The sequence below is a fragment of the Canis aureus genome, chromosome 5, assembly GCF_053574225.1.
Source record: "Canis aureus isolate CA01 chromosome 5, VMU_Caureus_v.1.0, whole genome shotgun sequence".
Taxonomy (NCBI): domain Eukaryota; kingdom Metazoa; phylum Chordata; class Mammalia; order Carnivora; family Canidae; genus Canis; species Canis aureus.
This window is the reverse complement of record NC_135615.1, coordinates 59,848,051-59,908,998: the sequence shown is the minus strand read 5'-3', so window position 1 is coordinate 59,908,998 and position 60,948 is coordinate 59,848,051. Positions and strand designations below refer to the sequence as shown.

Genomic DNA, 60,948 nt, shown 5'->3' with positions numbered 1-60,948 from the left:
GAATAAAATCTTTAATAAACAAAGAGAAATCAGCTCTCGGGAATCCTTTTGCAAAATTTGAGTTTGGGAGGGGAGTTTTCCTGGAACACAATTATCCCATTTCTGATTACATTGGTTCAGTGATTGTCAACTTTTATTGCGCCTAATTAGCCAAGAAACTAATAACTGCTTGCCGAATAATGTTTATGATATGAATATTATCTTTATGATGTAAATTCCACAAAAGGTTGCAACTGTCTTGTAAGAGGTCTGCATTATTAGATTCAAAAGCTAAGGGATTGGCACTCAAGAAATCTGCAGTTTACAGTGCTCTTACAACCCACTTTAATCTTTTTAAAAGATTTAGAGAGCGAGCAAGCACGGGGGGCCGGCGTTAGGGCGGCGGGAGATGGAGAGAGAATCTCCGGCGGACGCCACGCTGAGCGCGGATCGCACGCAGGCCTGGGTCTCCATCCCGGGAACACGGCCTGGGCGGAAATCCAGAGTCCCACCCTAGGCCACTGAGCCTCCCAGGCGCCCCCTATTTAATCTTCTTAAATCCTGTAATTTATCCCCAAGTTGCAAGCGAAACTGCGGTCCTCAGCTTCCATTCCTTCCTCGTTAAGAGGGGACGACGCGAGAGTTAACCGCCACCAACCCAGAGGACGCTCCGGGAACAGGCGGCCGCTGAGGCTCAAGGCCTGCCCCCCGCGCCTCTCTCCCTTTCCTCACTTCCGCTCCCCACTTTGCCCCGCCCCCGGCGTCGGGCAGCGCGCGCCTGTGATTGGCTCTCGGGAAGCGCGAGGCGGCGGAAGCGGTTGTGGTGGCCATGGTGACGGGAGGCGGGGCGCGGCGCCGGGCTGTGGGTAACTGACCCCCGGACCCCGCGGCGAGTGCGGCGGGCGCCGAGAGGCCTGGCCGGGCGCGGGGGCCCGGGCGGCGCGTGGCCGCCGCCGGGGAGCCTGAGGCCTGAGGCCCGGGCCGTGAGCGGCCGCGGCGTCGGCGGCGAGGCCTCCCGGATGCGGGCTGGGGCTCTACGGAGCAGAGCGGAGGCTGGGCCCGGGCCGCGGGCGGGGTAAGGCCGACGGGCGCGCTCGCCCCGCGGGTGGATGCGGCGGCGGCGGCGGCAGCGATGGACGCCCTAGAGGAAGAGAGCTTCGCGCTGTCGTTGTGAGTGACGCCGCCCGGCGCTGCCGTCGCTCGTCCGGGCCTCCGCCCCGTGCAGTGGGGGTGTCCGGGAGGGCCGGGAGCGGGGTGAGGGGCCGCCGCCGACCGCGCGGCTGCAGCGGCCTCCCTGCTGAGGCCTGGAGGCCGCGGGGTGGGGGGAGGGGGGGAGCGACGGTGGTGAAGCTCCGACCCTCCGTCGTCAGCAGAGCCCGGCGGCCTTGAGCTGCCGAGGCCGAGCACGGGGCGGAGGACCCGCCACCACCTCGGGGACTCCCGGGCCTGTCGCCCTCCGCCAGTGTGTCGCTGGCGCCGGGCCCGCGCTCGCAGGCCGCTCGGTGTGCGCTGATGGCGACACCCGGGGGGCGGGCGGGCCGTCGCTCCCTTTACCTGCCCCTGTCGTAGTTCCTCGTGTCAGGACAGGTTTTCCGAAAGTGGAGACATTCATTGAGCTTCGATGTCACCAACGTGTCAAACGTATCGCCCTGTTTGGAATCGCTCCCTTAGACGATCATCATTCTTAGTGGTTGAAGCTGGGTGATGGGAAGTTCGTTTTGCGGTTTCTTTTTTAGGCATGTTTAAAACGTCCTTGATATATTTTTTAAGCGGATTCTTTGAAACAGCACCTAATGGCGGTATATATTTTTCAGCTCTTCTGCCTCTGATGCAGAATTCGACGCTGTGGTTGGATATTTAGAGGACATCATCATGGGTAAGCTTCCTTGAGCCGCGGTCTAACCTGTGCCCTCTGTAGTTCTTACCCCCTTGCAGTTTGGAGTTCATTTTGAGAGAAAACAGCAAGCTGCGAATCAGTTTCAACGTAGCACAGAGTAATATGGAGCCTTGCTGTGATTTTTGAGGCAAACATCCCCCACTGCTTCAACAGTAACCATGGATTTAGGTCCTGGAAGGGATTTACGGAGGGGATGGGGCCCTAGACGTTAGGAAGCTCTTGGCACAGCCTACCTTATTTCAGAGTAAGAGGAATTCCATTTTTCAGTTTTGAGCTTTAACGTTTTCATCACATAAACCACAGCCCAATACCATAGTCATAGCACACATGTCCATGAAGAAAATAAAGCGCCATAGTTCAGCTGGTTCTGGTTCTGTATTTTCCTGGGTTCTGAGGCTTGCTTTGTGCATTAACTTGGGTGCACACAGGCCTGCTAATAAGCAGTGACAGGCACCCAAGGTTTAAGACAAATACGTGGGGGAGAAAAACTTTGAGAAAATTCAGAGTTTTCTTCAAATTAGGCAAAAAAGGACTGCGTTAGTTTAGTGGTCCTAGCAGTGTTTCTCAGTCTAGTTTAGTCTGAAAATGACTGACCCAAGCTTTTATATTTTCAGGTCCCAAAAAGGTTCACACTTTAAATATTTCACCAGTAAGCCCTTGTCCTCTGTGACTCTGACGGTTTCTGGGAGAATCCCAAGGAATACTTCTGAGTTCTTTTGCCCTTTTGGGCACCCTGTGCCATGGGAAAAGGACCCTTTTTTAAGCTCAGGGTATTTATCCTAAAGTCTGGGTCATTTGTGAAGCTTTCCTTTTACTTTCAGAAGTAATATTCTCTTCACTTGCTAACGTTCCCTGTTCTCTCACATTCAAGTGTTTGCTATAAACTAATCTCTATGCTAGTCCTTATCTGAATTCCACTTGGCAATCCTTTATGATAGGTACTTTGATCATCCTCATTTTCTAGTCGACAAAACTGGGGCTTAGAGATACTAGGAAGTGTGCCAAGGTCACACAATTCAAGTGGCTGAGCTAGGATCAGAGCCCATGTGCTTAATCACTGCACTGTTACAGCTGCTGAAATCATATTATAAGAGAACCTATTCCTTTGTGGAAAAGGCATGTGAAGGAGCTCCCAAGCCACCCTGAATTGGGTGTCTTTAAAATGGACCAAAGAATGGTGGTCATGGTTGCATAACAATGGGGATGTACTTAATGCCACCAAACCACACTCAAAAATAGTTAAAATGGTGAATTTTTTGTGAGGTATATGTTACCACATTTTTAAAAATACTAATACTTATTATTAATAAAAAGACTGGATCGGGCTTTTTGAACACTGGTATCCTATTGAACACTTCCTTAAAGCATCTTTAGCTTTCCCTCCCCTAGATCCTGGCCATTGAGAAAGCACTTGTGCTGGCAGAGAATTCCTGCCTGTTTATAAATCAGAATGGTTTTTAGTTTCCAATAAAAAGCGTAACATTTTCTTACTGTGGTTCAGATGACGAGTTCCAGTTACTACAGAGGAATTTCATGGACAAGTACTATCAGGAGTTTGAAGACACAGAAGAGAATAAACTCACCTACACGCCTATTTTTAATGAATATGTAAGTGGTTTTGTTTCCCTCCCCCTGAGATTAGTAGGAGTTCTTTAAAATGTGAGTTGAAAACCAAAAGATGTTGACATATGCTGGACTTTGAGAAGCTGCCACCTGTCAGGAATTGTTTAGAATCCGGTTTAGTTCTCATCTGTTGCTTTTCCTCCGCAGCATTTGGTGGCTTTCATCCAACTTGTTTTTTGTTTTTTTTGTTTTTTTAGATTTTATTTATTTACTTATGAGAGACACGGGGAGAGAGGCAGAGACACAGGCACAGGGAGAAGCAGGCTCCATGCAGGGAGCCCTACACAGGACTCCGGGTCTCCAGGATCACGCCCTGGGCTACAGGTGGCGCTAAACCGCTGCGCCACCAGGGCTGCCCCATCCAACTTACTTTAAAAAAGAAGTTTGAAAAAAAAAAAAAAAGAAGTTTGGCTTGATCATACTCCTGTCTTCAGTTAGAACATATGGGTTCACTGTACCTTGCATTGATATGCTTTTGACCTTTGGACTTGGGACACACACTACAGCTGACCCTTAAACACTATGGGGACTTGGGGTGCCGATGCCCCTGTGGTCAAAAATCCCCATATAACTTTCTGACTTCTCAAAAACATAACTACTTGTAGCCTGTTGACTGGAAGCCTTACCAATAACAAATTGTTGATAAACACGTATTTTGTATAGGTATTCTATACTGTATTAAAGGAAACTGGAGAAAAGAAAATGTTACTAAAATCATGAGAAAGAGAAATTACAGTTAAAGTACTGTATTATATTTATAAAACAAAGACAAAAAACCCATGTCTGTGTGGAGACACACAGTTCAGACCCTCTCTATTAAGCATCAACTGTGTTTTTTGCTACAACACATCCAGTCAGACATGGCATGACTGTTAGGTGGAAGTGAAAACCAAGACCAAGATCATTAATCAATTGGTAGGGAGACCACGACCAGAACCCAGGAGTCTCAACTCTGGACCCTTGCTGAGGCCTGGAGTTACCCTCTTGGTACGATATCCTCTGTCTGATCAAAGGTTGAGTCTCCGGGATTTTCTTAGCCTTAGAAGCATGACATCCTGGATGGTTTCCTCCAGCCAAGCCTCAACATATATAGAACCTGTGATTACCTCCAGCAGTATGCCTCTTTGCCCCCCCCCCCTTTTTTTTTAAAGATCTTTTTATTTATTCATGAGAGAGGCAGAGACACAGGCAGAGGGAGAAGCAGGCTCCCCACAGGGAGCCTGATGCGGAACTCCATCCCAGGAACCCAAAAACCGAGGATCACGACCTGAGCCAAAGGCAGACGCTCAGCCACTGAGCCACTCAGGCACCCCTGTCCGTTCTTTTTTAATAGATTCCATCTGCCCAAGGAAAAAGGCTCCATTTACTTCATTACTCACTTCCTACCACGGGGGGTTGGGAGCCCTGGTGTCCGCTGCCTCCACCTATCTCAGCACCTTCCCCTTCCCCATGTGAGCCAGGGCACGTGCTCAGTGAGGACAAGCGCCTTATTTGGGTTCTTTAGTTTCCCCAGCGCTCACCATGGAGCCTGGCACATAGAATAGGCTCTTAGGAAGTGTTTGCAAAGGCCTAGAGCCCAGACTTCTCTGAAAAGCAGCCTTGTTTTCCTAAAACCACGATCCCTTCCACTGTTGCAGATTTCTTTGGTAGAAAAGTATATTGAAGAACAGCTGCTGGAGCGGATTCCTGGGTTTAACATGGCGGCTTTCACAACAACTTTACAGTGAGTTGCGCTTAACTCTGCACTTGTATCTTTTTTCACCTTCCTCCTCCTTCACTCTGAAAAAAAGGCCCTCTTTTTAATTTTTTTTATTTTTGCTCCAGTGCATGAACATGAAGGGTGGCAGCACTCAGTGGTTGGGTCCTGGGTGGGAGGCCCTCACAACCCTCTAGTGGGATCTTGAAGAGACAGAGTCTGTTTTAGCCTGTTGTGAAAAGGCCATCCTTTTCCTCCGCAGGCACCATAAAGATGAAGTGGCAGGCGACATATTTGACATGCTGCTCACGTTTACAGATTTCCTGGCTTTTAAAGAAATGTTTCTGGACTACAGAGCAGTAAGTCACTCTTGCTCACTTTGTTAGCCACATCAAAGCACTAAGGAAATGTCAAGTAGAAACTTGGTTTCTCCCCACCACTGGCTGGCTATCAGTCTGGCAGCTAACCAGGTGTCAGAAGAGCAAGCTACTGTCCTCCAAGCAGGACCCAGCACCCTTACTGAGGGACTATATTGTCGTGTTTTGTTGTAACAAGTCCCAGGTACCTCTTACAGACCATAAATAATCAAAAGGACAAAACTGAAAAGCAGGTCTAATTACCTTGCCTCTCTTCTAATGCAGGCTCTTCATAGGAAAAAATCTATTTCTGTGAAAAGAGGTGACACTTTTTAAAGAATGACTGGGGCAGTGCTGAACCAGAATGCAAAATAACCTCCTTCCCCCTCCTGTGTGCTCCTCTGTGGCCACCCTCTCAGCCTGAGCACCTCCTCCCCCATGCCAGAGGCAGAGTTGTGACCTAGAAAAGGACTTTTATTTTTCCCCTATTCCTTGCCTCTTAGGATTATTTCTTTTCTAACCCAGGAAAAAGAAGGTCGGGGACTGGACTTAAGCAGTGGTTTAGTGGTGACTTCATTGTGCAAATCATCTTCTGTGCCAGCTTCCCAGAATGACCTGCGGCCCTAGGTCCCACCACCAGGCAATGGGATCTTTCTGGACGTTGCCAGCCCAATAGACTGGAAGAGGCTCTGGCTAATGTGACAATACCCATTGGAAAGACTGACTCTGTTTTACAACTCATTAATGTTAAGTATTGATGGGTCAGAAGACAATCCACTGACCCTACAGAGACCCTGAAGCACCTTCTCGTGTTCGGTAATCCTACCACTCCTCCCCGAGCAGACCCCCTGCCTCAGGCCTCTGCGTCAGGCCCTTCTGGAGCAAGCCCAAGGCGGGCATCACACCAGGGCCTCTTTCCCTGATATACATGCTGGTAGGTCAGAAGCATTTGGAAGAACCCATCCTCTCCGGCCCACTTTGGCTCAGCAGGCTCTGCATGTCCATCAGGCTCTTGTGTGCTCACAGCCTTCTGTATGCATCGTTTCATCAGACCTGCAGCCTCAAAAGGGGGTTCTTCCTGTTGGGGAACATTTCCCTAGGCTGTTAATCAAGCCAGCCGCCTGGCTGAGCTCCCTGCCACATCCCAGCTAGCCTCGGCTCTAGGAATCAGCTGAGGATTCAGTCCTGTACCTGAAGCTCCATGTGAAAATCAGTTTCTTGTCTTTCACTTCGCAGTCCTTGCATCACTGGCTTCTGCTAGTCCTTGATGTAGTCTGTTTCTAGAATCCTCTTAAGCATTTTTTAGAAAAATATTTTTATAGGTAAATACTCAGGCTAACCTAGTGGATATAATCTTGGAGCCTCCATGATTACCCACTTAAAGATCAAAGTATTATATGCTGTGTGCTTTTTAGCTGTTAGTGCTATGAAAGCAAAAAGGCTTTCTTTGTTGGCGTGCCTGGTTTACTGGGCGCCAACGAGTGTGTGCTTATGCTGGAAGTAGGCTAAAAGGTCTCCCTTTCTTACGGCATGTTAAGTGTTTGTACAGGTTTCTGAAATCCCTTTCCATATAAATCATTTTGTTAGGTGTTCTGTTGGGGGTAGGGTCTCTGTAGTTGCCTCCTCCTGTCAGAATCTGCCTGCCAAGATGGTGTTCCACTGAGCTAGCTCAGCAGAAGTAGGAGAGCAGACAGCTTCACTGGTCATCTGTAGGCTTTGACGTAGCACAATGTTTCAGAGAAATTACTGACCAGAAAAGACGGATCATACCTCTAGAAAGAAAAAGCATAGTGTATTTCAATTCCCAATGTGTACCTTCTATATTTTTTCCCTAAGTAAAAACAAGACTCTACTGATTTCAGTTGGCTGTTGTGGTTTTAAAGTATGAGCTATAGACTGTGTTTTTCTGTACTAATGTGTGGCGCTTATTAAATACTTTTGTACCATAAGTAAACTTGGAAGTACATTGCAAGAACCATGATTCTTCAGAGTCCTCCCCTTTCTTCACTGTCACCGTTGGGTCACTGCTACTTTGGTCTTCCAAGCCAAAGGCACTCTCAGCCAGCTTTTGCAAATGCTGCCACTCCTAGCCTTTTGCTTCTTGCCCTTTTTATAGAGGATTACACCACTATAGAGAACTATGCTGTAGTCCTCTAATGTTTGAAGTACTTGACGAAGACCTGTTGGTCTGTCTGCCTAGTTGACACAGGCCACAAATGTGTACACGTGCAAAGAATCAGTTACAAGAAAATAAATGAGAACAGAGGCAAATGATTCTTTTCCACTCGGAAAAAAAAGCAAGCAAGCCTGTCGTAGCTAAATATTAGCAGATACGCTTTCTGATTTCTCATAAGGTTTCTAATTTTAGAAACCTGTCTCTGTCCACACAGCAACTTCTGTCCTTGTGTCACTTTTGTTGGAGCTGAGGGCTGGTTTGGAGTGTGAAACCTGCCCAGGTTCAGACAGCTGCACTGTCTTACTGCTGTGGACTCCTCACTGGCTGGAAGCAATATTCCCCTAAACTGCAGGGGGCGCTGGCCTAAACAAAACAGTAGTCAGAGTGAGCACATGGACGGACACCTGCAATGCAATTGGCTGTTGTGGCAGGTCAGAAACCTTAGGATTTTGTTTCCTCTTAAGCCTCCAAAAAAAAAAATAAATAAAATGGGTTGACCCTTAAGACTGAACTCTCCTCTCTGGTTTAGTCCTGGAACAACTAGAGTTTATCAAATTCTGGGACACTTGAGAGTAAAAAGGGATCCTGCCCACGTTTCAACAAGCTAACTGGGACACAGGTGTCTGGGTTAATCCCCATCCCTCTGGGCTGGAGTGGTTCCTCCACCACAGTGCTCCAACAGTAGCCGCCACCAGCAGGAGCTCTGTCCCAAGACCCCCCCCTCCCCTCCCCCGTGGATGCCTGAGATCACAGATAACACCAAACCTGCCTTATACTACTTTCCCTGATACATCCCCACCTATGAAAAAGTTTAATTTCTAAAGGCATGGTAAGAGGGATGCCTGGGTGGCTCAGCAATTTAGTGCCTGCCTTTGGCCCAGGGCCTGATCCTGGAGTCCCGGGATCATGTCCCACATCGGGCTCCCTGCAGGGAGCCTGCTTCTCCCTCTGCCTGTGTCTCTGCCTCTCTCTTTCTGTCTCTCATGAATAAATAAAATCTTAAAAAAAAAAAAAGGCATATAAGAGATTAACAATAGAACAACAATTAGGACAACAGACTGTAATGAAAGTTATGAGAATACGGTCTCAAGGTCTCTTACTGCCCTGTACTCTTCTGATGACGTGAGCTGACAGTGCCCAGGGGAGGGAAGGTGCAGGAAGGTGAAGGGCGCAGGCACTGGGGCACAGCAGGACATTGCTATTTGCCTTCTCAGGAGGATCATCTGCTTCCAGACTACTGCTGGCGGCGAGTAACTGAAACCGCAGAAAGCGAGTACGTGGCTAAGGGGAGACCACCTTATTTATATGTCCCCAGGTTGTCAAAAAAGGACCAAGGGGTGCTCAGTGATGCCTCCAGCTGGTTATTCAAAGCGTGTTACTCTGTGGCAGCAAAAGCATGGGCTCAGTCAGGAGATTTCCCCTCTCTGCTGACTGTGCTGGCTCTCCGAATCAAGTATGGCCACGCGCTTTAATTACATATGTTCTCTGAACTAACCAAGACCTTCAAGGGAGCTGATGGGAGGACAATCTTGAGTCCAGTAAGAGGACTTAACAAGCCTAAAGCTAGAGTGACTAGTGGCTTAGTGTTCAACTGAGACCCTGGTGAGAGTAAAAGGTGCTGCTAAATCTGTCAGGACACCCGGCAGGAAGTGGGTTGGGCCGCCTCAGCTCAGAGACCCCAGAACCAGACTGGCCCCCTCCAGGCATCTGGAACTGCTGGTACCACGACACCTGACACTTCCCAGAATTTATAAGCAACAACCAGGATTACCCAACACCTTTTCCAAATGAGTTCTTCTGTCTTTATTTTTGTAAAAAAACAAACAAACAAAAAGCCCCAAAGAACAAAGTCACCACTAAGCACAGGACAACTTACCAGGCAAGGCCTTGCTTGATTCCCTCCCTCCTTCATGTCCCCGGAGCCTCATCAACAGTGTCAGGGAAGCCATCGGCATTATTAGCTTTCCCCAAAGGGAATATTATAAACAAGTGCTTGGGTGAGGGAGGGAAGCCTGGTCGGGTTTTTCACAGAAGTTGCTTGGAACCAATTGCTTTAAATAATGAGTACATTTGAAATGCAGGAAAGGAAGACCATGTTGTCAGAAATCATGACCCTCTTTCCATAAATGTCTCCCTTGAAACAGCCCACTGGCCTGGATGAGGGTCAAGTCAACTGTGTTGTAAGGGGGGTGGTGCCTGGGTGGCTCAGGTGGTTGGTGGCCAACTCGATCTCAGCTCAGGTCTCAATTTCAGGGTTGTGAGCTCAAGCCCCACAGTGGGCTCCATACTGGGCAGGGAGCCTACTTAAGAAAAAAATAGTGTTTTAAGTTATCAGACCGGTTTCAAAAACTTGCTCTGCAGTCCTGGAACAAAGACTAAGATAAATACATGTGGCTTGTTAGGCTTACTCTACAGAGGGTCAGGGGCTGCAGGCCTGGAGTCCTTGTTAGTGTATTTAGTGTTGGTGAGAAGTCTGGGCCCCAGCCTTGGACACTGAAGTCTTTTACGGACAAAGCAGAGACACAGAGAGCCCCGTATCCCCGGTCGCCTTCCACTAAATACAGGGGGTGGGCAGGCAGTCTCAGCCGCCGGCCTCTTTCCAGCCCCTGTGCCATCTGACTTGGGGCAAACCAGAGGAAGGATCCCGATTCCTTAGGAGTGCCAGGTGAGCCCGAGTCTGACGAGCAGAGCGGATGGAGCCAGGGCAGTCCCTTCCATGCTGTCTCCACAGAGGGCTCAGGCCTCAGACTTGCAGGTCGCCCCACACCATGACCCGGCTGCAGCCTTCGGCCCCACGGTGGGGTGGCATGGCACAGTGTTCTAGGCGTAGCCACCGGCCATCTGACTGGTGGCCGCGTTGCTGCCCACTCCCCGCCAGGCCTGGAAGCTGAAGAAAGCGCTCACTCCGTAGGCAATCATCACTAAACACGAAAAGAACTGAAAGGAAGAAGACACCAAAGCTGAGTCGGTGAGCAGCGTGGTGCTGGGGGGCAGGAGGAGACCGTGATAACGAGCACGGCAGCCTCAGTCTGGCACAGGCGGTAAAACGTGGCATAGCACCCCTCAGCTAACCAGAACAAGGTGCTCTGGCAGCCGACCAGCTCCAACTGAGCCACACACTCATTCGGCAAGTGTTTGGGGGGTGCTGCTGGGGTCCCGGGGGAAACCATTACTAACCACGCAGGCAAGGTACGCCAGACTGCATATGGGCAACTGGACGATGTGCTAAGAGTGGCCGAGGGGTACACATGTCAGGGATTTCGTTTTTTTCTAAATATTTTCTGTATTTATTCATGAGAGACACCGTGAGAGAGAGAAAGAGAGAGGCAGAGACACAGGCAGAGGGAGAAGCAGGCTCCCTGAAGGGAGACCGACATGGGACTCGATCCCAGGACCCCGGGGTCATGCCCTGAGCCAAAGGCAGACGCTCAACCACTGAGCCCTGAATGTTGTTTTGTTTTGTTTTGTTTTTATTTTTATTTTTTTTGAATGTTGTCTTTTTGAAGCTAAATCCCTGGGATGCCTGGGTGGCTGAGCGGTTGAGCATCTGCTTTCAGCTCAGGTCATGATCCTGGGGTCCTGGGATCGAGCTTCACATCAGGCTCCCGGCTCATCGGGGAGTCTGCTTCTTCCTCTGCCCCACCCTCCCCCCCCCCCCCCCCCCCCCGCTCATGCTCTGTCTCAAATAATAAAATCTTAAAAAGGCAATGTTCAAAAGGTACCCAAGGAATTTTCTGGAATTCATTCATAGGTGCCCTACACTAGCCCCTGCAGTCCCATTCCGAAGCTAAGAAAACAAACCCAAGTCATGGTCTCACTCCTGCCCTACCCTGGGGACTGCGCCTTGGAGTGGTCACTTCTCTGAGCCTCAGTTTCCTTGTCTGTCCAGAGGGACCGGCAGACCCTGTCCTCCTCACAGGAGTCAAGGGGTCCAAGAGGAAATGGCTGTGCAGGGCCCCGAGGACTGAGGCGTGACGGGTGTGGACGGGGTCACTGGCATGTTGCTGGCTACTAGCTGTGGAGTTCATGTTTGGGCTTCCTGAGAGAACCTGTAAATCCCCCAAATGGTTTATTTATTTATTTACTTATTTATTTTTAATGCCCCAAATGGTTTAAACCAAAAGGTTTTGCATGTGTCCTTTTCAAAAAGGGTAGGCAGTTGTTAACAGATTCTCCAACGGGGCGAGGGCTGTAAATCCATAATGGAGCACCTGGCTGCCAGCAAAGTGCAACAGTGAACCCCAAACTTCCATTTCCCATCACAAGTATTTCCCAAGTGTTCTGGTTCCTCCAGGTTCACTGTTACTCATGGAAGACAAAGCGTCCCTGAGCTCCCCTGAGGAGATGACTCAGAGGTGGCAGGTGATGGCCTCAGACCAGGGAGCGGTAGAAGTCCAGGGGCACAGACCTGGTTTGACCCGTCCCCCCCCATAACTGCCAGGGGCGCCCCGGGGAACCATACTCACAGAGGCAGCCGCACGCTGGTTATACGGCCGGGTGCCCTTCAGGGATGTCAGCTCAACGGCGGCAGAGCAGGTGATGAAGGCCGTGATGTAGAGAACAGTGGCGCCCACGTTAAATATCATTAACTGGGGGGCGGGGGGAAGGGGAGAACAGGCTCAAGACAGCAGACTCTTCCAGTAAGTGTGGAACCTCTTGGTTCCCCCCTCCAGCACACCCCCTTAGTATCCAGAACGGGCTGAGGTTCCAGGATGGGGACGGGTACATGGGTCTTACCCACTACACTACTTGGGGCCAACCCAGAGGCCATCTGAGCAGGGAGTGTAAACACACCTAAGGCTGAGAGTGGAGGGGAAATGATGGGAAGGCCTGAAGGATCTGGTCAGGGGCTGCAACCATCCCAAGAGGCAAAACCCCATTCTCAATGGCAGGAGACCAAACCAAGGCCATCTCTGAGAGCACCAGCTAAAGAGCTCCAGGGCTGGCTCAGGGCAAACTTGGCCCTCCCTCTTGGCACTGCAGGCCTTAGTCCTGAGCCTCGCCCTGGGAAGGCTTCTCATCCCCCTCTGCCCTCAGGGGGAGAAATCTGTGTCTGCCTTTTGGCCACATCCAAGGATAAAGGCCACTAGTCAAATGCCAGGGTCAGGACCCAGCGGGATTCTAGGCCACACTGGCAGAAAGGACCGTCGGCTGACACTCAGGCCCGAGTCCCATTTCCCCAAAGCTTGGCCCCTGGAGCCAGTACACAGTCTTTTTTTTTTTTTTTTTTAAAGATTTTATTTATTTATTCATGAGAAACACAGAGAGAGAGGCAGAGACACAGGCAGAGGGAGAAGCAGGTTCCATGCAGGGAGCCCAATGTGGGACTTGATCCCGGGGTTCCAGGATCACTACCTAAAGCAAAAGCAGTCGCCCAACTGCTGGACCCAGGACCCAGGCGTCCTGCCAGTAAACAGTCTTAACAGAGAAACTACAAACTGGTGGTCCTCAAGCATGTTTGATTTAACCTACAGAGTTGATTTTTTTTTTTTTTTTAATTACCAACACTCTAGGGGCGCCTGGGTGCCTCAGTCGGTTGGTGTCTGCCTTCAGCTTAAGTCATGATCCTGGGGTCCAGGGATCGAGCCCCTTTGTCAGGCTCCTTGCTCAGCAGAGAGCCTGCTTTCTCCCCGACCCCTACCACTCATGCCCTATCTCTCTCAAACAAATAAATAAAATCTTAAAAAAAAAAAAAAAAAAAAAAGAATTACCAACATTCCAAAATGAGATTTCCTATGAAAACCTGAAGATTTCATATAAAACTTTCGATCTTAATATATCAAGATTTGGCACCAAGGGGCCTGTACTCCCACAAACAACAGTAGGAGCTGGCTAGAGGTGGTTCCCTATGGACAGATGGGTACAGGTTCTCCAGAACCCCTCCTTGGCCTACTTCACTCACTCAACCTTGTTCAGGTCCTACTGCAGGGGGCTGGTAGCTCCCATTCCAGAAAGTGCCAATCTGGCCATCCCAACCCAGTCGTCTCTAGATGCAGGCAAGCCTCCCCTGCCCCTGCTAACAGGCCCAGGAGTGTAAGAGACATTGCCCTGCTATCCTGGCCCAGGAGAGGCGTCTCCTTCCAACAACACTGCGGCCAGAGCCCCAAATCTGTGTTCAGGAGACACCGAGGCCTCACCATCTCGGGCGATTTCTTCCTTCGAGGCTCCCAGGACACGGGGCAGGGGCTGGACCCCAGCCAGGGAGTCCAGCCACCCCCTCCTCATCCCAGTCTTCCCTCCAAGCCCAGCGCCCACCACAAACACTGCCTGGCTCCTGCCAGTGATGTCAAGACCTAACAAACCCGTTCTGTCTTAAGGATGACTCACGTTTCCTCAGTTTAAACAGTCATTGAATTCCAAACAATGCCTCCTAGTCCCAGCCTCTCTCGTCTTCACAATCATGTGCTTCTCTCTGGCCTGGCTGCTCACTGAAAGCCTCAGACCCCAGCTGCAGGGGTTTTCCGGGTCAGGGAAAAAGCGCAGCGGCTTTCTGCGTCTGGCCGGCCTACTTCCTATGGACGCGCTCAGCCCTGTGTCCCAGGGAGGTGGCCCTCGACCGACCGGGGAGGCCACCCTCTCCCGGGCTGTAGCGGCCTCGTCCTGGGAACTCCTGATAGCTCGGCCCAGCCTCCAGGCCCAGAGCGGCCAGAGTCCACCAGACCCCCCTGCGACACAGGTTCAAATCCCAACCGCCTCCCCGACCCCCAAAAGAAAAACACTTTCAAGATTCCAAATGCAGTGGGCTCTCCAAGAGCCCCTCACTTCTACATTCTTCCCTGGAGAAAGCCAAGCCCATGTCGTGTCTTCCCTCCCCCACGTGGCTCTGCAGGCTGGCTGAGGGCCAACCCCACCCGCCACTTCTCGTGTCTGGAAGGTCACACTGTGACAGCTGCTCCCAGAGGCAGAGGGATCAGCCTGGACACACCCGCCCCGCACCCCGCCCAGACTCACCACCAGCGGCCAGGGCACCATGTACAATTTCATGTGCAGCTGAAACAGGTAGAGGATGAAAAAGACGATTGTCACCAGCCAGAGGAAGACAGCAACGAACATGACCCAGCCGTAGGCCGGATACAGGTGGTACGGGGTGTCCGCAATCAGGGCCCACACCAGCAGCCCCAGCACCTGGTGGACGAGACAGGGCCAGAGTCCCCCAGAGCTCCCGGCACACTGGCTGGAGGCCAGGGGGCTCCCTCTGCAGGACACACTTCTCATGTAGCTCCTACTGCTTACCACTGTATACCAAGCCCTTATCTGGTAACTCTTCCTTTTAGGGCTCAGCTGAAATATTACACGCTGTGGGACACCTTCCCCTCCTCATCCTCCAGTCTGAGTTCTGGAACCTTCTTTTGTGTCCACATGGCCCCCCAGGCACCCACCACCCAGGACCTGGACTGTTTCCTTCCTCTGACTTTTGAGTTCCTTGAGCACAGGACGATGACTATCTTACCCATGACTGCATCCTGGCAGCCAGGACAGGACAGGATCAGGGCCCTGCCAGCAGCTCAGTAAAAGTTGCTGAAAGAAGATAAAGTCACCAGCACACCCTTGACAGATGGACACAGTCCGAGCTCCAGAGGTGGGGAAACAAACAGCTTGTGTCCTCCTCCTGCCCAGGGCCCTTGGGTGACTTCCATCCTACCAAGCCCTTTCCAACCTTCTCGGACTCTTCCAATTGCCCCTCTGTTCCCATCCCCACCTTACAAGTGAAACTGAGTCTCACACAGTTCCCACGTGGCATCCTTGCAGTGTGCAAAGCAGCTAATAGCACAGACTCTGGAGCCAACTACCCAGGGTCAAATCCTGCTCCCCTTCCCGGCTGTGTGACCTTGGGCAAGCTCACAACCTCTCTGTGCCTTGGTGCCCCGATCTCTAAGAGTATATAATGACCGTACCTACCTCACAGAGCCACATCAAGGACCCCTGAGTTCACTTATGTAAATGGGTACAAGAGAAGTGTTTGCCTTTACTTCTCCCAGCTGTATACACTGCCCGCCCCAGCCCTCTGGGCCACGGGGAATTCGGCACAGACAGGGTGGGACCGAGCAATGCATGGCTGAGGCAGGGCCCAGGGAACTCGGGAGAGACCCGCAAGCAACCTCCCATGGAGCCATCCTAGCCTCCACCACAGCGTTCAACCCCTTCCTGGCTGCCCAAGATCCCCCTAGGCTGGGGCCTCCTCCCTTCTCGACAAGGGCGTCTCTGGAGCTAGGCATGATTCAGGTCTGGCTGCTGAGGCATAGAGGGTCTACCATGGGGCTTTGGAGGAAGGCTCCTTTGCTGACAAAGATGCACAAAAAGAACTGTGCCTCTTCTTCCGTGGATGACATCTAGGCATGTGCCTGCAAGGCTCACAGTAACCCTGCCACGGCCAGAGAATGAGCCAGCATCGGCATCAGATAGATCACAGAGAAACGGCTCAGGAGCAAGATCCACCTCTGGCAGCTGGTTCTGGAGACAAAAAGTCCCCTGACCAAAAGCTCCTGCCCCAGACCCTGAAGGGCTGTGCTCGCCCTAGAGCAAAGCCAGCACTGGGCACCTGCTGGGCACTCCCACCCAAGCACCCCTGCCAAGGATCAAAGGGATGTTTCCATACCCATCCCCCTATATGTGCAGGCTTAGGGCAGGAATGACCTTAGTTAGCTGAGTGGGAGTCCAGAAATCCCTAGGGACAGGCTTTCTTTCTCCTCTTCCTCCCCCTCCTGCACAAAAGGCCTCAGAGGGGTGTGGTTGGCTTTCTTCCCACTGTGAAGTGAGAGGTGGAGCCCCAGGCCTGGGAGCTAATCGCTGGGCTTCAGTCCTGCCCATGCTGTGGGACCCTGGGCCAGCACCTCTCCCTCTCTGTGCAGTGCCCCCAGGGCCACTCCAGTCTCCCCACCAGAACACGGGTCCCCTGAGGAATCCAAGTTTGGGTTTGGTCACTAGCACATAGTACATATGTTCAATACATATGTGCCCAGAGCTAACGAGCCTCAGTTTCCTTATCCCTGAAGTGGAGGTCAGAAACATGCCCTGCACAGGAAACAGGTGTGAATGGGTCCATGTGCTATGGCCTTACCCCTCCATCCAGGTCTCAGCCCATGGTGGAAGAGGGCAGGGGAATAAGAAAGGCATCCACTCCTGCTTTCCAGAGATCTGCACCTGCTCCTCCCCACCCAGCAGGGTGAGCCTGCAGGGATGCCACCCACCAGAGACAGGCTGGCAGTGGCCTGTGAAGCTCATTTTACAAGTGAAGGAGGTGGGACAGGCAGCCGGGCTTTGCCTGCAGGGGCACAAGCTGGGGGGAGAGCCACTGCCAGTGAGGACCCAGACCTGGGGTGTCTCAGCACAGTGCCAAGTTTTACCATCCATCCTCAAGACACCCTGCCAGAAATGGACCTATCAGGGGGACCAAGAGCCCCCAGAGCCAGGTGAGGTCACTGCTCGGAAGGAGAATCAACCTTGCTAACGCAGCACGTTGCAGGATGCTCCCAGGTGAGAACTGGACATGTCAGGGACAATCATCTTTCTACTTAAAGCAGGGCCCTTGGACTCCTGGGTGACTCAGGGGTTTAGCATCTGCCTTTGGCTCAGGTCGTGGTCCCAGGGTCCTGGGATCGAGTCCTGCGTCAGGCTCCCTGCATGGAGCCTGCTTCTCCCTCTGCCTATGTCTCTGCCTCTCTGTGTCTTTCATGAATAAATAAATAAATATTAAAAAATAAATAAAGCAGGGCCCTTACAGGACTCCATGCAACATGCTGTTCCAACCACTGGAAAGGAAGTTAGAAAATGCTCTGACTGGTAAATCAAGGAAAGACCACTTCAGATTCACCCTAATGTACATCCATCAATTATCGGTTTGATTACTCCCAGATTTGGCTGCAGTGACAGCGGATGCCCTCCAGCTCTGTGCCAGGCCTCAGGTAAGCCACTTCCCCTTCCGGTTCACAGTTTCCCCAGGACCCTGCTCATGGGTTGGTACTATTTATTTTCCCCATTTTCCAAACAGAACCTCAGAGGGAAATGTGTCTGTGGTTGCCCACGGTCACCTGTGGGTAAAGGGCAGGGCAGGACTTGAACCCACATCTGTCCTTCTCTGGAACCCAGGCTACTGAGTGTTGCCTAGTGTCGTGTGCAAGATGAAGACAGGCCAGCTGTGTCCCGGCTCTGCCCTGCCCACCAGCCCAGCCCTGGTTTCTAGATCAGCAGGCGCAGCCAGAGAGATGAAGCCGCTGGATAAGCAGCAGGAATTTCTGGGGTTCCTCCTGGGTTGGTCAACCTGGCCCCATGCCCTGGGAGCCTCGGTTTCTGGCCTCAAACCAGGAAAGGTCCATTCTTCCATCTGAACCAGATAGACCGGTTTTCCCCGTTCACTCTCTCCCAGGCCCGAGAATCTGAACAGAATCCCAGCCCAGGGCTCCAGGGAGACCCCGTTCAGGACAGGGCAGCCCCACATGTACTGACCCCTCTTTTAGGCTGGGGAGCCTCCTCTCCCTCCTGCAGTGCAGCCATACTAGCCCGAAGATGAGCCCAGAGGACCTGTGTGTGGTCCACTGTAGAAGAGTAAACCCCACTTTTCAGAGGGACAGGGACAGCCGTGGGTAATTGAGGGCAGGGAGCAGAGGCCACCTGTCTCCAGGGTCAGACCCAGGGCCCTCTGACCAGAACAGTCACCTTGCAGCTCTGATGCACCTCTCCGGGATCATTCATTGAGTAAGAATGTACTGGGCACCTACTGCTGTGGGAGCCAAACCGACAAAAAGCCCTGCTCTCCCAGAGCTCCCACTCTACTGAAGGGACCCAGATAAAAGCCCAATACATCGGTGAATACAAGTGAGCCACGGAGAAGTGCATTGTGAAAAATCCAGCTGAGAAGGGACAGAGCAGTGAGGTCATTTGCAATTTTAGATAAGAGGCCAAGAAAGATCTCACTGGGAAGGTGACCTATGAGCAGCAGGAACAGCAAGGATTGCTGGCAACGACCAGAACTGGGAGAGAGATATGGAAAAGAGTCTCCTTCAGAGCCACCACAACTGTGAAACAATATTGTCTGAAGCCACCCAGTTTATGGTATTTTGTGATGGCTGCCCCAGGAAACTAATACGTCTTACTTAGCTATTCTTTGACAACAGATGGGAGGTCGTGATCTGACTTAACTGTGATATTGTCATCAGTTTTGGTGGAAGGTTGGCTTATTAACTCCCTGGGTTCAAGCTCTGGCCCTGCCAACTTACTAGCTGTGTGACCTAGGCAAGCTGCTGAACTTCTCTGTGCTTTAGTAACCTTGTCTTCAAAATGTGCCTATCTCATGGGGGTGTTCTGAGATTAAAGAAAGTAATATAGGGACACCTGAGCAGCTCAGTCCATTAAGCAGCTGCCTAGGGGTCATGTTCCCAGGGTCCTGGGATGGAGCCCCACATCATCAGGCTCCTTGCTCGGCAGGGAGTCTGCTTCTCCCTCTCCTTCTGCCTTCTGTTCCCCCTTGCTTGTGTGCACGCTCTCTCTGTCAAGGAAAGAGAGAAAGAGAGAGAGAGAGGGAAAGAAAGAAAGAAAGAAAGAAAGAAAGAGAGAGAGAGAGAGAGAAAGGAAGGAAGGAAGGAAGGAAGGAAGGAAGGAAGGAAGGAAGGAAGGAAGGAGAAAGAAAAGAAAAAAGAAAAGAAAAGAAAAGAAAAAAGGAAAAGAAAAGAAAAGAAAAGAAAAGGAAAGGAAAGAAAAAAGCAAAAAGAAAGAAGAGAAGACTCCTGGGTAGCTGCCTTCGGCTCAGGTCATGATCCCGGGGTCCCGGGATCAAGTTCAAGTCCTGCATCTGGATCCGCATGGAGCCTGCTTCTCCCTCTGCCTGTGTCTCTGCCTCTCTCCCGGTGTCTCTCATGAATAAATAAATAAAATCTTAAAAAAAAAAGAAAGAAATTTGAGGGAATTTGCTCAATGCCCAACATGGGCCTACCACTCAATACACGTTCTACTGTAATTAATTATCAAGCCGAGAGGCTGGAATGTGGGTTTTCCAAACCAAACCTCTGCCCAGCTTATGGAGGTAGGGGTGCCAGGCCTCGCTGAGATAAAGAATGTATCTAAACCTTAGCACCAGGCACGCTGCGCTGCCTGACACATCCGGCCCACACCACAGTGGGCCCCACCTGTCTTTGAGATAAGGCAGCCACAAGGCAGCGGGGCTTATCTGAGGGGGAGGCCCCAGCAGGGCAGCCCAGCGCTGGAGCACTGGAGGTGCCTGTCCTCTGTTCCTCAGAGGCCAAAGGGCCTTGGCCAGAACACTTCATCCTCAGGCTTCAGGTTTCCCTCGGTACAATGGGAGCAAGGAGGTTCCACTTAGTGTTCTCCTTGGGCCTGACATTTCTCAATGTACACCTCCCCCGGGGGGGCCCAAGCCCTCTCCCCCTGGTACGGCAGGGATCCCACCAGCCCCAGCACCAAGCTAAGTCTTCTGCCCAAAGATGGTCACGCTGACTCTCCGGATCTTCTCCACTTCCTGGGCTGGGTCACACCCTTGTGGATTTGCTGTGTGACCTTGGGAGAGTCAGCCAACCTTTCTGGTCTGTTTCTTTATCTGACATGTGAGACAGTTGGGCGGGCACACCCATACTGGTCACCTCACAGCTGTGTCATTGCAGGTAAAATGAAGGAAAAACTGAGCAGCTGTAGTGGTCAGGAGTGGCTAGGAAGGCTCTTGCGCTCTGCTGGGCGGTGGTGGGGGATGGAGGATGTATCTCCCAGAGGGGCCTCAAAGAGCTGGGGTCCTGACACAGGACTCAAACTCAGCCAAGGCGGGTCACAGAAATGGCCAAGGGGGCGCCTGGGTGGCTCAGTGGGCTAAGTGTCTGCCTTTGGCTCAGGTCATGATCCAGGGATCCTGGGACTGAGCCCTGCATCGGGCTCCCTGCTCAGTGGGGAACCGGCTTCTCCCTCTCCCTCTGCTCCTTCCCTCTGCTTGTGTTCTCTCTCTCTCCTTCAAGTAAATAAAATCTGGAAGGAAGGAAGGAAGGAAGGAAGGAAGGAAGGAAGGAAGGAAGGAAGGAAGGAAGGAAGGAAGGAAGGAAGGAAGGGAGGGAGGGAGGGAGGGAGGGAGGGAGGGAAAAAGGGAAAGGGAAAGGGAAAGGGAAAGGGAAAGGGAAAGGGAAAGGGAAGGAAAGGAGGGAGGGAGGGAGGGAGGGAGGGAAGGAAGGAAGGAAGGAAGGAAGGAAGGAAGGAAGGAAGGAAGGAAGGAAGGAAGGAAAAAAAGAAAAGAAAGGAAGGAAGTGACTTGGGGGTCTCAATGGTTGAGCATCTGCCTTTAAGCTCAGGTTGTGATCCTGGGGTACTGGGATCAAGTTCTGCACTGCGTTCCCTGTGGGCAGCCTGCTTCTCCCTCTGCCTATGTCTCTGCCTCTTTTTCTGTGTCTCTCATGAATAAATAAAATCTTTTTTAAAAAAGAGAGAGAGAAAGAATAAAAGAAAGGAAGAGAGAAAGGAAGAGAGAAAGAAAAAGTGAGGGATGCCTGGGTGGCTCAGCAGTTTTAGCGCCTGCCTTAGACCCAGGGTGCAATCCTGGGGTCCTGGGATCAAGTCCCACGTCGGGCTCCCTGCATGGAGCCTGCTTCTCCCTCTGCCTGTGTCTCTGCCTCTCTCTGTGTCTCTCATGAATAAATAAATAAAATAGGGAAGGGAAGGGAAGGGAGGGGAGGGGAGGGGAGGGGAGGGGAGGGGAGGGGAGGGGAGGGGAGGGGAGGGAAGAAGTGGTCAAGGTGGCCCAGACAGGGACTGCAGAGCTGAGAGTAGTCTGCTGGCATCAGGGTAATGCAGCCTGGGGCAGCCAGGACTTCTAATTTTTCAAGAGACACTAGAAATCCAAATTCGTATGTGAAATCTTCAGCTTTTTAAATGTTGGGCAATGAACCCAAGGGTTTTGGAGACAATGTGAGGATGGGATCCACCCAAGAGCCCCAAAACTCCCTTCTCCCCACTGCACCATCCAGAAAACTGGAGGCCCAGGGCAACACAAACCCTCTGGGGTTCCCCCTCACAGGGACACATCTGGGCAGCTGAGGACACTCTGAACTTGGCCTGGCCAGGCCCAGCCTCCACCCCCGCCTCAGGCCTTCTCCCTACAGTGAAAGGGACTTTATGGGGACAAAAAGACACCCATTGTGTCACAGGAGACAAAGGCGCAGGGGACCCAGAGGGTCCAGGCGCCTGGACTGGTCACAACAAATCCACACACTAACCACCCCCTCCCTGTGCAGAGGCGGCAGGCTGCAGGGGGGCGGGGGGCGGGGAGGCTCCCTGGAATTCCTGCCCTGTGGAGTCAGGACACTTGGGGAGTCCTGGGGGCTGCCTCCCGGCTCCACCAGGTCTGGCACAGGTTTAACTCCTCTCAGCTTCCCTTTCACAGAGAAGGAGGCTGGGAGAGTCATTTGGTTATTGAACAAAGTCTCCTGAGGGCCTGCTGGGTGCCAGGCACCGTTACAGACCCTGGGAGTGAAGCAGGAAGCCTGCAGCCAAGTCCTCACAGTCACACACTCATATGCACATGCACACGCACACGCAGCTCCCAGCCTGGGCTGCTGCAGGGAGGAAGGTGAAGATGGAAATGCCAGCTCAGGGCCTGGTTCACCTGCTATGCTTTCCAAATGTGACCTGTCAACATTACTTGTCATTCCTCAGTCTTGAGTCTAGGATCTGAGATTTTTAACTCCTAGAGTGGGAAGAGATTTCTGCACCCCTACCCGAGCAGCTGAGCAGCCCAGCAGCCCCCAGAGCCCCAAAGCGAGGACCTCCAGCGCCTGTGTGCGCCCTGCATGTCCAGGAGCCTACTGCTACCTGGTTACTTTGTGGTCTCCCTTAGAGTCTTAGAAAAATCTTCCCAACGTGAAGCTCAGACTGCCTTCTGCATATCCCCGGCTAGTTCCCATTCCCTGCGCTGTGTCCCAGCTGATGGAGCCGCCCAGAGGAAGAGGGGTCTCCACATTACAGGTGGGGACACTCCCCCTAGGACCTGGGCAGAGGGGCTGGCACCACAAGCAGGTCCCAGTCCAGCCACTGGTCTTCCGGAGAGAGCTGGCTGTTGGGAGCACACGGACCGTCATCAAACCCGTGAGGCCTGGCCTCCACCTGCTAGAGAATAGGGGTGGTGGGGAGAGCCTCACATGAATGTCTTCTTTGCTCAAGGAAGCATGCTTCCCTAGATGCTGGCTTGAGATCTGATTCTGGCACTACTGTTATGGGTGACCATGAGCAAGCCCTGCCCCATCTTAACTTTAAGGAAGGACAGGTGACCCCATTTGGCCAACCTCATATGGGGTGGCAAATCATCCAATGTCGGACTCCCCACCCCCAAATTAGAGCTGGAATAGCCCTAGTACAGGCCCAGGTCGGTTGCCTAGCAGCTCATATGCTGAGCCCTGCCTAACCTTTAGCACTTACCTTTCTGCCCTAAGCTCCCTGTGAGACCTTGGGGTACCACCCTGGCCTCTCCCCCTTGGGCAAACATGACAGGCCAACCAGACTAACAGTGAAGGGCCTGTTGATATCCAGGGCCGAGCTCACTGGGCTGTTAAGGAAAAGAGCTCACCCCTCCCTGCCCACCAGGCAGGATCCCATTGGCCGTGGGAACCGGGGCAGCACCCCTGGGGCTCCCCTAGACTGTCTATGAGCAGGAAATCAGGGCCCAACCCTCACTGAATTCCATCACCGACAACTCACCAGCTGCCATGCAGGGACCAACACCTGACCCTGCCGCACATACAGGAACAGCAACCATCCACCATACGTGGACAGCTCTGTAGCCTCTTTCCATTTACACCTGATTAAGAAATCCACCCAAGGTCACCCGGCCAGTGGCACTGACTTCACGGTTACCGCTTGCTGCTGTGTGTTCACGGACAAGTGTCCTCCCCAATCGGGGCCAGAGGGGCCTTTCTTCATGCTTTTTGCCATATCCACAAACTACCTGTACTATATTTTTACTCTGTATTTTCAAGTACTTGAAAGATTTTTAAATAAGTCATTTCATTTATTTTTGAAATATGTTATCTGTATGACATGGTAGGTAACAAAATGGTGCTTTCATCATGTCTCCCTCCTCCCCTGATACTCAATTTCTTCCCCCGGCGCAGCCAAGAGTGGTTTCTTAGCCTCTCTCCAGAGACTGTGTGTGCATGCACGCACACACACACTCTTTAGATAGCTCTGTCTGTACATGGTCTCTCTGTATTTCTCCCATACAAAGGATTGTATTCTACACACAGTTTTGTACCTGGCTTTTTTCACTTAACCATACAGCCTGGAGACTGTCCCTCATTACATAGGGAGCTGCCTTCCTGTCTTCTGAGGGTAAGACCATCTTTTTTATAAACTGCATGATATGCCGATATGACTCACCTGCTATGCTTTCCAAATGTGACCTGTCAACATTACTTGTTATTCCTCAGTCTTGAGTCTAGGATCTGAGATTTTTAAGTCCTAGAGAGGGAAGAGATTTCTGCACCCCTACCCGAGCAGCTGAGCAGTCCAGCAGCCCTCAGAGCCCCATAGCGAGGACCTTCAATGTACATTGTACCATTGTACAATGGTACAAATATATCATAATTTACTGTAACAGTATGTGTCAGGGACACCTGGGTGGCTCAGTGGTTGAGCGGCTGCCTTCAGCTCAGGGCATGATCCCAGGGTCCTGGGGTCAAGTCCCACATCGAGCTCCCCCTGAGAAGCCTGCTTCTCCCTCTGCCTGTGTCTCTGCCTCTCTCTGTGTCTCTCATGAATAAATAAATAAAATCTTAAAAAAAAAGGGATCCCTGGGTGGCGCAGCGGTTTAGCGCCTGCCTTTGGCCCAAGGCACGATCCTGGAGACCCGGGATCGAATCCCACGTCGGGCTCCTGGTGCATGGAGCCTGTTTCTCTCTCTGCCTCTCTCTCTCTCTGTGACTATCATAAATAAATAAAAATTTAAAAAAAAAAATCTTAAAAAAAAAAAAAAAGAAAATCCTTAAAACAAAACAAAACAACGTGTGTCAACTATACTTTAATTAAAAACTAGGACACCTGAGTGGCTCAGTAGGCTTCAGTATCTGCCTTTGGCTCAGGTCAGGATCCCAAGGTCCTGGGATCCAGCCCACATCCCTGCTGAGCAGGGAGCCTGCTTTTCCCTCTCCCTCTGCCCCTCCCTCTGCTGGTGCTCTCTCTCACTCTCTTTCAAATAAAATCTTTAATAAATAAACAAATAAAATGCTGATGGAAAACTAAAAAAAGAAAACAAAACAAGAAGTCTGCATGGCATAAAAAACTACCGTGAACAAAGTCAAAAACAACATGAGGAAAAAAATACTTGCAAATCATCTGGAGGTCCCAGCAATTGATAAGACAGACTTACAACTCCATAGAATGGAGAAAGAATACAGACAATAAGATACAAACAGCTTTTAAACATGTTTTCAAAGGCCAACCTCACTCACAAAAGAAATGCTACCACCCCGCGCTATCAGAGGGGTAGGGAGCAGGTGCTTAGTTCACCATGCCAGTGACCCGTACAGAGGGCGTCTGGCGACCTCTATCAAAATCACAAACACACATACCCTGAGCCAGCAGTCCCACCTCTGGAAATGTACAGTACAGATGCGCTCAGTGGCTTGGGTAGGATCGTTCACGGCAACAGGGTGCGCAACAGCAGGAGTGGGAACCAACCCCAGTGTCTGTCCACAGAGGGACAGGCCACGAGTCACAGGGTGGCCCCACGATGGACCCCTGCGAAGCCCGAAGACAGAAGCAATCGTGCTCTATGCCCAAGTACGGAGACAGAAAGCCTACCAAGACATATTTCTAAGTGAAAAAGGAGAAGGTGCAGAAGGATCTGGATGGAGGGACAGCATCCCTCAGATGAAGTGGAGAGAAGCCAGTATGGAATGGTACGTGGGAAACCAGAGTGGGCTGGGGTGGAGCAACTCTAACAGGAAGGGACAGAGATTTTTCACCCTGCTTCCTCCCAGCTTGTTTTATTCTGAACCGTAGTAAATATATTACCTATTAAAGAAATTAAGAACATAAAAGATTAGAAAAAGAAAGAAACACGCAGCACAGTGTGTGCTGATGTAGAACATCCCCAGGTGTACTGTTAAGGGGGGAAAGCTTGGCAGGGGGAGGGGAGGGGTGCCAGGCACAGGCTGTTCCATCTGTGGTTTCTAAGTGAGGATAGGGGTTACTCGCAGAAAAATGCTTAGACTCAGCCTGGAATGCTGCCTTCCTACAGGTGCCTGCCTCGGGACGGTCGGGGAGGGGAGAGACTATACTTGCATTGATTACCCCATATATCGTTTGAATGTTTTGCTGGGTGTCTGTTTAATTTTCTCAAAGCATACAAATTTTTTAAAAATGTGCACATCCATAGAGAAAGGACCTGGGGAGACGACAGTGATAGGAGGGCATGCCCTGAAACAGTTAACAGGGAGGGACACACCTCTGTATAACAGAAGAGGTCTCAGGTGCCTTGGGTGTTAAGAAAAAGCAATGTGCTGAACAAAGGAGAATAAAACCATCCACTTTTTTTTTTTTTTTTTTTTAAACAATGCACAGGAAAAAGAACTGGCAACTCCCAACAGTGGTCCCCTTGGAGAGAGGGGCAAGTGATCCAAGAATAACTTTGGCCTTATCTGTAAAAGATTTTCATTTTTTTAAGGAGAATGTGTTCACATGTTTATTCCAAACACTCAACTCTCTCCTGGCCACAACCAGCAGGGTGTGTAGGTGGAGCTAACAATACAAAGCATTGGTTTCCCCCCACCCCACCCCACCCCACCCCTCAGCAAAGGAGGTGGAGGGTGAGCCTGCAGGGCCTGGAATGCTGCACCCCAGACTGAACCCACACATCTTAGTGCTGAGGAAAGCCGTGGGAGGCCCCAGCACCACGCTTCCAATGGGGCTGACCTCTGCTCACACCTCTGGGACTCCAACAACCTCATCTGGGCAGCCCCTTTCTGGAGGTCAGAGGTGATTTGCAGGCCTTGTCCTGACCCCCACGAAGGACCTAAGTGTTTGCTGGGGACAAAGCCAGGATCACCACAAGGGAGAGCCTTCTAATCCTCCTAAATTCACAGGGATGGTGCAGCAGCCTTGAGAGAGACTGAGTTCCTTGTCTAGAGAAGCATGCAAGCTCGAGGGATCTCTGGGAGCAAGCATAAGAAACCCTAGGGTACTATGGCTCTGTGAATCCTAACTGCCCTGCATTCCATCACATGCTGCACTAAGCCCCTTACAGCACCACCTTCTATTCCTCACTATCCCTTTATCACTATTTAACCGACAAGGGAACGGAGACTCTAAATACTAGGGAAGGTACCCAAAGTCACTGCCAGGAAGGGGCAGCCAGGATTGGAATCCAAGGCTCTCAGCTTTCAGGCCAGTGCTCCCACCAATACTCTCTGCGTCACCCCATGGATCACTGTGATCTAGTGGCAGGTGAAGCTTCCAGTATCTGCCCATTCACCTGCAAAGTGGGAATTGTGTGGCCACCCCCAACCCCAGGAGGTGTGGCAAAAAGGATAGAAGGAGCCAAACATTGACACGTCTGTTGAAGGACCAATTATATGGGCTGCTATGCCTGAGGCCTCAGGGATGCCTTCTGACCGCAGAGCTTTTACACAATCTGTCTTGAGGTTCAGGTATTTAGAACCTTCTTCTCACTACTCCCTTCCCTTCTAAGTAAACCCTTCAGAGCCCACTTCTGTCAAGAAGCCTCCCTCAGCGGCCCCTCGAAAGCACCCTAGGAACCCCCAACTTCCACCAAAAAAACAAAAACAAAAGAGGAGGCACAGCTAGAGCCAGGCTTTGGATCTAAGTGTAAATTCTGATGGCCTCACTACCAGGTGGGACCTCATACAAGTTCCTCCCCTCCCTTCTCACCAGTAAACCCAGGTAAAATAATCTTTTTCCCCAGGGCCATAAGCACCAGTTAACCACACCTTCCACAAGATTCCTTCCACCCCCCCACCACACAAAGATTTGCAGCATTAAAGCCTCCAGATTTTTTAGGACCAAAAGAGTTGTCTCTAGATCAAATTTGCTAGCTTGCTTTTTAGATACTAGCTGCATAAATTCATCATGTTTCCCTTTTTGCCTACGCTGCTAGGAAACAGCCTTAAACTTGCTATAGATTCCCAGTACAATGATCTCTTTAAGTCAATCCTTCCCCCTCCTACACACATACCACCAACTTTTAGAAATATATTATGACGGGTGCCTAGGTGGCTCAGTCAGTTAAAAATTTGCCTTCAGCTCGGGTCATGATCTCTGGGTCTGGAGACCGAGCCTACATTGGGTCCCCTGTTCATGGGGGAATCTGCTTCTCCCTCTGCCCCTCTGTGCTCTCTCTCTCTCTCTCAAATAATGAAATCTTAAAAATATTTAACTTCTGTTGTATGTAGCTAAATATCACCTTCCATGTAATGTTCTTTCTGGAACCAGATGGAGGTGGCAGGGAGTGATAAATCACTGAACACTGAAATTGGTTCTTCAGGACACATTTAATACCAAAGAACACATCTCCTTCCCAAGAAGATGGGGCATAAAGCCCAGCCCACCTCCCTCCTCCCACCACATCTGGAACACTTCACCAAATCCTCTGGGCAACAAAAGAGAATTAGCTTTCATTTTCCTATTTACTGCCTCCTCCATGCAGGCTTCCCTGATCCCTGTGCAGAAGAAAGCTCATCCTCTGGGTACCTCGCTCAGACCAAGAGCTCCTGGAGAGTAGGTACTGGGCCTGGTGGGGACCACCACTCCACCACTCTCTTAAAAGCATCATACCCTGTGCCCTGTGGGAGCACAGTTGACTGTGGTAATTAAGAGCATGGGCCAGGGGATGCCTGGGTGGCTCAGCAGTTGAGCATCTGCCTTTGGCTCAGGGCGTGTAATCCTGGGTCCAGGGATCAAGTCCCACATCGCGCTCCCTGTGGGGAGTCTGCTTTTCCTTCTATGTCTCTCTCTGTGTCTCTCATGAATAAATAAACAAAATCTTAAAAAAAAAAAAAAGAAAGAACATGGGCCAGAAAAATCAGACCACCCAGGGCTTAGATCCCAGCTCTATCACACAGTGTGATTCTCAGCAAAGAACTGACCTGTTTCCTCACCTGTAAAATGGGGAGAATAAGAATCTAAAGCCCTTGCCAAAGAGGGCAAGGAGCCTACTTCGCACCTGACTGGTGGGTGCTTTATGGCTTCCCAGGAGATGGGGGTGCCTGTTGGGGTAAAGCCCCCTATGGAACCAGGAAGTGTCCATTGGAACTGTCCACTGCCAGAGAAACAGCTCCGGAAGCAGCTTCTCCCACAAGTAGGAAGGTTAAGGCACTAAAAGGCACAGGCTTTCAGAACTCTGATGGGAGACTCTCATCTCCTCACCCTCAACCCCATAACCACTGCGGGGGGGTGGGGGGGCAAAGGAAGGCCACCCCACTCACACCCAGGCCCTGGGAGTTTGGAGATCTAAGGGCCAAGCTTCCCCCAAGGCCTTGTGGCAAGTCCTACACCCTATGTAGACCTCAGGGTTGATATCTGTGCAATGGAATCCAGATGCTCAGGACTGGGCTGCTGGGTCCATAGGAACCCCCAAATCAGAAACAGCAGCCTCCCCTATAAGGATCTGCCTAAGTCTGGGCGGGACACAGCAGGGCCCTCTTACTCTCAACTCCAGTGCACACTGTTCAAATGCAAAAGAAGCAGGGGCTCGGGTTGACCCAGAGCTAAGCGTTGGCCTACACCCCACCGTCCTCTACAGAGCCCGGCAGAGATCTTTCTGCTGTTGCAAAAGCCCCAGGATGCCAAGAGAACAGGCCCCCCTCTCTCCCCGCGGCACTCCAGGCCCTCGGCTTCTGACCACCTCAGAAATAACGGCTTCAACTTCAGCTTTGCCAACCTGATCCCCTCAACTTCCTTTTCACTCGCCCATCGCCAAGGCCTGGCTCACGCAGCAACCCCCCACCCCGCCCCTGAACACCCTTGCCCTTTTTCTGTCACAGGGTTCCCTGAAGTCAAAAGCTTCCTCTCCTCCAGGAAACTCCCTGGACTCCCAAACCATCCGCCTCTCCCCAGGCCTTTCAGCCCAGGGCCTGAGGCTCCCTTCCCGCTCTGCAGGTGCCTTACCCACGGTCCTGGGGCCCAGCACAGCAGCCGCGCTCCCCACAGGGCCAACCTACCCGCAGATTTAAATCCGGCCCCCGCCGGACCTCTTACCCACCCCGGAGAATCTGCCAAACACCTCTGGCAGAAGATACGCTGCCCCTTCCTGAGATTCAAATTCCAAGTCCACATTTTTTCCAGGGGTGGGGATCCCGAATCTACATCTTAAACAAAGCCCTGGGAGAGAGCCTGAGGCCGGGGTGAGAAAGGGGCCCCCAGGGCGCGATCTCTGCGATCCGGAGAGGGAGCGGGCCCGGCACTGAGCCCGGGGAGACCGGCGCTCGCGGGGGTGGGGGTCTCCGACCAAGCCAGGGTCGGGCGGGCGCGGGGCGGCGGAGATGCCCCATGAGGAAACGGACCCTGGCCCACCTCCAGTTCCCACTTAGTCCCTGGACCCTCGGCTACTGGGGAAGCCTCGCGCGGGCGGCCCGGCCTCCTGACTCCACCGGAGGCCCTACGGGAAGAGAGCGAACACCGCCAGGCCCCAAGCCGCCTGTGGGGGGAGGGCTGTGGGGTCCGCACAGGGTCCGGGGGCTTCGGGGCCTTGCCTCTGACTCCCACAAGCCCCTCCCGCCTGCGCTGGGCGCCGTATCTCGGCCCGCGGGACCGGCCAAACCGGCGGGAGCCCGGCGGAGCAGCCGGTGGAAGCCGGGAAAGCCCGGTTCCTGCGCAGGAGCCCCCGGGGCCGCGCCGACGTGTGCGCGCCGCAACCGATGCGCCCTGCGGGTGGGCGAGGACGGTCCTGGGGCCTGGGCACGCGGAGCCGCCCGGGGCGGACTTTGCCCCGCTCAGGCTGGGTGCCCTGGAGGGCTGCGGGCACCGTCCTGGCGCGGGGGGGCAGCAGCCGGAGACCGCGCATTGCGCGCAGTGACCGTGCGTCCGCGGCGCCCCTCGGCCGGCCTCCCGCCTCCGCCCGGGGGAAGACGGGCGAGGAGCGTGGGCACCTGAACGCGGCATCGCGGACGTCGCCAGGTGAGAGGGCCCCGGGGTGTGTCGAGGGCGGGCGTCCGGGAGGCGCCCCGGGGACCGCGCGGCGGAGCCTACGGTGAGGGTGTGCCGGGAGCGAAGGAGGCAGCCCCGGTGCCCCCGCCGGCCCCCGGCCCTCCCGGTGCCCCCCCCGGCCCTCCCGGTGCCCCCGGCCCCCGGCCCCCCGCCGGCCCGCGCGCTCACCAGCTGCAGCAGCATGAGCGCCCCGAGGCTGGAGCGCACGAAGCCCAGGTCCGGGCGCAGCGCGGAGACCGAGGCGCCGGCACCCTGCGCGGGGCTGCTGGTCCGCGTGCTCACTTTCGACGGGAACTCGGCCATGGCGGCTCCGCGCCGGGTGCCGGCCGCCGCGCCGCTCCTCCCGGGGCTCGGCGAGCTACGCGCGGCGTCGGGGCGGGGAGCGCCTGCAGCCAGGTGCGGCCGAGCCCGCCCCGCCCCGCCCGCCCCGCCCCCGCCGCTGGCCCGGCCCCCCTCGAGCCCCGGGGCCGCGGTCGCCGAGCTGGCTCTGCCCGGCAGCCTGCGCAGCCGCCTCCTGGAGGCTCCTCACCGTGGCCCCGCGTCCTGCCAGCCGGTCACCCCCACGCCCGGGCCCTCCCCTGGGTGTCCCCGGGGCGCCTCTCTGAGAGCGAGGTCCGCGGCCCAGTGCGGCGACTGCGGAGCGGCCCGGAGACCGGCGCAGGCACCCGGGCCGGGGGCTCAGCTGACGTGCTTTCACTTCTGAACCCACTGAGCGCACCTGAGAAGATCGCTGAGCTCAGCTTCCTCGCTGTAATACAGGGATAAGGGAGGATCTCACCTCATAGAAGTTGCTGGCACACGGGGACGAGGGCACGGGGAGCACTCACAGGTGGGAAATGACGTTGGGGTTAGCGTTTCGTTGCTCCATCCACCTGCACCCTGAAACACACGCGCACAAACACACACCCTTCAGGCCCTAGAGGCTTGCACGGATTATGTTCATCCGCCAGGGTTTGCAGAACCCCTATTAAACGTCAGGCCCTATCCCAGGCCTTGAGGACACAGCAGGTACAAGCCAGGCAAGGCTCCTCAGATCCTACTTTCTACGGTGAGTGACAAATGTTAGACTGGGAAGAAAAAAAAAACAACCTCAGTGACAAATGCTATGGCTAAAATAAAAGGAGCGATGTAACAGAGATGTCCAGGAGGCAATTCTTAGATCAACTGGTCAGAAGACCTCTAGATGACATTTATGCAGGTCTGCCTTGGGAGGAACTTAGTAAGTGCAAAGGCCCTGGGGCTGGAGGAAGCTAGACAGTTTGAAGGACAGAAAGAAGACCCTTGGTGGGACTGAGGCAATATGAGATTCACAGGTAGTCAGGAACCATGTCCCATAGGGATATTTATTAATATTATTTTTAAAATTGTTTTCTAAAAAGAAAATTATTTATTTGAGAGAGAGAGAGAATGCATGATAGAGAGAGCACAAGTGAGGTGAGGGGCAGAGGGATAAACAGACTCCTTGCTGGGCAGGAAGCCCCATGTGCATTGGATCTGCTAGATCCAGGAACCCCAGGATCATGACCCCAGCCAGAGGCAGACACCCAACAGACTGAGCCACCCAGGCATTCCCCCATAGGACTATTTAGATGACCCTATTAGTTTTCTGTGGCTGCCGCTTGACCATGGTGGCTAAAAAACAAAACAAAACAAAAAATGTATTCCCATATAGTTCTAGATGTCAAAAAAATGAAATCAGTTTCCATGAACCAAAATCAAGGTGTCAGCAGTACGTGTCTTCCTGTGAAGGCTCCGGAGGAGAATCTGTTCCTTGCTCTTCCAGTCCCTGGTGGTGGCCTCATCTCCCCAATCTCTGCCCCAAGGATCACATTGCCTCTTTCTCTCTGTACAGATCAAACCTCTCTTAGCCCTCCTTGTAAAAACACCTGTGCTTGGATTACGATCCAACCCTAGTAATCCAGGATAACCTCCCACATCAAGAACCTTAATTTAGGGGGAATCCCTGGGTGGCCCAGCGGTTTAGCACCTGCCTTCGGCCCAGGGTGTGGTCCTGGAGTTCTGGATAAATAAAAACCTTAAAAAACAAAAACAAACAAACAAACAAAAAAAACAAGAACCTTATCTGCAAAGTCCCTTCTCTCTTTTCTTTTCTTTTTTTCTTTTCTTTTCTTTTCTTTTCTTTTCTTTCCTTTCTTTTCTTTTTTCTTTCTTTTCTTTTCTTTCTTTTTTCTTTCTTTTTTCTTTCTTTCTTTCTTTCTTTCTTTCTTTCTTTCTTTCTTTCTTTCTTTCTTTCTTTCTTTCTTTCTTTCAAGATTTTACTTATTTCTTCATGAGAGACACAGACAGAGGGAGAAGCAGGCTCCCGCAAAGAGACCGATGCGGGACTCCATCCAGGACCCCGGGGTCACGCCCTGGGCTGAGGGCAGGTGCTCAACCGCTGAGCCCCCCGGGCGTCCCAAGACCCTTTTTTCTTTATACAATAAAGTGTGCAGATTCCAGGGCAGAGGGTCTGATATCTCTGGGTGGCTATTATTCAGCCTACTCAATAATGGAGGGGAGAGGCCAACATTTTATTCTGAGGCCTGGTGGGTTTCTACCAGGAGAGTGACAAGACCTGATGGCCAATATCTGATGGAAAATATCAGACTGAGCCCTTTACCTGCCGCTGGATGTTCAGATCCTTCCCCCACAAGGCATCTGAGACCCTCCTCCCCACCCCGCCTGCAGTGAGCACTCAGGAAAGGAGCAATGCTTCTTGGTAGCTGCAGACCCGGAGACCAGCCTCTACACTGCACAAGCCCAAGTCAGAACAAAGCTCTTGGGTAAACCTTTAATTTTATGATGACACAGAAAACAGTAAGATGATTGTTTCCCAGACAGATTCTAAAACAGTAGAGTGTTTTGGTTTTGGTTTAGATTTTGTTTTTTTGGTTAATCCCACTTTCATTCCTTTCAAATGGCAGCAAGCAAGAATCAGTTACTGCATTGTTTTTTACTTTGACATTTTCTTCCAGACCAACTTAACTCACCCCCAGTCAGAAAAAACGAGAACCTGTCTCCAGGCTGGGACCTGCCGCCCACCCAGAGTTTCCACTGGCACCTCAGAAGCTCTGGGATGCGGTGGGGGAAATAGAGACCTGGTGGATGAGGCCTTTCTCAGGCCAAGCCTCCCCACCCCCAGGTATGAGCAAAGCCATCTCCATCTCCACCCAGATCACCTGCAGCACATGCCTTTGTCTCAGTTCTCTTCCATTTTATTTATTTATTTTTAAAGATTTTATTTATTTATTCATGACACACACACACACACACACACACACACAGAGTGAGAGAGGGGCAGAGACACAGGCAGAGGGAGAAGCAGTCTCCATGCAGGAAGCCTGATGTGGGTCTCGATCCCAGGTCTCCAGGATCACACCCTGGGCTGAAGGCGGTGCCAACCCGCTGAACCACTGGGGCTGCCCACTCTTCTCTGTTTTATAAAGACTCTGGCCAAGACCCTACTGTGTGTTGGGCCTCCCTCCCGTGGGGTAAGATGGGAGCATGCTGGAGAGGCAGTGGGGATTCAGACACTGAGCAGATGTTTAATGTGTACCTTAGATGTGCTGAGCACTGGGGACAGAGCTGCAAGCCATCCAACCAGAGACCCTGCCCTTAGGAAGTCTGATGGGAGAGACAGATTGTCTAGATATACAAACCCACATACAAATTGATTTGTTTACAATAAAAATTTATTTAAATAAATGTATTTACAATCAGTAGGTTGTAATAACATTACTCCAGGAAAAGAGCAGGACGCTATGGCAAAGAATAATTGAGGGTTGGGGTGAGGGGGTGTCAGGGAAAGTGTAAACATTTAAGCAAAGACCTGAAGGATAAACAGGAATCAGGCAGAGAAAACCACCATATGTGCAAAGGCCCTGAGGCAGGAAAGACTTTGGGGTCTTTGAGGAAGGACAGATGATTATGAGCTAAAGGAATTGGGGAGAGATGAGTTTCAAGAGGCAGCCAGGGCCCAGATCACCTGGTTCTTAAACTCTTGGTAACGGAGCATATTTTATTAGTATTTAAAACAAACAAACAAACAAACAAACAAACAAACAAAAAAAGGCCTGTGGAGGGCAGTTATATGTTTTGATTTATAATGTTTAAAAACTCATAAACATTGCTCTGGGTATCATCCAACAAGCAGCTTCCAGAAGCCAACTCTGGGAGGTTAATGATTATAATCAGCAACTATTTTTTTAAAAAGATTTTTATTTATTTATTCATGAGAGACACAGAGAGAGGCAGAGACACAGGCAGAGGGAGAAACAGGCATCATGCAGGGAGCCCGATGCAGGACTCCATCCTAGGTCTCCAAGATCACGCCCTGGGCTGAAGGTGGCGCTAAACCACTGAGCCACCTGGGCTGCCCAATAATCAGCAACTATTGATTAAACACTTTTCCAACTGGCCCTATGCTCAATGCAACGAGGTTAGTTCAATTTTTTAACTTTTTTTTTTTTTTTTAAAGATTTTGTTTATTTGAGAGAGAGTGAGAGCACAAGCAGGGAGAGCTGCAGAGGGAGAAACAGGCTTCCCACTGAGCAGAGAGCCTGATGTGGGGCTTGATCCCAGGACCCTGGGATCATGACCTGAGCCGAAGGCAGATGCTTAACCGACTGAGCCACCCAGGCACCCCAATTTTTTAACTTTTAATTGCATAAATTCATTAATTGATTTTTTTGCACATCAAACACACATCTCCAAACCTGCACCTTTGATGTAGTTTTGGAATGTTGGTGGGGTCTGGAGCTCAAGGCCAAAAAAGAATTCTTGAGACTTCTTTGGTGCAAAAAGATGATTTTATTAAAGCATGGTGGGGACGCCTATGTGGCTCAAGGGTTGAGTGTCTTTCTGCTCAGGGTGTGATCCCGGGGTCCCCGAAAGGAGTCCCACATCGGGTTCCCTGCATGGAGCCTGCTTCTCCCTCTACCTGTGTCTCTGCCTCTCTCTGTGTCTCTCATGAATAAATAAATAAAATCTTTAAAAATAAATAAATAGATAAAGCACAGGGACAGAACCTGAGGGCAGAAAGAAGAATGGCTGATTCCGTACTTGGGAGGTGGGAGAGGTAAGGAAAAAAGGGGAGTGTCCAAAAGGACTTTCACTTGTTAAAGAAGACCCTCCAGATGCCGGAAGCTTTACTATTACTAAGCAAAGGTTGTTTTTCCTTCTGGCAAAGCATTAAGAGAGTTGGAAGTTGCCTGGAGGAATGGAGTGGAGTGGGAGAGGGGTTACAGGTGTCAGCTTCTGCTTTGTCCTCATCTTGCTTCCTGCTCCCTCATCACCTTCACCTCCAGCTGATCATCGAGAAGTGTTTGACTATCCTAGAATACCTTTTTTAAAAAAATTTTATTTAAATTTTTTTTAAATTAAATTTTATTTATTTATTTATGAGACACACACACACACACACACAAACAGAGGCAGAGACACAGGCAGAGGGAGAAGCAGGCTCCGTGCAGGAAGCCCGACTTGTGACTTGAGCCTGGGAATCCAGGATCACACCCTGGGCCGAAGGCAGACGCTTAACCACTGAGCCACCCAGGTGCCCCAAGATTTTATTTTTTAAGTAATCTCTACACCCAATGGCTCGAACTCACAAACCTAAGATCAAGAGTCTGTGCTCGCTCTTCTAAGTGAGCCAGTCAGGTGTCCCTCCCAGCCTATGTATTATTTTCTTCTCTTATTACCACATGGTATGTAGAAATGTAGAGACTTGCTTTGTTTATAATTTAAAAAAAAATTTTTTTTAACCAAAAAGATAAGATTATACTATATATACTGAAACTTCCACTTAACTTCTTGGAAATTTCAATTTCACATGAAGACTGGCCTCATCCTTTTTACATGTCATGTAATATTTGATAGAGTAGCTACTACCTAATTCCGTATCTCTTCCCCTCAACTGATAGGTGATTTCCAATAGTATCTCATTACAAGTAATATTATCTAAGCCTTCCTTTTTTTAATACTTTATTTATTCATGAGAGACGGAGAGAGAGAAGCAGAGACATAGGCAGGGGGAGAAGCAGTCTCCCCACAAGGAGCCCAATGTGGGACTCAATCCCGGATCCCAGAATCAGGCCTTGAGCCAAAGGCAGACGCTCAACTGCTGAGCCACCCAGGCATCCCTCCAAGCCTTCTTATTTACACATCTTTGCTCACATGTAAGATTTTCTATGGATCCAGTGTTCAAAGCAGAACCACTGGATTGAAGAATATTTGCAGTTTTTTATAGATACTGCCAAAGACGTATCTTTTATAGATACTCCAAAAGACGCCCACTAAGAGTGAGCTTAACTATTTGCCCAAACTCTAATATATGTGATGAGCAAAAAAAAAAAAAAAAAAAAAAAAAGTCTCATTGTTTCCACTGGCATTTCCTAATACTTAGCTAGTGGGACTGAGATTCTCCTTAAGCTCATTGGCCATTCATATTTCTTTTTCAGACATTTGCCCTTGTGTAGTAGGGAATTTACATTTGCCCAAAGAGAAGTCTGATCTTTGCCCTCAGCTTCTGGGAGGTAAACCTTTGGAAAGTCCTGCCTGAGAGAGATGTCTTTGTTTAAGATGGGATCTGGCCACACCAGATATTCTAACAGCGAGGTTTAGGTTCAGAGAACTTGCTATCAGCTCATTTAGCTCCACTTGGAGAAGTTGAAAACAGATTAGCTATGTGGGGAATCAATCGCCTGTGGCCACATAAGGAAGGTCCTATAAAGATTCTAGACACCAAGGTGGCAAATTTACCTGGTCCGTGTATATACTCATGTGTATACACAACAGTGTTGAGAAAATAATGCATGGAATCCATGATTCTCTGTGGGGAGGACAACAGACACTCCACGTTTGGAACCTAAAGTCACGCTTTTAAAAATTATACAAGTTGGGTGCCTGGGTGGCTCAGCGGTTGAGCATCTGCCTTTGGCTCAGGTTGTGACCCCAGGGTCCTGGGATCGAGTCCCGCACTGGGCTCACCGCAGGGAGCCTGCTTCTCCCTCTGCCTATGTCTCTGCCTCTCTCTCTGCTGTCTCTAATGAATAAATAAAATCTTTTTAAAAAATTACACAAGTCAAAAAAAATTACACAAGTCATCAGTTTTAGTATGGTCACTGTAGTGAACCATCATCACTATTTAATTCCAGAACATTTCCATCAGCCCCCTGTGCCTTTCCGTTGGCATATTTTAATCTATCTCCTTTAGCAGTAAAAAGCAGTCCCTGTGAGTATAACAGTTGTCATGGCTTTCTGTGAGTCCTTGTAACCAACAGATTATTGCACCTGAGGGTGGTCTGGGGAATGCCCCAAACTCAGCCCTTGTGTCACAAGTGGCAGTGGTCTTGTGGATTACTTAGCTCCCTCTGACACAGCAGCCCTGTCTGTAGTTTTCAAACGGTAGAAGCTCTTTCTATATTTTGCATACTCACTGTTTGTCACTTTCATATGTTGCTCTAGTTTTCTCCTGCTTCCTCTTTCCCACTCTGCAACACTTTCTGTGAACTCCACCAAGATTAAAGTATTTAGATCACCCCAGAGAGTGCTTTTGTGACCTCCACCCTGGCCCCAGACAACCACTGATATGTTTTGTTACTGCTTTGCCTCTTCTAGAATGTCATATAAATGAAGTCTTACATTATAAACTTGTGGCAGGTTGAATAATGCCTCTCCTGCCAGGATGTGTGATCCTGATCCCCAGAAATTGTGGATGTTACATTTATTAGTTTGTTTATTTATGTCATTTTCTTTTTTAAGTAGGCCCCACGCCCAATGTAGAGCCTGAACTCAGGACCCTGAGAATAAGAGTCACTTGCTCTACTGACTGAGCTGGCCAGGAGCCCCTGAACATTACCTTTTTATAGCAAAAAGGGATTCTGCAGGTGTTATTAAAGGATCTTGGGGACATCCCTAGGTGGTTCAGCGGTTTGGCGCTTGCCTTCAGCCCAGGGCGTGATCCTGGAGTCCTGGGATTGAGTCCCACATTGGGCTCCTTGCATGGAGCCTGCTTCTCCCTCTGCCTGTGTCCCTGCCTCTCTCCCTTTCTGTGTCTTTCATGAATAAATGAATGAAATCTTAAAAAAATAAAATAAAGGATCTTGAGATGAGATTATCATAGATTATCTGGGTGGGTGCTAAATGCAATCCCTGTGTCCTTACAAGAAGGTCAGGGTGCCTCACTCTGTGCCTTCACTCTGTGAAGCATGTGAGTCTTGATATTCCAGGTCCTGAGTTCAAGTCTCACCTTGTGTGTAGAGATTATTTAAAGAAAACAAAAGGAGGAGGAGGAAGAGGAAGAGGGAGATGAGAGATTTGATGACAGTAGAAGAGAAGGCAATGTGAGTGTGGAAAGAAAGATCAATCACTATGATGCAGCCAGAAGCCCAGGACAGCTGGTAGGTAGCCTTTAAGAATACAAGGGGCAAGGGATGGATTCTCCTTGCAACCTCCAGAAGCAACTAGTCCTGCTGACACTTGATTTAGAACCTTAAGACTCCTTTTGGACTCCAGAACCGTAATAAAACACATTTTTTAAAATAAAAAAAAGAATAAATTTATGGATTTTTTTAAGCCACTAAGTTTGTGATAATTCGTTACAGCAGCAAGAGGAAAATGATACAGTAGTCCTTTGTGAAAAGCTCTTTTATGTAACATAAAGCTTTTGAAATTCATCTATGTTGTGGAGCATTGGTTAAGTAGATTGTTTCTTTTTAATGCTGAATGTATTCTGTTGTCCTGATACACCACAATATCTTTATCCATTCACTACTTGATGGACATTTGGGTTCTTTCCAGTTTGGGCAGCTATGAATTAAAAAACACCTATGAACATTTGCATGCAGCTTTTTTGGGTACAAACCTATGATTTCATTTCTCTTGGGTAAATACCTAGAAGTAGAATTGTTGGAGCATAGGGTATGTATAGCAGTGACACTGCAAAACTGTGTTCCAGAGTGGCCACGCCATGTTGCCAAAGTGGCTGCTCATCATTGGTTTTATGGATGAGTACACAAGCTGGAGAAAGGGCAGGAACTTGCCCAGGATGGACACCAGCTGAATTAGAGACATCAGCAGAACTAGAATCAATGTCTACAGCTTCTCATCCCCAGCAGGGATCCTGGGAGGCAGGCCTGCCTGAGTGTCTCCCTACGTTTCTAGCCTGGCCGGCTGCTTCTGCCACTTCCTACCTTCTCTCGCCCCATCCAGCCCCATCCAGCCCCATCCAGCCCCAGCAAGAGGTAGAGACCAGAGCAGCATTCAGTAGGGGCTTCACAGTCCCCACCCCAGAGGGTACGGGCTAGTGGTGGCAGAGGCTTGGGGAATGGGGGGCACTGTCAAGAACGCCCCCTTTAGGATCTGAGGGCAGTGCACGTCCCCCCAGAAAAGCCCTTTGGGCAGAATGTGAGGTCATTTTTGATCAAATAACTTAAGATTTCTTTTTTATTTTATTTTATTTTATTTTATTTTATTTATTTTTTCATGAGAGACACAGAGCGAGGGAGATATATAGGCAGAGGGAGAAGTAGGTTCCACACAGGGACTCAGTCCCAGGACCCCAGGATCATAACCCAAGCCAAAGGCAGGTGCTCAACTACTGAGCCACCCATGCGCCCCTTGAAATAACTTCAAATACTTCATTACAAGCACTTTGTTTTCACTTTTGTTTTTGATCTGATTATGCCAATGAGAAAGCCTCCTTTGATGCTGTTATGTCTTTAACATCTAATGCTGTTCACCTCTTCTTAGTGAGCAAAGGTTCTGGCTAGAATTTAATGGCAGTGGTTTGTTCCCATTGTGCTTATTTTTACTGTGACCTTCTTCTATTTATGGGTAATGATGCAGGTTTGCTATGATAGCCATGTTATAAGATTCTTCTCAAAAACACATTTATCACAGTATTGAAAATGAGGCCAGTCCAAGAAAATATTTAATTTTTAAAAAGTGCACACAACCTGGGGCTCCTGGGTGGCTCAGTCAATTGAGTGTCAAGTCTTCCATCTCAGGTCATGATCCCTGGGTCCTGAGATCAAGCCCCGCGTCCTACTCCCTGCTCAGTGGGGAGCCTGCTTCCCCCTCTGTCTCTGCTGCTCCCCCCGCTTGTGCTCTCTCTCTCTGTCAAATAAATAAATAAAATCTTAAAAAAGAAAAAGTGCACATAACTGTTGTATGTATGGTCAAATGGTTTCACCAAGGGTGTCAAGACCATTCACTAGGGAAAGGGCAGTCTTTCAAAACAGGGTCCTGGGAAAACAGGATGTCCACATGCAAAAAAAATGAAGTTGGACCCTGCCTTACAACACCATATATGAAAATTAACTCCAAGACTGGCCTGCTTAATCAGAGGAACATTGATGGGGTTGTGAGTTCAAGCCCCACATTAGGTGTAGGAATTACTGAGAATAAATTAACATTTTTTTAAAAAAGCAACAAAACAAGGACCTGAACATTAAGTCTAAAACTATAAAATTCTTGGAAGAAAACACGGGAAAAAAAAATCTTCATGACATTGGATTTGGCAATGATTTCTAGGGTATGACAGCAAAAGCACGGGCAACAAAAATAAAAGTAAATAAATTGGACAATATCAAAATTAAATTTTCTGTGCATGAAAGGACACAATATGTGAAATAGTGACCTATGGATTGGGGGAAATATTTGCCAATCATATATCTGATTCAAGAGATTAATTTACAGAATATGCAAAGACCCCCCCCACACACACACGCACACAATTCAATCACAAGAACAAAGTGAAAAAAAAATGGGCAAAAGACTTGGATAGACATTTCTCTAAATAAGATATACACACAGCTAACAAGCACATGAAAGGATGCTCAACACCACTAATCATTAAGGAAATGCAAATCAAAACCTCAATGAGATATCACCTCACATTCATTGGGATGGCTGCTATTAAAAAACCCCAAACAAATAGTCAAAACAGAAAATAAGGGGGACCTGGGTAGCTCAGTAGTTGAGTATCTGCCTTTGGCTCAAGTCTTGATCACAAGGTCCTGGGATCGAGTTCTGCATCGGGCTTCCTGCATGGAGTCTGCTTCTCCCTCCGCCTGTGTCTCTGCCTCTGTCTCTGTGTGTCTCTCATGAATAAATAAATAAAATCTTTAAATAAAACACACACACACAAAATAAGAAGGGTTGGGTAGATGTGAAGAAACTGGAACCATTGTGCATTGGTGGTAGGAGTGTAAACTGATGCAGCTGTTGTGGAAAAACATTATGGCAGTCTCCCAAAAAATTAAAAATAGAATTACCATATGATCCAGCAATTCCACTTGTGGGCATACATCCCAAAGAACTGAAAGCAGGATCTCAAAGAGATATTTGTACACCCCTGTTCATCACAGCAATATTCACAATGGTGGAAAGGTAGAAGGACCCAAGTGTCCACCAATGGATGGATATCCAACCATGTGGTATATCCATACAGTGGACTATCATTCTGCCTGAAAAGGGAATAACATTCTGGTCCATGTTATAGCATGAACTGTGAGGACCTCATCCTAAGTGAAACAAGCCAGTCACAAGGACACAAATACTGGGTGTGTGATTCTACTTATAGGAGATACCAAGAGAAGTCAGACTCCTAGGAACATAAAGTGGAACAGTGATTGTGAAGGGCCGCAGACAGGGAGGACAGAGGGGCACCTGGGTGGCTCAGTGGCTGAGCGTCTGCCTTCAGCTCCGGTCCTGATCCTGGGGTCCTGGGATCGAGTCCCGCATCGGGCTCCCCGCGGGGAGCCTGCTTCTCCCTCTGCCTACGTCTCTGCCTCTCTCTCTGTCTTTCATGAATAAATAAAGTCTTAAAAAAGCAAAAAAAAAAAAAAAAAAAAAAAAAAAAAAGAGAGATGACAGGGAATTAGTGTTTAATGGGGACAAAGTTTCACTTGGGGAAGATGAAAAAAGTTTTGAAGATGGAATGTGGTGATGGCTGCATAGCAAGCAGTGTTATACGTAAGTCTTATATGTGTTTTATTCTAATTAACTTCTTTGTTAACATGTACCATTGGAACTCAGATTGGGTAAAATAGGGTAATAAGTGCCTGAAGTTTGGGAAGCCCAGTAATCCCGTCTCTTTCTTGTCACCATTGGGGCATCTGTCCTTGCAGAGAGGGACAGGGATTATCTCAAGCTGCACAGTAGGCCAATGTGGCCAGGGGCTAGGTGGCTCCTGTCATCACTGCGCATTCTCCTCACCTCACCCCTCTGGGGACATCCAAGGAGCAGGCTGGGACTGGGGTATGCAGTCAAGGCATGAAGGCCAACAGCTGTGGGGGACTCCACAAATTCTTTTTTTTTTTTTTTTTTAAGATTTTATTTATTCATGAGAGACACACACAGAGAGAGAGGCAGAGAGAGAAGCAGGTTCCATGCAGGGAGCCAGATGTGGGACTCGATCCCCGGGTCTCCAGAATCAGCCCTGGGCCGAAGGTGGCACTAAACCGCTGAGCTACCCGGGCTGCCCGGACTCCACGAATTCTAGGCAAACACCCATTTCTATGAAATGCCACCATGCTTGAACTTCCTGGTATAGAGAAAAGATGTGAGGTCTTCAGGGAGGAGGTGCCATTTGAACAGAGCCCTGAGAAGAGCAGTTTGAGAAGGGAGCATTCTAGGTGGACGATATAGGAGCAAAGGGCAGACGTCAGGATGCTGAGTAGTTGGGGCTGATGGACTTTGTGTGCATGTCTCTGTGTTGAGACACAGCCAAGACCAGCACAGAGTGGGTGGGGAGCTGGCGGGGCCCTGCCAGCCTCTGGGCCGGTTACCTCCAGCTCAGAAGGAGGCAAAGATCTGATTATTTTCCCTACCTGGGCCCTCTGCCTGCTGGGACTGGGACAGAGGTTGTTTGGGGTGGGAGATCCAGAGCTCCAGAGAAAGGGCATTAGGATTAATTATTCATTGATACATCCACAGCTCATAGGCCTGAGACATGTGGCCAGGCCAGGGCTCACATGGACTGACCCCATCCTGGCCAGGTGCCAGCTGCACAAGAAGGTCTGGGGTGGTATGTCCAGGACTTCCTGCCTGGGCACACTCCTACCTTGGTGTCTCATTCATTCATTATTTAACCTGTGCTCCTTTATGTCCTTCTCCACGTTTTTGTGTGCTAGGCCCTAGGGATTCAGTGGCAAAGAAGACTCTTGCAGCCTCTGTCCTTTTGTTTTTTGGTTTGTTTGTGGGTGTTTTTTTTTGGTGTAAAATGATGGTTTTATTAAAGCACGGGGACAGAACCCATGGACAGGAAGAGCTGCTGCCAATCTCTGCCCTTTTGAAGAGCTCAGTTTTAGAAACAGGGAAGGGACACATACCTAGACAGGCTTTTCCAGTTGCTGTGAGGGGTTGGCCCTGGAGCTTGTGGGAACACAGAGGAGGCAAAAAACCTAGGTAAGGGAGAGGAATATCAGAGAAGGTTTCCTGGAGGGGGCATCATAAGAGAAGCTACCAGGGGGATGAAAAACTGCCAACCTTCTTCAGCCTCTTTCCCAAAGTGCGAGATCCAGCTCCAGCCACACTGTCCCTCTCCCGACTCTGGCCCTGGGCCCTGCTATTGGGAGCTGCCCCCATCACGCCATCCTTCCTAACCATGCCCACAGTTCCAGGACCATTCCTGAGACCTCTTCTTGAGGACACTAGGCTTCACCATCTCCATCATCCCCAGAATTTTTTTTCCCCTTCTTTTGCCCAACAGGAAATTGGCACATGCGAATTATATATTCTAGTCTGTGGATGCTATAGTAGTACCCATCTATAGATAAACAATCCTTCTAAAAACAAAACAAAAAAACCAATCTTTCTATCTTCTCCCTGGATGTTGAGTACATTTTGTTAAAGGATAAATTTTTAAATTAAAATGTAAAAAAAATCGTGTTGTGGAAACAACACATACAAAAGTATGGCAGTTCTTTAAAAAAATAAAAATAGAATTTTTTAAAAAGATTTTTAATTTATTTGACAGAGAGAGCAAGCAAGCACACACAAGAAGAGTAGTGGGAGCGGGAGAAGCAGGCTCCCCACTGAGCAGGGAGCCCGATGTGGAGCTCCATCCCAGGACCCTGCGATCATGACCTGAGCCAAAGGCAGATGCTTAACTGACTGAGCCACCCAGGCGCCCAAATTTTAAAGGGTATTAAAAATATAAAATATGTTAAAAATATGATCATTTAAACATGTGATCAATATAAAAATTACTAATGAGATATTTTACATTCTTTTATAAATGGCATATCTCAGTTCCGACCAGTCACATTTCAAGTGCTCCATAGCTACAAGTGGTTAGTGGTTACTGTATTAGGTACCACGGCTGCAGATAATAGCTAATATTCCAGAGACAGAACATTCAGGATTTTTTTTTTTTTTTTGCCTTTTTCAAAGTCTTTCCTAACTTTTCCTGGCCATTTTTTCATTTAAAAAGAAGTACCCAAGTAATCCATGCTCATTATCCAAGTATCAAAAGCAAGTAACCAAAGAGAAAAAGAATCATAATAAATGACACCAGCCAGAGATAATCACAGTTGCTCATGTTTCTATAGCCTCCGAGACTTTAATAGACATGTATATAATTATTTATTTAATAGACACAAGAGTATAATGTGTCTATTAAATATTAATGTATAAATTATATAATAAAAATTAATACATTAATAGGCACATTATATATATTTTAAATGTTAGTTATATACAGTACAAATGTATAAACAAGTAGTTATGTATTTTTATATTTATGTATTTGTTAACGTATAGACTGAAATTGAATTAAGAATCTTTAAAAATTTAGGATAGTTTTAGATTAAACAGAAATATTGCAGGGTACAGACAGTTCACTTATAAGGCATTCTTCTATTATTAACATCCTACATTGGTAGGGTGTATGTGTCACAATGAGCCAATATTGAGAGATTATAATTAAAGTCTGTACTTCACTCAGATTTCATCAGTGTTTTGCTACTGTCCCTTTTCTGTTCCAGAATACCGTCGGGATAGCACACTGAATTTCCTGGCGAAGTCACTCCTAAGACTTGGCTGTGACAGTTTCTCAGACATTCCTTGTTTCTGAGGACTTTGAGAGTTTTGAGGAGCGCTGGTCCAGTATTCTGCAGAATGTACTTCCGTTGGGATGTGTCTAATATTTTTCTCACAATGAGAATCAGACGAATGCATTTTGGGGAGGAAGGCCAGAAGTGCCATTCAAGGGCACAACATGTCAAGGGTATATACTGTCAATGTGACTTATCACTGTTGACGTTGACCTTGATCATCTGGTGAAATTATATTTACTTTGATTAGATTATATGTGCACGTGGTACAAAAGTTTAAAGTACGAGTTAAAAAGTCTCCCCCAGGCTCTTGCCTCCTCCTCCTTCAAAACATGGGTCTCCTCACCAAGGGCGGCCACGTCGGGGCCCTGGAATACAGCGCTTTCCACGGTTGAAGGGGGGTTGCAGACACGGCTAAGTTAAGGGTCTTGAGACAGGGAGATCCCTCTGGACTATCAGGATGGGCCCAGTGTGATCGCCAGGGTCTTTATGGGAGGTCAGGCGCGAGCATCAGCGCGAGGGAAGACCGGGCGGGGGCAGGGGCAGGGGCAGGGGCAGGGGCAGGGGCAGGAGCAGGGGCAGGGGCAAGGGCAGGGGCAGGGGCAGGGGCAGGGGCAGGGGCAGGGGCAGGGGCAGGAGCAGGGGCAGGGGCAGGGGCGGCCCCTGGGGAGGTCGCAGCCTAGGAAGTGAGCGGCCTCCGGAAGCTGGAAAAGGAAAGGAAATGGGCCCCCCCGGAACCTCCGGAAGAAGTGCAGTTCTCATCTCCAGAACCGAAGCATAGTGAACAGTGTCATTTTAAGCCACTGAATCAGCGGTCGTTTGTCACAGCAGCGGTAAGAATGTGATGCAGCGGCTCCAACGCGCGGCGAGCCCCGGGCCCCGCCCCCGAGCCCCGCCCCGCCCCGCCCCGCGGTACCCCTGCCCACGCGGGCGCCCCGCCGCCTTCCCCACAAGGCGAAACCTTCCTCTGTAACTACCTTCCCGCTGCCCGCGTTCGCCTCGCGGACACCATCCCTGTCCCTCGTACACATCAGGCTTTTGTAGGCAGATAAACCGCCTCTTCTCCGAATTTAACAGCCTCCAACTTTCCCCTTGTTCGGTTACTAAGAAGGCACCGACGCCAGCCTTCCCCGGCGGCGGCCCCAGGCCAGCACTAGCGGGCGATGCGCGGCGGCCCCAGGCCAGCACGTGAGGGCGCTGCGCCCGCCCGCGCCTCCCTGCGAGTCCCGCCGCCCAGGCCCCCGGCGCTCCCCCGGCGTCCACCAGCGTCCCGACCTTCGCCGCCCGCGCGTAGTGCCCGGCGTGAAAAACGACCGCACGTCTTCGGGTTCGGAGCCTGGACCAGCGGCTGGAATTTAACAGCGTAGTTTCCTTTCTATTATGTTTAGTTTTAGGGTCATTTTCCACCGATGGCAAGGGAAACTGATTTTTGTGTTTCTGCTCAGGCTACAGTTTCCATTTAATACACGTAGGAAAAAAAAAAAAAAAAGACCGAATCAGTTGCAGGATCACGGGCTCGGCAACACCGGCAGTTTATACCCGCGGACGCCTGGGGCGCGGGCGCGGGCCGGGGCTGCGGGCACACGGCGCCCCCTGGCTGCGCTCCTCGCCGCGCCGCACGGAAACAGCAACTACACGGAGCCCTCCAGGCCGGCCCCCGGGAAGTCAGGATGGCCGAGCGGTCTAAGGCGCTGCGTTCAGGTCGCAGTCTCCCCTGGAGGCGTGGGTTCGAATCCCACTTCTGACAACTCCTCTCTTTTGCCCTTTTCTTCCCGCAACGTTCGAGTAGAGCGGATCCGTTTGACGACTCTAAACAGGGACCCCACGGTACAGATCGGAGCTTTTTTTTATTTTTTCCCCCGGTCCAAAGTCAAATAAATGTCATTAGGAAGAAAATGCCTGTTGAGAGAAATACTTGTTTTGTAGAGAGATTAAATGGGAACTGTCCGGCGGTGCATCAGCTCGTTGATTCTTGCAGCTGTTGGCGAAAAGCGAAAAGTACTGGGGGGGGGGGGGGGGGAAAGCAAAGCAAAAGAACACTTGTCAGGAGTGGGATTCGAACCCACGCCTCCAGGGGAGACTGCGACCTGAACGCAGCGCCTTAGACCGCTCGGCCATCCTGACTGCTCGCTCTCCGCCTTGCAAGCAAACCTCTTCGGAATAGCTCTAGTGTGCGCATGCGTAGCGAGCGGCGGCGGGGGACCGGGCGGGCTCTGTTCCGCGCCGGCTCGAAGGGGCGGGGCGCAGTGGGGCGCGGGAAGGCTGCGCAGGCGCCTCGGTGGCGGCAGGGGGCGCGCGCAGCGTGCTGGAGAGGCGGGGCCCCGCGGCGCCTCGGGCCGGCGCTCTGTACGCAGGCGCCGCGCCCGTCCGCGTTTCCGGCCGGCGTCGGGGCGCTCGCACCTGCGGGCCCGCGGCACTTGTGCTCGGCGCCCCGGTCGGCGGCCGCAGGGTCGCAAGGTGTCCCCGCGCGGCGGGCGCGTTCTCCTTCCGAGCACCTGTGCAAACTGCAACTTCACGGTTGTGTGTGTTGAAGCCGCTTATCGGCTCGGGGTTACACCGCGTCCCACAGCGGCTCCGTCCCTGCCTGGCGGTGACCCAGGCGCCCGAACCGCGCGGGGCACGCAGTAGGCGCGCAGGGGATGGGATGTCTGCGGATTCACCTTTCCCTCCCCTACCCTCCCCTACCCTCCCCTCCCCTCCCCTCCCCTCCCCGCATTACGTCATCTGAGTGATTCCCGTCTCCTCCCAGCCCGCGCCCCCACCCGCGCCCCTCGCCTGGGCAGGCGGGTCCCGACCCCGCAGCACCTTCCGCCCCCTCCCGCCGTCACCCGGCCCGGCCCGGCCCAGGACCAGGAGACTGATGGGCCGCGAGGGCGCCTTTCTCCAGGGGATTTCCGGGCGGGGGTAGGGGAAAGGGAACTTCCACTCCCCCAGGATCTCATGCGACCCCCTTCGCAGCGCCCCCCCCCCCCCCCCCCGAAGAAAGGCGGGCAGGAGGCGGGGACAGGAGACCGAGGCTCCCGCGAGGCTGAGCCACTGGCCGGCTGTGTAACTGGGCCTGAAGGGGCTGAAGGTGACCTCTGTGAGCTGCCCCTGGCCTCCAGGGGACAGGCCCAGAGGCCATGAGTGCTGCAGGCACATTTGCCCCCAGTGCCCTCTGACTCACCCCAGGCCGAGCGGCCTCAGCCATTGCCAGTCTGCAGTCTTTCGGTGCTTCCAGATACGCAAGAGAACATTCCCTACCAACCCCGGCTTGGGTCCCTTTCGGACCCTAGGACTTGGGACGCCAAGGGGTGGTGTGGCTTCTGGGGTATCAGAGGTCCTGATGATTTAAGGGGTGATAAACCTCCCTGTCTCCTTTCCTTCCCACAAACTCCCCCTCCTCATTGGCTGTCAGAATTGATTTCTTCGGGTTCTGCAAAGACCTCTTTTGTAATTTTTCCGGAAATACACTGGACACTGGAAAGAGCACCAACAAACATTTAGGGAGCACTTGTTATGTGCCAGACCCTCTTCTAGATGTGGTTACAAAACAGAATTTATGCCCTCAAGATACATTCAAGCATGGGGTGAAGGGAGAGAGAGAAGAAATGGGTGAATGGCAAAGAAGGTCAGGTGCTGGTTAAGTACAGGAGAGAGGATGTGTCAGGAAACCTATGAGATAACCAGATATTCTCTTAAGATAACCAGGTATCCGGTCTGGGGGCACCAGGTCTGGCCATATGCTTCCATAGGGGCCCAAACCTTTAATTTTTTTAAGATTTTATTTATTCATTCCTTAGCGAACACAGAGAGAGGCAGAGACACAGGCAGAGGGAAAAGCAGGCTCCATGCAGGGAACCCGATGTGGGACTCGATCCCAGGACTCCAGGATCAGGCCCTGGGCCAAAGGCAGGTGCTAAACTGCTGAGCCACCTGGGCTGCTCCCCACCCCCCCAACCTTTAGTTTCCTTTACCTACAAATGAACCTCATCCCTAGAGATGCAAGTGGATTTTGTTGGGGTGGAATGCAATTAATTATTGCCCCCTGGATACTGATCATTTTCCATCTGTTTATAAATTTATTTCATCATTCCTGATTGCCAATATACATGTGTCTTTAAAGATTTACTTATTTACTAGAGGAGGGAGGGGGAAGAGGGAGAGGGAGAGAATCCCAAGCAGATACCCCTCCTTTGTGGAGCAATAGGTGGGGCTGATCCCAGCACCCTGAGATCATGACCTAAACTGAAATCAAGAGTTGGAGACTCAACCACTGAGCTACCTAGGCACCGTAGATGTATCTTTGAATTCTCCTTAGAACCAATTGTAACAGCTTACTGGTCTCCTCATAAATTATTTTTTTTAGGATTTTATTCTGAGAGACACACAGAGAGAGAGGCAGAGACATAGGCAGAGCAAGAAGCAGGCTCCAATGCAGGGAGCCTGATGTGGGACTCGATCCCATGACTCAAGGATCATGCCCTGGGTGGAAGGTAGGCGCTAAACCGCTGAGCCACCCAGGCATCCCTCTCCTCATAAATTAATGAATTCCATGAAATCTTTGACTTGTGGTCATTTTTTATTTCTATGAGAATCATGATATTACCTTTAAAAAAATCATTTAGGCAGCCCCAGTGGCGCAGTGGTTTAGCCACCTGCAGCCCAGGGTGTGATCCTGGAGACCCAGGATCAAGTCCCACGTTGGGCTCCCTGCATGGAGCCTGCTTCTCCCTCTGCCTGTGTCTCTGCCTCTCTCTCTCTCTCTCTGTGTCTCTGTGAATGAATAAATAAAATCTTAAAAAAAAAATCCTTTAACAATAATCAAGAATGACTAAGGGGATCCCTGGGTGGCTCAGCGGTTTAGAGCCTGCCTTCACCCGGGGCATGATCCTGGAGTCCCGGGATCAAGTCCCGCATCAGGCTCCTGCGCAGAGCCCGCTTCTCCCTCTGCCTGTGTCTCTGCCTCTCTCTCTCTGTCTCTCATGAATAAATACATAAAATCTTTAAAAATAAAAAAATGACTAGGGGGTTTCATGGGAAAGGTGGTAAGGGAGGGCCTCTCTGAGGAGGTGATGCCACATTCAAAAGAGAGAAACAAGCAAAATCAAAGCTGGTGGCATTCTCGGTAGAAGGCATAGCCAGTACAAAGGTCCTGAGGCAGGGAGGAGTGCGGTCTTTTGGAGCAGCAATAAGCCAGTAGGGTAGGGGTAAGGATGAAGGAGGCTGAAGTCCATATAACAGAAGGCTGGGATGCTAGGGAGGGGAATTTGGATTTTCTTCTCTGTGTAAGGGTTTCACTGGAGGGCTTTAAGCGAGGGAATAATCGTAACTGGATCCAGTTAGCCAGTGAACCCTTTGGCTGCTGTGTGAAGGGTGGATGTGAGGCCAAGAAAAAAAAATCAGAGCCCAAGGAGAAGGCCATGAGGGATGAGGTGGTTAGACCAGGGAAGTGAAGATTGCAAAAGGTGGCTGAATTCAAGATTCAGGATGTGTTTGGGTGGTAAAAAGAACTAGCCGTGCTGGCTGGCTGGTGTGCATGTTGGAGTGCAGATGTGTGGAGAGACGGACACGGGAATGGGATGGAAGGTCACTAAGGCCACAGAGGAGTCAGGTTACCAGGTGCTCACAACTTCTCTTTAAGGTAAGTGCTGCAGACACGCGCTGCTAGCTCCCCACTCCTGCCCCACTGTAGAAGGCTAAGGCTCAGACAGTCTGAGTGACTTGCTCAGGTCCTCTGGAACCTCCAGAAGCCTCTGGAACCTCCCCTCATGCCTTATACCACCAACTTTTCTGAGTGTGCATCATTTTAGGGACGAGAAAACAGGCAGGCCAGAGCTGGAACCCAAGCCAGCCCCGCTCTGCCTGTTGCCCTCCAGCCTGGCTGGGAAAAGTGTTGCTTGATGGGGGTCGGTGTTGGGCTCCACACAAGCCCTATCTCTTGGGTTTGGGTGGGTGGTCAGCTATTCTCCCTTGACACTTTTCAGGTTCCAGACTCCTGGCCTGGAGGAAAAGCTTTTTAGGATCCCATTCCAGCCTCAGGCCTCCAAGACCAAAAATGGGAAAGGAGAAGTCCGGCTTATCTCATTTCCTCCGATCAGCAGCCTAGATATCACCAGTGGACTGTAGAGGGACAGGCCTCACCCAGTCCCCACTCTGGGCATTTGTCCACCTTTGAAGAAGAAAGTCCCCTGAGCTCAGCTTGGGAAGTCCACCAGCACTTGGGGATGCCCCAGCCTGGCTCTTCCTGTGCTCAGCCCAGAGTAATGCAGATGGAATCAGGGGCCTAGGACATCCGTAAGCTAGTGCTCAGCCAGCCAAGGGGCCCCGAAAGGGGGATCCTGGCATCCCCCTGACCTTGGCCCACATTGCCACCTCTGCCTGGGAAAACAGAGGCAGCAAATAGAGTTTTATGAATGCCTTTTTTGCATCCATTTACTTGATTTGATGTTCATGACAGTACCACAGCATAGGTTATCATTGCTCCTATTTTACAGATCAGGAAAATGAGGCTTGGAGAGGCCAAGTAACTTAGCCAGAGTCACACAGCTGATAAGTAAAGCCTGATTTTTCTGGCTCGGTATCCCTTCCTGAGTACTAGAACTGTGGTAGGTGCTTTCTTTACATTGTCTTCTTAAAAAAGAAAAGGGGGGAAAAAAAGCCACGAAGGCTGCCAAAGGGCCAGCTGGGCTTTGTGATGTTATTTTTACTCCTGTTTTTACTCTTGGAAGATACTTAAAAGAAAGGGTAGGCTTTTCCCAGAAAGTGAGTCCAAGCAGCATGACCAAGTATTTGTGTTCAGGCTCTGGTTTCCTTGGCAAAGGTGGGGAACAGATCACCAGGCGCCAGTGGTAAAGCCCTGCCAAGGCCTTGGTTTGGGGATCCCGGCCTACCAAGTGGGGAGACCAGGGTTGGAGTGGATGAAGCAGGCATGGGTCTCTGATGGAATGGGATGGGAGCAGCTGGGTGCACCCAGGTTCCCCCTTGGCATAGAGAGAGGCAGATGGCCTAGTTTCCCGATTTTGAATGGATCATGTGGATTCTGGTGACCAGAATGGGCCAAAGGCTAGGAGCTCACTTCCAAGTTCTCTGGACCACTTACCATGGCCAGAAAGTCTTTGGTTGCCCTCGAAAGAGAACCCCAGGAATGGGGCAGACCCTGTAGCTCACCTCTCTGATAAGCGAGGGGCACAGAGCCAATTTTAACTTGAGGCAGCGTGGCCGAGTGCGTAAGCCTGGGCATTCTGGAAACACGCGAGTCCGAATCCTGCTTCTGCCATTTGCTAGCTCTGTGACCATAGGGAGTCACTTAGCTTCTCTGTTCCTCAGTTTCTCAGTTCCCCATCTGTAAAATGGACTTAGGAATAGTCTCTGCCTCAAAGGGTTGTTGTAAAGATGAGTTAATACCTGCAGCAGGTAGGTTGCCTGCAGAGAATTATGTGTTTGCCTTGAAAAATAAAGCCCTGTGCCCTTTCTGGCCCCTGGTGAATATCGTGGGGGCGGGTTTTCAGCTGCTACACTGACTTTGCAGAGAGGTCGGGTGGTTCCATCCTCGCGACCACAGTGGACCCGACCACCGGACCACCCGACCACCGGACCACCCGATCGGGCTAGCGCTGCTCACCTGCCAAGCCCGCCTCCCACCTCCGGCCCCTGCCCCCATCTTTCTGTTTCTCCAGTGCACAAAGCGTGTGCCCTCTTGGGGCCTTGGCACCTGGTATCCCCTCCCGGAGCCACCCCTCCCCGCCACCTCGTGCAGGACTGGTTCCTTTCATCACTCCGCTCTCGTGTCAGCTCGGGGTCTCTGCCGCAGCCCCCTGGCGAAAGTGGCCTTATGTCCCAGTCACTCTCTGCCTGGCCTCCTTTTTTACAGATGTGAAGCCCTTGGGCTCACTTGCTGGCTTATTTGCTGATCATGCTTCTCTCTTACTGGGCTGTGTGCTCTGTAAAGGCAGGAGCCTTGACTGCCTTGTTCACCAGTTATTCCCAGCAGGTAACTCAGCGCCTGTCCCATAGCGGGAGCTCGATGAAGAAGTATTGCACGAGTGGACAGACAGACGGATGGATGGACGGACAGACGAGTAAATTCCCCCGCTCTTCAAGCCAGTTTCCGCCCCTTCTAGGGTAGAGCCCAGGAAGCTTCCCCAGGTGAGGCCGCCCGTGACCCTCGCATTCCCCTCTTCATCTCTGACCCGCCTGCCCGGCCCTCTGCACGGGTACATCAGCTCCTGTCCCCATCTGGTACTCAGGGACCTGCAGGTCCCCTCACAGGCCCCATCTGCTCAGCCTCTTTCAGCTAAAAGGGTGTTGTATTCTGTGTAGGGCGCCTCCAGCCCAGGGCTTGGGCAGGCTGAGGGCTTACGGCAGGGGAGGGGATATGCGCCGGCTGAGGTTTAGACCACTGGCTGGTCTCCCGGCACACCCCCATGCCCACATCCGTGTGACGGAGTAAGCTACTGCCGTGCTCCTTGCTTAGCAGGGGTGCCCTGTGTGCCCACCAGCACCGTGGCCCTTCCTCACTCCTGATTCCCCACAGTTCACCAACCCCCGGCGGGCTTCAGCATGAAGACTGTTATCTGTCTTCGTTGGCAGGTGCCACACTAGTCATTAAATATTTTGACCATTTCCGCAGGACGAGATTATGGCTTTCCTGCTCTACCTGATACTCCAGTACTCTCTGGGAGCCCCTTTGAATTCAGTGCACCCCTGCTCTGGCTGCCTGTCCATCCCACTGCTCATCCTTCCTCCTCTCCACTCAGTAGTCTTCTGGGCACCAACCTGATCTAGCTGTGCCTGAAGCCATCCATGCCTGGTCTTTTCAGTTTCAGGAGCCAACGCTCCTTTTCACAAGACAATTTCTTTTTAAAGATTTTATTTATTTATTTATTTATTTATTTATTTATTTATTTATTCATTCATTCATTCATTCATTCATTCATTCGAGACCGAGAGAGAGAGAGAGAGAGGGAGAGAGAGAGAGAGGCAGAAACACAGGCAGAGGGAGAAGCAGGAAGGAAGCCCGAAGTGGGATTTGATCTAGGAACTCCGGGATGAGGCCCCGAGCTGAAGGCAGCCGCTCAACCACTGAGCCACCCAGGCGTCCCTGCTTAAGACAATTTTTTGAAAAAGATTTTATTTATTTATTCATGAGAGACAGAGAGGCAGAGACACAGGCAGAGAGAGAAGCAGGCTCCATGCAGGGAGCCTGATGTGGGACTCGATCCTGGGACCTCGGGGTCAGGCCCTGAGCCAAAGGCAGACCCTCAGCCACTGAGCCTCCCGGGCATCCAGAGACAATTTAATGTAAAACATCTGCCACATGCAACCCGAAGATGAATACAGCCTGGATCTCTTCCAGCCAACATGGAAACATTTGAAATGTGGCTGCAGTGGATTGAGATGAGTGGTAAATGTAACATACAAATTGGATTTCAAACAAAGTAGGACAATAAATGGAAACTATTTTATTATTAATTTATGATACTGATGATGTGTCAAAGAGATACTTTTTGGGGTATGGTACGTTAAATTAAAAAATATTATTAAAAGTGATTTCAGTTGTTTCTATTTACTTTTTCAGTGTTGCTCCTAGGAACACTTAATTATGTATGTGGCTTGTGTTGTATTTTTGTCAGACAGTGCTGGGTTCCTGGCTCACCAGCAAAACATCAGGAAGCAAGAGATCAGAGCCTACCCAGGAAACTATGCGGCACCCCAGGAAAGACTCCAGAGATGTCAAAGAGAAGGTAGACAAAGAAGGACAGGTCTGGGGCACCCAGGTGGCTCGATGGTTGAGCGTCTGCCTCTGGCTCAGGTCGTGATCCTGGGGTCTTGGGATCGAGTCCCACATCAGGCTCCCCTCCATGGAGCCTGCTTCTCCCACTGCCTATGTCTCTGCCTCTCTCTGTGTGTCTCTTACGAATAAATAGATAAAATGTTTTTTTAAAAAAAAAAAAAGAAGCAGCAGCACAGGTCTGATCTGCAGGGATTGAGAGGAAGGGCATCCCAGGTCGGGGGCAGAGCTTGAGCAAAGGCCTGAGAGTGAGACTCAGACAAGATGGGCCTGAGAACCACCAGGCTCGATGGGCCTGACATCGAGGAGACTTGGAGGGTAAGGATGGGCCACTGGTTCCTCCAGGGAAGCTGGGGATCTTGGGAAGAGTGTGGTGTACAAAGGGACAGATACCCCACTTGCCCTTCAGCCACCATATGTTTTCTGTGTGCATCACGAGGACCCAGGCCTGGAGCAGCCATTTCCAAAGCTGTGCAGAGTCGGTCTGGCTCCTGAAATGCTGGAACCCAAAATTGCAGGCTATGTCTGATGCCCAAGCCCATCAAAATGGGGCTTCCAAGGAGAGAGAAAGAGGAGCCCCGATTCTGAGGAGGGGCAGGAACCAGCAGCTACGGGCATTTCCCAACAGTATGGAGCCAATCAGAACTTTGATTTTCCTCCAGAAATTCTTTCATCTTCACATAGCTGCGGTTTTCCTCTGAACTTTTGGTATGCCCGACAATTTCTGTTTTATCTAGGAAATAGAAACACTGTTTCTTCTGTTTCCTGTGGTGACTTTTTATGGCTGCTGGCATCCAGATTCTAGCAAAAATACTCATATCCTAGGGACCTCAACACAGGATATGCCAGCAGGGGCCTGGACAGGTGACAGGTAGACTCTTGGAGTCCCAGGGGTCATCACTGAGTAGTACAGAATCAAAGTGCCCCATTCCCCAGCCAAAGTCCCCAAATTCACTGCTTTTGCAATGCAAAAGAAAAAAAGGCATAAAATGACTTTACACTCAAAAAAAAAAAAAAAAAAAAAAAAAGCATTACTGACACCTCTTGTGTTCTCCAAAGCTTTTAGCAGATATATAGAGCAAGTGTCTCGGTTTATCAGGCTCCCCATAAAAATAAGGCAGAGTCCAATGCAATATTTTTCTAGGTCACGTAGCCTGAAAAAGATTCAGCATTGTTGCCTTCACCTGGCCCTCAGCTCTCCACTGGGCACCCCCTCCCTGGGGAAGCTGAGCCCAGCCAGGTCATCCCCCCTGTCTGCCCCAGAAGGACACCAGAACAGCAGCATGGTGTGTGGTTCCAGACGTGTACACGTGTGCATGAGCCTCAGGCCACATGTGCCCCCGTCTGACCCACACTCCTTGTGGGTAGGGCCTGCCTGGGCTTTTCATCCTCCACTGGCCCCCAGCACCTGGCACCCTGTAGGCCCTCTGGAAATATGTATTAAATAATTAAGCAAATGAATGGATAAATCCTACATTCAAAGTCTTTCCGGCCAGATATTTACTGCACCCCCATTAAAGACCTCTGTCTCTGTGTTCTAATCCCCAAGATCGCTTTTTATTTAATTAATTAGTGTATTTTAAAAAGATTTTGTTTATTTATTCATGATAGAGAGAGAGGCAGAGTGGGGGCTGGAGTGTGTGTTTCCATGAAGTCTCTCCCATGCCCCTGGTATGTTAAGGAGGTATGCTTATAGGGAGCCTCAAGTTAGGCTGGATGTGCAGGTTTCTATCCTCTGAGAACTATTGGGGAAAACTGAGGCAAGGGATTCAGGAACAGTTTGTGAAGCCAGCTGCTGGAGAAGACGAAGGTCACTGGGCTTGGGCTTCTACCTCCAGGCTCAGATTTATGTCTTTCAGCCAATGTCCCATTTAAGAGACCTCAGGAGGCAGGAGCTGTGAACCATGTGGTTCTTCACCAAAACTCCACGAGGTACCCGGCGGTGGGGTGAAGATAGGAGCTATAGAATCTTGGCCAGAAGGGGAGGAGCATGAAGGGATGGCTGCTCAGCTCTGGCTGTGGACAGGTGGCATCTGTTGGTACAAGAGCTGGTTTAGAAAACGACAACTGGAATTGGACTGGACAGAAGAATGCAGACCCTCTGCAGACAGCTTGGCCAGGGGAGGGATGTGGCCCCTCTAGGGTGGGCTCTGAGGACGGGGATGCACCAGCATCTGTGTCTAGGTGTGCGTACATGTGTGTGTCTCTGGGAGTGACAGCGTGTGTATGAGTGTGTTTATTAAGGATGTGTGAGTGTGCATGACGGTTTAGAGGTGGATGTGTGTCTGTGGGGGTGAGGGCACCCTGCTGGACCAGCACAGGGATAGGGGGGCATTTTCGTGTGGCTGTCTGTGTGTGGTATGCAGGTGTGAGGACTTGCCTGTACGTGTGGGACAAGGGATGGGACAAAGAAGCACTAGAAACTTGGGATGGAGCCATTCAGGGCTTATGAGCAGGAGAGTCAGGTACAAATCCCAACTTGGCCACATTTCAGCTGTGTGGCCTCCATAGTTTCATCTGTCTTTAAGGATTTTATTTATTTATTCGAAGATAGAGGCAGAGATACAGGCAGAGGGAGAAGCAGGCTCCCTGCAGGGAGCTCGATGTGGGACTCGATCCCAGAACCTGGGATCACGACCTGAACCGAAGGCAGACACTCAACCACTGAGTCACCCACGCATCCCTAGTTTATTCTTTTCAAACTTCGGTTTCCTCATCTGTAGGATGGGATCATTACCTTTACTGCCTCCCGGGGCTGACCCACAGACAACTCTGGGAGGATGCCAAGAAGCTGGCAACCTCAGTTTTCTGTGGGGAGAGGGGATGAGAAAGGAGTTATCATTCTCTGTTCTCTTGGAATTTCTAGCCATGAGCATGTATTACTTTTATCATGAAAAAGATGTTGGCGGGACGCTTGAGTGGCTCTGCAGTTGAGTGTCTGCCTTCAGCTGAGGGCGTGATCCCCGGGTCCTGGGATTGAGTCCTGCATCGAGTTCCTTGCAGGGAGCCTGCTTCTCCCTCTGCCTATGTCTCTGCCTCTCTCTGTGTCTCTCATGAAAAAATAAATAAAATCTTAAAAAAAAAAAAAAAAGAAAGAAAGAAAAAGATGTTGGAAAAAGGCATTTGTGCTCCAGAAACCCTCACTGCCTTTTTCAGTCCGCCCGGGGAGATACTTGTGGTTCTGAGGTTAGATGAGCTAGTTGGCCAGGGAGTGAGGTTTTTTGCCAGAGGACAGGACTTGAGTTTGGGCAGGCTCTGAGTGACTTTCCTTTCCTTAGGAGCCAGCTAGGGTTGTCACTGTCTAACTTATGGAAGACAGGGATGCTGCTTCCAGGAGGCCTCCCTGGCTTCCATTCCTGGCCAAGGAGACTTGAGACCAGCCCCAGTCACCCGCTGGAACAGGTCCTACAGAGACCTAAGGGGTTGAATGAAATGGAAACTGTTCACAGACCCTTTTTCTTTATTTATTTATTTAGGCCCCTGACACCCCAACCCCTGCCCCCTGCCAATGAATCACAAAAAGCTATTATCAGAGAGAGAGCTTTCAGTTTCCCTTTTGTACCTTTCTTAATAAGGATTGAACTTCCAACCATATTTTTGTCCTGGTCTCCTTTTCCTGTGTCAGGAAGTCTCTGGCCAGAGATCCTGCCCTATGGGGGTTTTCTTCTTTGAATCTGAGTGTGTTAAAGGAAATTAAAACTACAGTCACTTTTATATCATTTTAAAAATACCAAAATGCTGAATTTCAATATTTTACAAGTTTTTATTGTATATATTTATAAAAAATTTAATTAGGCACCACACTTACAAAAGGTAAGAATTTGAAAAACCCCAACATCCTTTCCTACTTAAAATGAAAAAAGCAAAAACAACTCAACAAACTTAGAAGGGAACTTCCTCAACTTGGTAAAGGGCATCTAAGAAAAACCCACAGCTAACACCATACTTAATGACGAAAGACTGGATGCATTTCCCCTTCTGATCAAGAACAAGACAAAGATTTCTGCTCTGCTCCTCTTTATTCAACATTTTATCGGTGGTTATAACCAGGAAATTAAGCAACAAAAACAAATAAAAGGCATCCATATTGGAAAAGAAGAAGTAAATGATCCCCACTGAAGCTCCACTAGAAACAAAAGTGCTTTAAAATTGCAGAGTGGAAGACCACTATAGAATAGTCAACTATATTTCTATATACCACTCATGAACAATCCAATAATAAAATGAGGAAATGGGATGCCTGAGTGGCTCAGCGTGTGAGCGTCTGCCTTTGGCTCAGGGGGTGATCCCAGTCCAGGGACTGAGTCCCGCATCGAGCTCCTTGCCAGGGGCCTGCTTCCCCCTCTGCCTGTTTCTCTGCCTCTGTGTGTGTGTGTGTGTGTCTCTCATGAATAAATAAAATCTTAAAAAAATAAATAAAATGAGGAAAACAACTCTATTCAGAACAATATCAAAAAGAGTAAGATACTTTGGAATGAAGTTAACAAATGCAGCTTCAGGAGATTTGCACAGTGACAGAAGTCTTTGCCAAGAGAAATTAAAGATATCTCAATAAATGGAAAGACATTCCAGGTCTCTGGATTGGAAGGTTCATTTTCTCTCTCTCTTTTTTTTTTCTTCCTTCTTTTTTCTTGTAGGGAGAGAGAGAATCTTAAGCAGCAGTTACCACCCCCAGCATGTAGTCAGACATGGGACTCTCACAATCCTGAGATCATGACCTGAGCCAAAAGCAAGAGTTGGAAGCTTACCTGCCTGAGCCACCCAAGTGCTCTTGGAAAACTCATTTTCAATAGGCAAGTTCTCTTCTATTTGACTTATAGATCTAACTCAATCCCTAACGAAATCATTTTTTTTTTTTTTGTAGAATTTAATAGCTATTTCTAAAATGTATACTAAAAGGCAAAGGGCCTAGACTGGTGAAAACAATTTTGAAAAAAAAAAAAGAACATAATTTCCCAATTTCAAAACTTACTATAAATCAACAGTAATAAAGAAGAGTGTAGGACTGAGTAAGGACAGACGTGTAGATCAACGGAATAGAAGTGAGAGCCCGGAAATAAACATTTATATTTATAGTTGATTGATTTTCAACAAAGGAGCCAAGGTAATTCCACAGAAAAAGAATAGTCTTTTCAACAAATGATGTTGGGACAACTGGATATACAAAATGATATTGGACCCCCTTGTGTCACACCAGCCACAAAATTTAACCCCAAATGGATCAGAGGCCAAAATGTAGTGGTAAAACTGT

General features: G+C 50.3%; 2 protein-coding genes, 1 long non-coding RNA gene and 2 other non-coding genes across 8 annotated transcripts; 3 read left to right on the top strand and 2 right to left on the bottom strand.

Annotated features, from left to right (window-relative positions):
- The first annotated feature begins 887 nt into the window (after positions 1 to 887).
- On the top strand, positions 888 to 7,532 carry ARL2BP (ARF like GTPase 2 binding protein). 4 transcript variants are annotated; one of them, XM_077898329.1, is made up of 6 exons: positions 888 to 1,149; positions 1,794 to 1,855; positions 3,378 to 3,484; positions 5,137 to 5,222; positions 5,458 to 5,554; positions 5,837 to 6,033. In XM_077898329.1, the coding sequence occupies exons 1-6, from the start codon at positions 1,112 to 1,114 to the stop codon at positions 5,885 to 5,887; spliced, it is 441 nt and encodes a 146-aa protein (XP_077754455.1). In that variant the 5' UTR covers positions 888 to 1,111; the 3' UTR covers positions 5,888 to 6,033. The 4 variants fall into 4 exon arrangements, with proteins under 4 accessions (XP_077754455.1, XP_077754452.1, XP_077754454.1 ...); XM_077898326.1 differs by lacking the exon at positions 5,837 to 6,033 and adding an exon at positions 6,055 to 7,532 and having other exon boundaries at positions 889 to 1,149; XM_077898328.1 differs by lacking the exon at positions 5,837 to 6,033 and adding an exon at positions 6,077 to 7,532 and having other exon boundaries at positions 903 to 1,149.
- Positions 7,533 to 9,506: 1,974 nt separating this feature from the next.
- PLLP (plasmolipin) lies at positions 9,507 to 31,236 on the bottom strand. Its single transcript, XM_077898324.1, has 4 exons — positions 31,035 to 31,236; positions 14,679 to 14,852; positions 12,194 to 12,316; positions 9,507 to 10,664 (listed from the first exon to the last, which is right to left on the bottom strand). The coding sequence occupies exons 1-4, from the start codon at positions 31,167 to 31,169 to the stop codon at positions 10,548 to 10,550; spliced, it is 549 nt and encodes a 182-aa protein (XP_077754450.1). The 5' UTR covers positions 31,170 to 31,236; the 3' UTR covers positions 9,507 to 10,547.
- On the top strand, positions 30,700 to 46,448 carry LOC144314319 (uncharacterized). The gene is made up of 3 exons (XR_013380126.1): positions 30,700 to 30,836; positions 33,842 to 34,008; positions 45,857 to 46,448. It is a non-coding gene; the product is annotated as an uncharacterized LOC144314319 (long non-coding RNA).
- Positions 46,449 to 47,589: 1,141 nt separating this feature from the next.
- On the top strand, positions 47,590 to 47,672 carry TRNAL-CAG (transfer RNA leucine (anticodon CAG)). The gene has a single exon. It is a non-coding gene; the product is annotated as a tRNA-Leu (tRNA).
- A 294-nt stretch (positions 47,673 to 47,966) lies between these two features.
- TRNAL-CAG (transfer RNA leucine (anticodon CAG)) lies at positions 47,967 to 48,049 on the bottom strand. The gene has a single exon. It is a non-coding gene; the product is annotated as a tRNA-Leu (tRNA).
- Positions 48,050 to 60,948: the final 12,899 nt, after the last annotated feature.

What these genes read in the sequence shown, in the direction of transcription:
- ARL2BP (XM_077898326.1), top strand. Translation starts at nt 1,112, where the DNA reads ATGGACGCCCTAGAGGAAGAGAGCTTCGCGCTGTCGTT. An exon ending in GAGAGCTTCGCGCTGTCGTT is followed by an intron (nt 1,150 to 1,793) that starts GTGAGTGACGCC and finishes TATATTTTTCAG; the next exon opens with CTCTTCTGCCTCTGATGCAG. An exon ending in CGCCTATTTTTAATGAATAT is followed by an intron (nt 3,485 to 5,136) that starts GTAAGTGGTTTT and finishes CCACTGTTGCAG; the next exon opens with ATTTCTTTGGTAGAAAAGTA.
- PLLP (XM_077898324.1), bottom strand. Translation starts at nt 31,169, where the DNA reads ATGGCCGAGTTCCCGTCGAAAGTGAGCACGCGGACCAGCAGCCCCGCG. An exon ending in TGGTGCCCTGGCCGCTGGTG is followed by an intron (nt 12,317 to 14,678) that starts GTGAGTCTGGGC and finishes CCCGCCCCCCAG; the next exon opens with TTAATGATATTTAACGTGGG. An exon ending in ACCAGCGTGCGGCTGCCTCT is followed by an intron (nt 10,665 to 12,193) that starts GTGAGTATGGTT and finishes TCTTCCTTTCAG; the next exon opens with TTCTTTTCGTGTTTAGTGAT.